General features: G+C 57.3%; 1 protein-coding gene across 1 annotated transcript; it reads left to right on the top strand.

The window, feature by feature from the left end:
- Window positions 1–36,661: 36,661 nt before the first annotated feature.
- Window positions 36,662–66,572, top strand: LOC132814642 (microtubule-actin cross-linking factor 1, isoforms 6/7-like). The gene is made up of 11 exons (XM_060823552.1): window positions 36,662–36,938; window positions 47,447–47,588; window positions 49,033–49,115; window positions 49,472–49,627; window positions 52,554–52,745; window positions 54,177–54,368; window positions 57,593–57,784; window positions 58,714–58,905; window positions 60,561–60,752; window positions 63,328–63,579; window positions 64,674–66,572. Exons 1-11 carry the CDS (start codon window positions 36,875–36,877, stop codon window positions 64,730–64,732), a joined length of 1,716 nt encoding a protein of 571 aa, XP_060679535.1. The 5' UTR covers window positions 36,662–36,874; the 3' UTR covers window positions 64,733–66,572.
- Window positions 66,573–69,354: the final 2,782 nt, after the last annotated feature.

Below are 69,354 nucleotides of genomic sequence, written 5' to 3'. Positions count from 1 at the left end.
GTGTGTGACCGAGGGGGGGGGGGGGGTGGCGGACTCTGGCTGGGGGGATTTCAGGGTCTGACTGACGGCCGCTCCCTGTGACTCCAGGCCGAGGGGAAGGCCCCAGGCCTGTGTCAGAACCTGCTGCTGAAGATCCTCGAGCAGGACAGTGTGGATGTGGACGGCAGCTACACAGATGCACTGCTCCGTATGTCAGCTCAAGGTAGGCCCATGTGTCACAGGGAGGGAGGGAGGGAGGGGGGAGAGAGGGGCGGAGGGAGAGGGAGAGAGGGGGAGTGGGAGAGAGAGGGAGGGAGGGAGAGGGAGAGAGAGGGAGTGAGAGAGAGAGGGAGGGAGGGAGAGGGAGAGAGAGGGAGTGAGAGAAGTAGAGAGATAGAGAGGAATGAGAGAGTGTGAGTGTGACAGAGAGTGTGAGTGTGACAGAGAGTGTGAGTGTGAGAGAGTGTGAGTGTGAGAGAGTGTGTGTAGCCCCTGAGAAGGACGAGGGGCAGCAGATACACGGGGACACCCCCCCCCCCCCCCGCACGTTCCCCTCTCCCCATCCCGACTCGGCCGTTCCCTCAGTGTCGCTGGGTCAGACTCCTGGAGCTCCCCTCCCTAATGGGCGCTGTGTGGGTGTCCCTACACCACACGGGGCTGCAGTGGGTCAAGAGGCAGCTCACCCCCCCCTCCCCCCCCACCTTCTCAAGGGGGCAACTAGGGATAAGTGCCAACTCCCTGATGCCTGTGGTCCTGAAATGGTATTGTGTTACAGGGCGCTATTGAAATGCAGTACTGACAATGCTGGGGGTTGATGACTGGGACCTGGAAATGCCACAGTTACCAGACTCTGTCGTCTTCCCTCTCTCTCTCTCTCTGTCCATCATTCTCTCCCCTTCTCCCTCTCCCACCCTCCCTCTCACCTCCCCCTCTCCCACCCCCTCTCCCTCTCCCCCTCTCCCTCTCCCTCCCTCACCCTCCCTCTCCCCACCCCCCCTCTCCCCCCACCCCCTCTCCCTCTCACCCTCTCCCCACCCCCACCCCCTCTCCCACCCCCCTCTCCCTCTCCCCCTCTCCCTCTCTCCTCCCTATCCCTCCCCCTCCCTCCCATTCCCTCTCTCTGTCTCTCTCCCTCCTCTCTCCACCCTCCCTCTCTCCCCCCTCTTCCCTCTCTCTGTCCCCCCCCCCCCCCTCTCACCCCCCCTCCCCCTCTCCCTCTCTCTCCCCTCCTCTCTCTCTCCCCCCCTCTCTCTCTCTCTCCCCCTCTCCCCCTCCCCCCTCTCTCCCCCTCCCTCTCTCTCTCCCCCTCCCCCCTCTCCCCCCCCCCCCCCCCCCCCCCCCCAGCTCCCCTGGATGACGGTGACGATGGGGATGGTGGGAGACAGGTCACGCTCTGAGGAAGGTGCTGAGCTCGATGGCCGACACCATCAGAGAGAGAGAACTGTTCATGGCGACCGTCAGGTACCTCCCTCCCTCCCTCACTCACTCCCTCACTCGCGCCTCACTCACTCCCTCACTCTCCCCCTCACTCTCTCCCTCACCCCCTCACTCCCGCCCTCACTCCCTCCCTCACTCTCCCCCTCACTCTCTCCCTCACCCCCTCACTCACCCCCTCACTCTCTCCCTCACCCCCTCACTCCCTCACTCACGCCCTCACTCTCCCCCTCACTCTCTCCCTCACCCCCTCACTCCCTCACTCTCCCCCTCACTCTCTCCCTCACCCCCTCACTCACGCCCTCACTCCCTCCCTCACTCTCCCCCTCACTCTCTCCCTCACCCCCTCACTCCCTCACTCACTCCCTCTCTCACTCCCTCACTCACCCCCTCACTCCCTCCCTCACCCCCTCACTCCCTCACTCACTCCCTCTCTCACTCCCTCACTCACTCCCTCACTCACCCCCTCACTCCCTCCCTCACCCCCTCACTCCCTCACTCACTCCCTCTCTCACTCCCTCACTCACTCCCTCTCTCACTCCCTCACCCCCTCACTCCCTCCCTCACCCCCTCACCCCCTCACTCCACTCCGCACTCCCTCCCTAACCCCCCCTTACCCCCTCACTCCCTCCCTCACACCGTTCCTCAATCTCTCCCTCATGCACTCTGTTCCTCACCCTCGTCCCCTCCCTCCCTTCATCCCTCCCTCAGTCAGTCCCTTCCTCCATCTATCCTTCCCTCCATCTGTCGGATTTGGAAGGGTGGGTGGCGAAGGGGAAACAGGGGTAGGCTGTGCCGCGGCGTGGGCCAGGGGAGGGTGGGGTGAGGATGGACCCAGCAATATCCCTCAAAAACCAGGATAAAGAGGACAAACCATGGGATCTTGCTGTGCCTGGGCAGTTGCAAACTTGCCGAGAGAGACATAAGTGACACTCTCTTGGTCCAGTGAGTGAGGGTCTGAGGGAGTGTGTTATTCCCAGTGAGTGAGGGACTGAGGGAGTGTATTACTCCTGGTGAGTGAAGGTTTGAGGGAGTGTGTTACTGAGGGAGTGTGTCACTGAGGGAAAGTGTTACTGAGGGAGTGTGTCACTGAGGGAGTGTGTCACTGAGGGAGTGAGTTACTGAGGGAGTGTGTCTCTGAGGGAGTGAGTTACTGAGGGAGTGTGTTACTGAAGGAGTGTGTCACTGAGGGAAAGTGTTACTGAGGGAGTGTGTCACTGAGGGAGTGTGTCACTGAGGGAGTGTGTTACTGAGTGAGTGAGTTACTGAGGGAGTGTGTCACTGAGGGAGTGTGTTACTGAGGGAGTGTGTTACTGAGTGAGTGAGTTACTGAGGGAGTGTGTCACTGAGGGAGTGTGTTACTGAGGGAGTGAGTTACTGAGGGAGTGCGTTACTGAGGGAGTGTGTCTCTGAGGGAGTGAGTCACTGAGGGAGGGAGTTACTGAGGGAGTGAGTTACTGAGGGAGTGAGTCACTGAGGGAGGGAGTTACTGAGGGAGTGAGTTACTGAGTGAGTGAGTTACTGAGGGAGTGTGTCACTGAGGGAGTGTGTTACTGAGGGAGTGAGTTACTGAGGGAGTGTGTTACTGAGGGAGTGTGTCTCTGAGGGAGTGTGTCACTGAGGGAGTGAGTCACTGAGGGAGTGTGTTACTGAGGGAGTGTGTCTCTGAGGGAGTGTGTTACTGAGAGAGTGTGTTACTGAGTGAGTGTGTCACTGAGGGAGGGAGTTACTGAGGGAGTGTGTCTCTGAGGGAGTGAGTTACTGAGGGAGTGTGTTACTGAGTGAGTGTGTCACTGAGGGAGTGTGTCACTGAGGGAGTGTGTTACTGAGGGAGTGTGTCACTGAGGGAGTGTGTCACTGAGGGAGTAAGTTACTGAGGGAGTGTGTTACTGAGGGAGTGTGTCTCTGAGGGAGTGAGTTACTGAGGGAGTGTGTCAGTGAGGGAGTGTGTCACTGAGGGAGTGAGTCACTGAGGGAGTGTGTCACTGAGGGAGTGTGTCACTGAGGGAGTGAGTTACTGAGGAAGTGAGTCACTGAGGGAGTGAGTTACTGAGGGAGTGAGTTACTGAGGGAGTGAGTCACTGAGGGAGTGAGTCACTGAGGGAGTGTGTTACTGAGGGAGTGTGTCTCTGAGGGAGTGAGTTACTGAGGAAGTGTGTTACTGAGGGAGTGAGTCACTGAGGGAGTGAGTTACTGAGGGAGTGTGTTACTGAGGGAGTGTGTCACTGAGGGAGTGTGTCTCTGAGGGAGTGTGTCACTGAGGGAGTGTGTCACTGAGGGAGTGAGTTACTGAGGGAGTGAGTCACTGAGGGAGGGAGTTACTGAGGGAGTGAGTTACTGAGTGAGTGAGTTACTGAGGGAGTGTGTCACTGAGGGAGTGTGTTACTGAGGGAGTGAGTTACTGAGGGAGTGTGTTACTGAGGGAGTGTGTCTCTGAGGGAGTGTGTCACTGAGGGAGTGAGTCACTGAGGGAGTGTGTTACTGAGGGAGTGTGTCTCTGAGGGAGTGTGTCACTGAGAGAGTGTGTTACTGAGTGAGTGTGTCACTGAGGGAGGGAGTTACTGAGGGAGTGTGTCTCTGAGGGAGTGAGTTACTGAGGGAGTGTGTTACTGAGTGAGTGTGTCACTGAGGGAGTGTGTCACTGAGGGAGTGTGTTACTGAGGGAGTGTGTCACTGAGGGAGTGTGTCACTGAGGGAGTGAGTTACTGAGGGAGTGTGTTACTGAGGGAGTGTGTCTCTGAGGGAGTGAGTTACTGAGGGAGTGTGTCACTGAGGGAGTGTGTCACTGAGGGAGTGAGTCACTGAGGGAGTGTGTCACTGAGGGAGTGTGTCACTGAGGGAGTGAGTTACTGAGGAAGTGAGTCACTGAGGGAGTGAGTTACTGAGGGAGTGAGTTACTGAGGGAGTGAGTCACTGAGGGAGTGAGTCACTGAGGGAGTGTGTTACTGAGGGAGTGTGTCTCTGAGGGAGTGAGTTACTGAGGAAGTGTGTTACTGAGGGAGTGAGTCACTGAGGGAGTGAGTTACTGAGGGAGTGTGTTACTGAGGGAGTGTGTCACTGAGGGAGTGTGTCTCTGAGGGAGTGTGTCACTGAGGGAGTGTGTCACTGAGGGAGTGAGTTACTGAGTGAGTGTGTCACTGAGTGAGTGTGTCACTGAGTGAGTGTGTCACTGAGGGAGTGTGTTACTGAGGGAGTGTGTCACTGAGGGAGTGTGTCACTGAGGGAGTGAGTTACTGAGTGAGTGAGTTACTGAGGGAGTGTGTCACTGAGGGAGTGTGTCACTGAGGGAGTGAGTTACTGAGGGAGTGTGTCACTGAGTGAGTGTGTCACTGAGGGAGTGTGTCACTGAGTGAGTGTGTCACTGAGGGAGTGTGTCACTGAGGGAGTGAGTTACTGAGTGAGTGAGTTACTGAGGGAGTGTGTCACTGAGTGAGTGTGTCACCGAGGGAGTGTGTCACTGAGGGAGTGTGTCACTGAGGGAGTGAGTTACTGAGTGAGTGAGTTACTGAGGGAGTGTGTCACTGAGTGAGTGTGTCACTGAGGGAGTGTGTCACTGAGAGAGTGTGTTACTGAGGGAGTGTGTCACTGAGGGAGTGAGTTACTGAGGGAGTGTGTCACTGAGGGAGTGTGTTACTGAGGGAGTGTGTCACTGAGGGAGTGTGTCACTGAGGGAGTGTGTCACTGAGGGAGTGAGTTACTGAGGGAGTGAGTCACTGAGGGAGTGAGTTACTGAGGGAGTGAGTTACTGAGGGAGTGTATCACTGAGGGAGTGAGTTACTGAGGGAGTGTGTCACTGAGGGAGTGTGTCACTGAGGGAGTGTGTTACTGAGGGAGTGTGTCACTGAGGGAGTGTGTCACTGAGGGAGTGAGTCACTGAGGGAGTGTGTCACTGAGGGAGTGTGTTACTGAGGGAGTGTGTCACTGAGGGAGTGAGTCACTGAGGGAGTGAGTCACTGAGGGAGTGTGTTACTGAGGGAGTGTGTCACTGAGGGAGTGAGTTACTGAGGGATTGTGTCACTGAGGGAGTGTGTCACTGAGGGAGTGAGTTACTGAGGGAGTGAGTCACTGAGGGAGTGAGTTACTGAGGGAGTGTGTCACTGAGGGAGTGAGTTACTGAGGGAGTGTGTCACTAAGGGAGTGTGTCACTGAGGGAGTGAGTTACTGAGGGAGTGTGTCACTGAGGGAGTGAGTCACTGAGGGAGTGTGTCACTGAGGGAGTGAGTCACTGAGGGAGTGAGTTACTGAGGGAGTGTGTCACTGAGGGAGTGTGTCACTGAGGGAGTGAGTTACTGAGGGAGTGTGTCACTGAGGGAGTGTGTCACTGAGGGAGTGAGTTACTGAGGGAGTGAGTTACTGAGGGAGTGTGTCACTGAGGGAGTGAGTTACTGAGGGAGTGTGTCACTGAGGGAGTGTGTCACTGAGGGAGTGTGTCACTGAGGGAGTGAGTTACTGAGGGAGTGTGTCACTGAGGGAGTGTGTCACTGAGGGAGTGTGTCAATGAGGGAGTGAGTTACTGAGGGAGTGTGTCACTGAGGGAGTGTGTCACTGAGGGAGTGAGTCACTGAGGGAGTGAGTTACTGAGGGAGTGTGTCACTGAGGGAGTGTGTCAATGAGGGAGTGTGTCACTGAGGGAGTGTGTCACTGAGGGAGTGAGTCACTGAGGGAGTGTGTCACTGAGGGAGTGAGTTACTGAGGGAGTGAGTCACTGAGGGAGTGTGTCACTGAGGGAGTGTGTTACTGAGAAAGTGTGTCAATGAGGGAGTGTGTCACTGAGGGAGTGTGTCACTGAGGGAGTGAGTCACTGAGGGAGTGTGTCAATGAGGGAGTGTGTCTCTGAGGGAGTGAGTCACTGAGGGAGTGTGTCAATGAGGGAGTGTGTCACTGAGGGAGTGTGTCACTGAGGGAGTGAGTCACTGAGGGAGTGTGTCACTGAGGGAGTGTGTCACTGAGGGAGTGAGTTACTGAGGGAGTGTGTCACTGAGGGAGTGTGTCACTGAGGGAGTGTGTCACTGAGGGAGTGAGTTACTGAGGGAGTGTGTCACTGAGGGAGTGTGTCACTGAGGGAGTGAGTCACTGAGGGAGTGTGTCACTGAGGGAGTGTGTCACTGAGGGAGTGAGTAACTGAGGGAGTGTGTCACTGAGGGAGTGAGTCACTGAGGGAGTGTGTCACTGAGGGAGTGAGTAACTGAGGGAGTGTGTCACTGAGGGAGTGAGTCACTGAGGGAGTGTGTCACTGAGGGAGTGTGTCACTGAGGGAGTGAGTCACTGAGGGAGTGTGTCACTGAGGGAGTGTGTTACTGAGGGAGTGTGTCACTGAGGGAGTGAGTCACTGAGGGAGTGTGTTACTGAGGGAGTGAGTGACTGAGGGAGTGAGTCACTGAGGGAGTGTGTCACTGAGGGAGTGAGTCACTGAGGGAGTGAGTCACTGAGGGAGTGAGTTACTGAGGGAGTGTGTCACTGAGGGAGTGTGTCAATGAGGGAGTGTGTCACTGAGGGAGTGTGTCACTGAGGGAGTGAGTCACTGAGGGAGTGTGTCACTGAGGGAGTGAGTTACTGAGGGAGTGAGTCACTGAGGGAGTGTGTCACTGAGGGAGTGTGTTACTGAGAAAGTGTGTCAATGAGGGAGTGTGTCACTGAGGGAGTGTGTCACTGAGGGAGTGAGTCACTGAGGGAGTGTGTCAATGAGGGAGTGTGTCACTGAGGGAGTGAGTCACTGAGGGAGTGTGTCAATGAGGGAGTGTGTCACTGAGGGAGTGTGTCACTGAGGGAGTGAGTCACTGAGGGAGTGTGTCAATGAGGGAGTGTGTCACTGAGGGAGTGAGTCACTGAGGGAGTGTGTCACTGAGGGAGTGTGTCACTGAGGGAGTGAGTTACTGAGGGAGTGTGTCACTGAGGGAGTGTGTCACTGAGGGAGTGAGTCACTGAGGGAGTGTGTCACTGAGGGAGTGAGTAACTGAGGGAGTGTGTCACTGAGGGAGTGAGTCACTGAGGGAGTGTGTCACTGAGGGAGTGAGTAACTGAGGGAGTGTGTCACTGAGGGAGTGAGTCACTGAGGGAGTGTGTCACTGAGGGAGTGTGTCACTGAGGGAGTGAGTCACTGAGGGAGTGTGTCACTGAGGGAGTGTGTTACTGAGGGAGTGTGTCACTGAGGGAGTGAGTCACTGAGGGAGTGTGTTACTGAGGGAGTGAGTCACTGAGGGAGTGAGTCACTGAGGGAGTGTGTCACTGAGGGAGTGAGTCACTGAGGGAGTGAGTCACTGAGGGAGTGTGTCACTGAGGGAGTGTGTTACTGAGGGAGTGAGTCACTGAGGGAGTGAGTCACTGAGGGAGTGTGTCACTGAGGGAGTGTGTCACTGAGGGAGTGAGTCACTGAGGGAGTGTGTTACTGAGGGAGTGAGTCACTGAGGGAGTGTGTCACTGAGGGAGTGAGTCACTGAGGGAGTGTGTTACTGAGGGAGTGTGTCACTGAGGGAGTGAGTGACTGAGGGAGTGTGTCACTGAGGGAGTGTGTCACTGAGGGAGTGAGTCACTGAGGGAGTGTGTCACTGAGGGAGTGTGTCACTGAGGGAGTGAGTCACTGAGGGAGTGAGTTACTGAGGGAGTGAGTTACTGAGGGAGTGAGTCACTGAGGGAATGTGTCACTGAGGGAGTGAGTCACTGAGGGAGTGTGTTACTGAGGGAGTGAGTTACTGAGGGAGTGAGTTACTGAGGGAGTGTGTTACTGAGGGAGTGAGTTACTGAGGGAGTGTGTTACTGAGGGAGTGAGTCACTGAGGGAGTGTGTCACTGAGGGAGTGAGTTACTGAGGGAGTGAGTCACTGAGGGAGTGAGTCACTGAGGGAGTGTGTCACTGAGGGAGTGAGTCACTGAGGGAGTGTGTCACTGAGGGAGTGAGTCACTGAGGGAGTGAGTCACTGAGGGAGTGTGTCACTGAGGGAGTGAGTCACTGAGGGAGTGAGTTACTGAGGGAGTGTGTTACTGAGGGAGTGTGTCACTGAGGGAGTGAGTTACTGAGGGAGTGTGTCACTGAGGGAGTGTGTCACTGAGGGAGGGAGTTACTGAGGGAGTGAGTCACTGAGGGAGTGTGTCACTGAGGGAGTGTGTCACTGAGGGAGGGAGTTACTGAGGGAGTGAGTCACTGAGGGAGTGTGTCACTGAGGGAGTGAGTTACTGAGGGAGTGTGTCACTGAGGGAGTGTGTCACTGAGGGAGTGTGTCACTGAGGGAGTGAGTTACTGAGGGAGTGTGTCACTGAGGGAGTGTGTCACTGAGGGAGTGAGTTACTGAGGGAGTGTGTCACTGAGGGAGTGTGTTACTGAGGGAGTGTGTCACTGAGGGAGTGTGTCACTGAGGGAGTGAGTCACTGAGGGAGTGTGTCACTGAGGGAGTGAGTTACTGAGGGAGTGTGTCACTGAGGGAGTGTGTTACTGAGGGAGTGTGTCACTGAGGGAGTGTGTCACTGAGGGAGTGTGTCACTGAGGGAGTGAGTCACTGAGGGAATGAGTTACTGAGGGAGTGTGTCACTGAGGGAGTGTGTCACTGAGGGAGTGTGTCACTGAGGGAGTGAGTTACTAAGGGAGTGTGTCACTGAGGGAGTGTGTCACTGAGGGAGTGAGTCACTGAGGGAGTGTGTCACTGAGGGAGTGAGTCACTGAGGGAGTGAGTCACTGAGGGAGTGTGTTACTGAGGGAGTGTGTCACTGAGGGAGTGAGTTACTGAGGGAGTGTGTCACTGAGGGAGTGTGTCACTGAGGGAGTGAGTTACTGAGGGAGTGAGTCACTGAGGGAGTGAGTTACTGAGGGAGTGTGTCACTGAGGGAGTGAGTTACTGAGGGAGTGTGTCACTAAGGGAGTGTGTCACTGAGGGAGTGAGTTACTGAGGGAGTGTGTCACTGAGGGAGTGTGTCACTGAGGGAGTGAGTCACTGAGGGAGTGTGTCACTGAGGGAGTGTGTCACTGAGGGAGTGAGTCACTGAGGGAGTGAGTTACTGAGGGAGTGTGTCACTGAGGGAGTGTGTCACTGAGGGAGTGAGTTACTGAGGGAGTGTGTCACTGAGGGAGTGTGTCACTGAGGGAGTGAGTTACTGAGGGAGTGAGTTACTGAGGGAGTGTGTCACTGAGGGAGTGAGTTACTGAGGGAGTGTGTCACTGAGGGAGTGTGTCACTGAGGGAGTGAGTTACTGAGGGAGTGTGTCACTGAGGGAGTGTGTCACTGAGGGAGTGTGTCAATGAGGGAGTGAGTTACTGAGGGAGTGTGTCACTGAGGGAGTGTGTCACTGAGGGAGTGAGTCACTGAGGGAGTGAGTTACTGAGGGAGTGTGTCAATGAGGGAGTGTGTCACTGAGGGAGTGTGTCACTGAGGGAGTGAGTCACTGAGGGAGTGTGTCACTGAGGGAGTGAGTTACTGAGGGAGTGAGTCACTGAGGGAGTGTGTCACTGAGGGAGTGTGTTACTGAGGGAGTGTGTCAATGAGGGAGTGTGTCACTGAGGGAGTGTGTCACTGAGGGAGTGAGTCACTGAGGGAGTGTGTCAATGAGGGAGTGTGTCACTGAGGGAGTGAGTCACTGAGGGAGTGTGTCAATGAGGGAGTGTGTCACTGAGGGAGTGTGTCACTGAGGGAGTGAGTCACTGAGGGAGTGTGTCAATGAGGGAGTGTGTCACTGTGGGAGTGAGTCACTGAGGGAGTGTGTCACTGAGGGAGTGTGTCACTGAGGGAGTGAGTTACTGAGGGAGTGTGTCACTGAGGGAGTGTGTCACTGAGGGAGTGTGTTACTGAGGGAGTGTGTCACTGAGGGAGTGAGTTACTGAGGGAGTGTGTCACTGAGGGAGTGTGTCACTGAGGGAGTGAGTCACTGAGGGAGTGTGTCACTGAGGGAGTGTGTCACTGAGGGAGTGAGTAACTGAGGGAGTGTGTCACTGAGGGAGTGAGTCACTGAGGGAGTGTGTCACTGAGGGAGTGAGTAACTGAGGGAGTGTGTCACTGAGGGAGTGAGTCACTGAGGGAGTGTGTCACTGAGGGAGTGTGTCACTGAGGGAGTGAGTCACTGAGGGAGTGTGTCACTGAGGGAGTGTGTTACTGAGGGAGTGTGTCACTGAGGGAGTGAGTCACTGAGGGAGTGTGTTACTGAGGGAGTGAGTCACTGAGGGAGTGAGTCACTGAGGGAGTGTGTCACTGAGGGAGTGAGTCACTGAGGGAGTGTGTCACTGAGGGAGTGTGTTACTGAGGGAGTGTGTCACTGAGGGAGTGTGTTACTGAGGGAGTGAGTCACTGAGGGAGTGAGTCACTGAGGGAGTGTGTCACTGAGGGAGTGTGTCACTGAGGGAGTGAGTCACTGAGGGAGTGTGTTACTGAGGGAGTGAGTCACTGAGGGAGTGTGTTACTGAGGGAGTGAGTCACTGAGGGAGTGTGTTACTGAGGGAGTGTGTCACTGAGGGAGTGAGTGACTGAGGGAGTGTGTCACTGAGGGAGTGTGTCACTGAGGGAGTGAGTCACTGAGGGAGTGTGTCACTGAGGGAGTGTGTCACTGAGGGAGTGAGTCACTGAGGGAGTGAGTTACTGAGGGAGTGTGTTACTGAGGGAGTGTGTTACTGAGGGAGTGAGTTACTGAGGGAGTGAGTTACTGAGGGAGTGTGTTACTGAGGGAGTGAGTTACTGAGGGAGTGTGTTACTGAGGGAGTGAGTCACTGAGGGAGTGTGTCACTGAGGGAGTGAGTTACTGAGGGAGTGAGTCACTGAGGGAGTGAGTCACTGAGGGAGTGTGTCACTGAGGGAGTGAGTCACTGAGGGAGTGAGTCACTGAGGGAGTGTGTCACTGAGGGAGTGAGTCACTGAGGGAGTGAGTCACTGAGGGAGTGTGTTACTGAGGGAGTGAGTCACTGAGGGAGTGAGTTACTGAGGGAGTGTGTCACTGAGGGAGTGTGTCACTGAGGGAGTGTGTCACTGAGGGAGGGAGTTACTGAGGGAGTGAGTCACTGAGGGAGTGTGTCACTGAGGGAGTGAGTTACTGAGTGAGTGTGTCACTGAGGGAGGGAGTTACTGAGGGAGTGTGTCTCTGAGGGAGTGAGTTACTGAGGGAGTGTGTTACTGAGTGAGTGTGTCACTGAGGGAGTGTGTCACTGAGGGAGTGTGTTACTGAGGGAGTGTGTCACTGAGGGAGTGAGTTACTGAGGGAGTGTGTCACTGAGGGAGTGTGTCACTGAGGGAGTGAGTCACTGAGGGAGTGTGTCACTGAGGGAGTGTGTCACTGAGGGAGTGAGTTACTGAGGAAGTGAGTCACTGAGGGAGTGAGTTACTGAGGGAGTGAGTTACTGAGGGAGTGAGTCACTGAGGGAGTGAGTCACTGAGGGAGTGTGTTACTGAGGGAGTGTGTCTCTGAGGGAGTGAGTTACTGAGGAAGTGTGTTACTGAGTGAGTGAGTCACTGAGGGAGTGAGTTACTGAGGGAGTGTGTTACTGAGGGAGTGTGTCACTGAGGGAGTGTGTCTCTGAGGGAGTGTGTCACTGAGGGAGTGTGTCACTGAGGGAGTGAGTTACTGAGGGAGTGAGTTACTGAGGGAGTGTGTCACTGAGGGAGTGTGTCACTGAGGGAGTGTGTCACTGAGGGAGTGAGTTACTGAGTGAGTGTGTCACTGAGTGAGTGTGTCACTGAGTGAGTGTGTCACTGAGGGAGTGTGTTACTGAGGGAGTGTGTCACTGAGGGAGTGTGTCACTGAGGGAGTGAGTTACTGAGTGAGTGAGTTACTGAGGGAGTGTGTCACTGAGGGAGTGTGTCACTGAGGGAGTGAGTTACTGAGGGAGTGTGTCACTGAGGGAGTGAGTTACTGAGGGAGTGTGTCACTGAGTGAGTGTGTCACTGAGTGAGTGTGTCACTGAGGGAGTGTGTCACTGAGGGAGTGTGTCACTGAGGGAGTGAGTTACTGAGTGAGTGAGTTACTGAGGGAGTGTGTCACTGAGTGAGTGTGTCACCGAGGGAGTGTGTCACTGAGGGAGTGTGTCACTGAGGGAGTGAGTTACTGAGTGAGTGAGTTACTGAGGGAGTGTGTCACTGAGTGAGTGTGTCACTGAGGGAGTGTGTCACTGAGAGAGTGTGTTACTGAGGGAGTGTGTCACTGAGGGAGTGAGTTACTGAGGGAGTGTGTCACTGAGGGAGTGTGTCACTGAGGGAGTGTGTTACTGAGGGAGTGTGTCACTGAGGGAGTGTGTTACTGAGGGAGTGTGTCACTGAGGGAGTGTGTCACTGAGGGAGTGTGTCACTGAGGGAGTGAGTTACTGAGGGAGTGAGTCACTGAGGGAGTGAGTTACTGAGGGAGTGAGTTACTGAGGGAGTGTATCACTGAGGGAGTGAGTTACTGAGGGAGTGTGTCACTGAGGGAGTGTGTCACTGAGGGAGTGTGTCACTGAGGGAGTGAGTCACTGAGGGAGTGAGTCACTGAGGGAGTGTGTTACTGAGGGAGTGTGTCACTGAGGGAGTGAGTCACTGAGGGAGTGAGTCACTGAGGGAGTGTGTTACTGAGGGAGTGTGTCACTGAGGGAGTGAGTTACTGAGGGAGTGTGTCACTGAGGGAGTGTGTCACTGAGGGAGTGAGTTACTGAGGGAGTGAGTCACTGAGGGAGTGAGTTACTGAGGGAGTGTGTCACTGAGGGAGTGAGTTACTGAGGGAGTGTGTCACTAAGGGAGTGTGTCACTGAGGGAGGGAGTTACTGAGGGAGTGTGTCACTGAGGGAGTGTGTCACTGAGGGAGTGAGTCACTGAGGGAGTGTGTCACTGAGGGAGTGTGTCACTGAGGGACTGAGTCACTGAGGGAGTGTGTCACTGAGGGAGTGTGTCACTGAGGGAGTGAGTTACTGAGGGAGTGTGTCACTGAGGGAGTGTGTCACTGAGGGAGTGAGTTACTGAGGGAGTGAGTTACTGAGGGAGTGTGTCACTGAGGGAGTGAGTTACTGAGGGAGTGTGTCACTGAGGGAGTGTGTCACTGAGGGAGTGAGTTACTGAGGGAGTGTGTCACTGAGGGAGTGTGTCACTGAGGGAGTGTGTCAATGAGGGAGTGAGTTACTGAGGGAGTGTGTCACTGAGGGAGTGTGTCACTGAGGGAGTGAGTCACTGAGGGAGTGAGTTACTGAGGGAGTGTGTCACTGAGGGAGTGTGTCAATGAGGGAGTGTGTCACTGAGGGAGTGTGTCACTGAGGGAGTGAGTCACTGAGGGAGTGTGTCACTGAGGGAGTGAGTTACTGAGGGAGTGAGTCACTGAGGGAGTGTGTTACTGAGGGAGTGTGTCACTGAGGGAGTGAGTCACTGAGGGAGTGTGTCACTGAGGGAGTGAGTTACTGAGGGAGTGAGTCACTGAGGGAGTGTGTCACTGAGGGAGTGTGTCACTGAGGGAGTGAGTTACTGAGGAAGTGAGTCACTGAGGGAGTGAGTTACTGAGGGAGTGAGTTACTGAGGGAGTGAGTCACTGAGGGAGTGAGTCACTGAGGGAGTGTGTTACTGAGGGAGTGTGTCTCTGAGGGAGTGAGTTACTGAGGAAGTGTGTTACTGAGTGAGTGAGTCACTGAGGGAGTGTGTCACTGAGGGAGTGAGTTACTGAGGGAGTGAGTTACTGAGGGAGTGTGTCACTGAGTGAGTGTGTCACTGAGTGAGTGTGTCACTGAGGGAGTGTGTCACTGAGGGAGTGAGTTACTGAGTGAGTGTGTCACTGAGTGAGTGTGTCACTGAGGGAGTGTGTCACTGAGGGAGTGTGTCACTGAGGGAGTGTGTCACTGAGGGAGTGAGTTACTGAGTGAGTGAGTTACTGAGGGAGTGTGTCACTGAGGGAGTGTGTCACTGAGGGAGTGAGTTACTGAGGGAGTGTGTCACTGAGGGAGTGAGTTACTGAGGGAGTGTGTCACTGAGTGAGTGTGTCACTGAGGGAGTGTGTCACTGAGGGAGTGTGTCACTGAGGGAGTGTGTCACTGAGGGAGTGAGTTACTGAGGGAGTGTGTCACTGAGTGAGTGTGTCACTGAGTGAGTGTGTCACCGAGGGAGTGTGTCACTGAGGGAGTGTGTCACTGAGGGAGTGAGTTACTGAGTGAGTGAGTTACTGAGGGAGTGAGTCACTGAGTGAGTGTGTCACTGAGGGAGTGTGTCACTGAGAGAGTGTGTCACTGAGGGAGTGTGTCACTGAGGGAGTGAGTTACTGAGGGAGTGTGTCACTGAGTGAGTGTGTCACTGAGGGAGTGTGTTACTGAGGGAGTGTGTCACTGAGGGAGTGTGTTACTGAGGGAGTGTGTCACTGAGGGAGTGTGTCACTGAGGGAGTGAGTTACTGAGGGAGTGAGTCACTGAGGGAGTGAGTTACTGAGGGAGTGTGTCACTGAGGGAGTGAGTTACTGAGGGAGTGTGTCACTAAGGGAGTGTGTCACTGAGGGAGTGTGTCACTGAGGGAGTGAGTCACTGAGGGAGTGTGTCACTGAGGGAGTGTGTCACTGAGGGAGTGAGTCACTGAGGGAGTGAGTCACTGAGGGAGTGTGTCACTGAGGGAGTGAGTTACTGAGGGAGTGTGTCACTGAGGGAGTGTGTCACTGATGGAGTGAGTTACTGAGGGAGTGAGTTACTGAGGGAGTGTGTCACTGAGGGAGTGAGTTACTGAGGGAGTGTGTCACTGAGGGAGTGTGTCACTGAGGGAGTGAGTTACTGAGGGAGTGTGTCACTGAGGGAGTGTGTCACTGAGGGAGTGTGTCAATGAGGGAGTGAGTTACTGAGGGAGTGTGTCACTGAGGGAGTGTGTCACTGAGGGAGTGAGTCACTGAGGGAGTGAGTTACTGAGGGAGTGTGTCACTGAGGGAGTGTGTCAATGAGGGAGTGTGTCACTGAGGGAGTGTGTCACTGAGGGAGTGAGTCACTGAGGGAGTGTGTCACTGAGGGAGTGAGTTACTGAGGGAGTGAGTCACTGAGGGAGTGTGTCACTGAGGGAGTGTGTTACTGAGGGAGTGTGTCAATGAGGGAGTGTGTCACTGAGGGAGTGTGTCACTGAGGGAGTGAGTCACTGAGGGAGTGTGTCAATGAGGGAGTGTGTCACTGAGGGAGTGAGTCACTGAGGGAGTGTGTCAATGAGGGAGTGTGTCACTGAGGGAGTGTGTCACTGAGGGAGTGAGTCACTGAGGGAGTGTGTCAATGAGGGAGTGTGTCACTGAGGGAGTGAGTCACTGAGGGAGTGTGTCACTGAGGGAGTGTGTCACTGAGGGAGTGAGTTACTGAGGGAGTGTGTCACTGAGGGAGTGTGTCACTGAGGGAGTGTGTTACTGAGGGAGTGTGTCACTGAGGGAGTGAGTTACTGAGGGAGTGGGTCACTGAGGGAGTGTGTCACTGAGGGAGTGAGTCACTGAGGGAGTGTGTCACTGAGGGAGTGTGTCACTGAGGGAGTGAGTAACTGAGGGAGTGTGTCACTGAGGGAGTGTGTCACTGAGGGAGTGTGTCACTGAGGGAGTGAGTAACTGAGGGAGTGTGTCACTGAGGGAGTGAGTCACTGAGGGAGTGTGTCACTGAGGGAGTGTGTCACTGAGGGAGTGAGTCACTGAGGGAGTGTGTCACTGAGGGAGTGTGTCACTGAGGGAGTGAGTCACTGAGGGAGTGTGTTACTGAGGGAGTGAGTCACTGAGGGAGTGAGTCACTGAGGGAGTGTGTCACTGAGGGAGTGAGTCACTGAGGGAGTGATTCACTGAGGGAGTGTGTCACTGAGGGAGTGTGTTACTGAGGGAGTGTGTCACTGAGGGAGTGTGTTACTGAGGGAGTGAGTCACTGAGGGAGTGAGTCACTGAGGGAGTGTGTCACTGAGGGAGTGTGTCACTGAGGGAGTGAGTCACTGAGGGAGTGTGTTACTGAGGGAGTGAGTCACTGAGGGAGTGTGTTACTGAGGGAGTGAGTCACTGAGGGAGTGTGTTACTGAGGGAGTGTGTCACTGAGGGAGTGAGTGACTGAGGGAGTGTGTCACTGAGGGAGTGTGTCACTGAGGGAGTGAGTCACTGAGGGAGTGTGTCACTGAGGGAGTGTGTCACTGAGGGAGTGAGTCACTGAGGGAGTGAGTTACTGAGGGAGTGAGTTACTGAGGGAGTGAGTCACTGAGGGAATGTGTCACTGAGGGAGTGAGTCACTGAGGGAGTGAGTCACTGAGGGAGTGTGTTACTGAGGGAGTGAGTTACTGAGGGAGTGAGTTACTGAGGGAGTGTGTTACTGAGGGAGTGAGTTACTGAGGGAGTGTGTTACTGAGGGAGTGAGTCACTGAGGGAGTGTGTCACTGAGGGAGTGAGTTACTGAGGGAGTGAGTCACTGAGGGAGTGAGTCACTGAGGGAGTGTGTCACTGAGGGAGTGAGTCACTGAGGGAGTGTGTCACTGAGGGAGTGAGTCACTGAGGGAGTGAGTCACTGAGGGAGTGTGTCACTGAGGGAGTGAGTCACTGAGGGAGTGAGTTACTGAGGGAGTGTGTTACTGAGGGAGTGAGTCACTGAGGGAGTGAGTTACTGAGGGAGTGTGTCACTGAGGGAGTGTGTCACTGAGGGAGGGAGTTACTGAGGGAGTGAGTCACTGAGGGAGTGTGTCACTGAGGGAGTGTGTCACTGAGGGAGGGAGTTACTGAGGGAGTGAGTCACTGAGGGAGTGTGTCACTGAGGGAGTGACTTACTGAGGGAGTGTGTCACTGAGGGAGTGTGTCACTGAGGGAGTGAGTTACTGAGGGAGTGTGTCACTGAGGGAGTGTGTCACTGAGGGAGTGTGTCACTGAGGGAGTGAGTTACTGAGGGAGTGTGTCACTGAGGGAGTGTGTTACTGAGGGAGTGTGTCACTGAGGGAGTGTGTCACTGAGGGAGTGAGTCACTGAGGGAGTGTGTCACTGAGGGAGTGAGTTACTGAGGGAGTGTGTCACTGAGGGAGTGTGTCACTGAGGGAGTGAGTTACTGAGGGAGTGTGTCACTGAGGGAGTGTGTCACTGAGGGAGTGTGTCACTGAGGGAGTGAGTTACTGAGGGAGTGTGTCACTGAGGGAGTGTGTTACTGAGGGAGTGTGTCACTGAGGGAGTGAGTTACTGAGGGAGTGTGTCACTGAGGGAGTGTGTCACTGAGGGAGTGAGTTACTGAGGGAGTGTGTCACTGAGGGAGTGTGTCACTGAGGGAGTGAGTTACTAAGGGAGTGTGTCACTGAGGGAGTGTGTCACTGAGGGAGTGAGTCACTGAGGGAGTGTGTCACTGAGGGAGTGTGTCACTGAGGGAGTGAGTCACTGAGGGAGTGAGTCACTGAGGGAGTGTGTTACTGAGGGAGTGTGTCACTGAGGGAGTGAGTTACTGAGGGAGTGTGTCACTGAGGGAGTGTGTCACTGAGGGAGTGAGTTACTGAGGGAGTGAGTCACTGAGGGAGTGAGTTACTGAGGGAGTGTGTCACTGAGGGAGTGAGTTACTGAGGGAGTGTGTCACTAAGGGAGTGTGTCACTGAGGGAGTGAGTTACTGAGGGAGTGTGTCACTGAGGGAGTGTGTCACTGAGGGAGTGAGTCACTGAGGGAGTGTGTCACTGAGGGAGTGAGTCACTGAGGGAGTGAGTTACTGAGGGAGTGTGTCACTGAGGGAGTGTGTCACTGAGGGAGTGAGTTACTGAGGGAGTGTGTCACTGAGGGAGTGTGTCACTGAGGGAGTGAGTTACTGAGGGAGTGAGTTACTGAGGGAGTGTGTCACTGAGGGAGTGAGTTACTGAGGGAGTGTGTCACTGAGGGAGTGTGTCACTGAGGGAGTGTGTCACTGAGGGAGTGAGTTACTGAGGGAGTGTGTCACTGAGGGAGTGTGTCACTGAGGGAGTGTGTCAATGAGGGAGTGAGTTACTGAGGGAGTGTGTCACTGAGGGAGTGTGTCACTGAGGGAGTGAGTCACTGAGGGAGTGAGTTACTGAGGGAGTGTGTCACTGAGGGAGTGTGTCAATGAGGGAGTGTGTCACTGAGGGAGTGTGTCACTGAGGGAGTGTGTCACTGAGGGAGTGAGTTACTGAGGGAGTGAGTCACTGAGGGAGTGTGTCACTGAGGGAGTGTGTCACTGAGGGAGTGTGTTACTGAGGGAGTGTGTCAATGAGGGAGTGTGTCACTGAGGGAGTGTGTCACTGAGGGAGTGAGTCACTGAGGGAGTGTGTCAATGAGGGAGTGTGTCACTGAGGGAGTGAGTCACTGAGGGAGTGTGTCAATGAGGGAGTGTGTCACTGAGGGAGTGTGTCACTGAGGGAGTGAGTCACTGAGGGAGTGTGTCAATGAGGGAGTGTGTCACTGAGGGAGTGAGTCACTGAGGGAGTGTGTCACTGAGGGAGTGTGTCACTGAGGGAGTGAGTTACTGAGGGAGTGTGTCACTGAGGGAGTGTGTCACTGAGGGAGTGTGTTACTGAGGGAGTGTGTCACTGAGGGAGTGAGTTACTGAGGGAGTGTGTCACTGAGGGAGTGAGTCACTGAGGGAGTGTGTCACTGAGGGAGTGTGTCACTGAGGGAGTGAGTAACTGAGGGAGTGTGTCACTGAGGGAGTGTGTCACTGAGGGAGTGAGTAACTGAGGGAGTGTGTCACTGAGGGAGTGAGTCACTGAGGGAGTGTGTCACTGAGGGAGTGTGTCACTGAGGGAGTGAGTCACTGAGGGAGTGTGTCACTGAGGGAGTGTGTTACTGAGGGAGTGTGTCACTGAGGGAGTGAGTCACTGAGGGAGTGTGTTACTGAGGGAGTGAGTCACTGAGGGAGTGTGTCACTGAGGGAGTGAGTCACTGAGGGAGTGTGTCACTGAGGGAGTGTGTTACTGAGGGAGTGTGTCACTGAGGGAGTGTGTCACTGAGGGAGTGTGTCACTGAGGGAGTGAGTCACTGAGGGAGTGTGTCACTGAGGGAGTGTGTCACTGAGGGAGTGAGTCACTGAGGGAGTGTGTTACTGAGGGAGTGAGTCACTGAGGGAGTGTGTTACTGAGGGAGTGAGTCACTGAGGGAGTGTGTTACTGAGGGAGTGTGTCACTGAGGGAGTGAGTGACTGAGGGAGTGTGTCACTGAGGGAGTGTGTCACTGAGGGAGTGAGTCACTGAGGGAGTGTGTCACTGAGGGAGTGTGTCACTGAGGGAGTGAGTCACTGAGGGAGTGAGTTACTGAGGGAGTGAGTCACTGAGGGAGTGTGTTACTGAGGGAGTGAGTTACTGAGGGAGTGAGTTACTGAGGGAGTGTGTTACTGAGGGAGTGAGTTACTGAGGGAGTGTGTTACTGAGGGAGTGAGTCACTGAGGGAGTGTGTCACTGAGGGAGTGAGTTACTGAGGGAGTGAGTCACTGAGGGAGTGAGTCACTGAGGGAGTGTGTCACTGAGGGAGTGAGTCACTGAGGGAGTGTGTCACTGAGGGAGTGAGTCACTGAGGGAGTGAGTCACTGAGGGAGTGTGTCACTGAGGGAGTGAGTCACTGAGGGAGTGAGTTACTGAGGGAGTGTGTTACTGAGGGAGTGAGTCACTGAGGGAGTGAGTTACTGAGGGAGTGTGTCACTGAGGGAGTGTGTCACTGAGGGAGGGAGTTACTGAGGGAGTGAGTCACTGAGGGAGTGTGTCACTGAGGGAGTGTGTCACTGAGGGAGGGAGTTACTGAGGGAGTGAGTCACTGAGGGAGTGTGTCCCTGAGGGAGTGAGTTACTGAGGGAGTGTGTCACTGAGGGAGTGTATCACTGAGGGAGTGTGTCACTGAGGGAGTGAGTTACTGAGGGAGTGTGTTACTGAGGGAGTGTGTCACTGAGGGAGTGTGTCACTGAGGGAGTGAGTTACTGAGGGAGTGTGTTACTGAGGGAGTGTGTCACTGAGGGAGTGAGTCACTGAGGGAGTGTGTCACTGAGGGAGGGAGTTACTGAGGGAGTGAGTCACTGAGGGAGTGTGTCACTGAGGGAGTGTGTTACTGAGGGAGTGTGTCACTGAGGGAGTGAGTCACTGAGGGAGTGTGTCACTGAGGGAGTGTGTTACTGAGGGAGTGTGTCACTGAGGGAGTGAGTCACTGAGGGAGTGTGTCACTGAGGGAGTGAGTCACTGAGGGAGTGTGTCACTGAGGGAGGGAGTTACTGAGGGAGTGTGTCACTGAGGGAGTGTGTCACTGAGGGAGTGAGTTACTGAGGGAGTGTGTTACTGAGGGAGTGTGTCACTGAGGGAGTGAGTCACTGAGGGAGTGTGTCACTGAGGGAGGGAGTTACTGAGGGAGTGAGTCACTGAGGGAGTGTGTCACTGAGGGAGTGTGTTACTGAGGGAGTGTGTCACTGAGGGAGTGAGTCACTGAGGGAGTGAGTCACTGAGGGAGTGTGTCACTGAGGGAGTGTGTTACTGAGGGAGTGTGTCACTGAGGGAGTGAGTCACTGAGGGAGTGTGTCACTGAGGGAGTGAGTCACTGAGGGAGTGTGTCACTGAGGGAGGGAGTTACTGAGGGAGTGTGTCACTGAGGGAGTGTGTCACTGAGGGAGTGTGTCACTGAGGGAGTGAGTCACTGAGGGAGTGTGTCACTGAGGGAGGGAGTTACTGAGGGAGTGTGTCACTGAGGGAGTGTGTCACTGAGGGAGTGAGTCACTGAGGGAGTGTGTCACTGAGGGAGTGTGTTACTGAGGGAGTGTGTCACTGAGGGAGTGTGTCACTGAGGGAGTGTGTTACTGAGTGAGTGTGTCACTGAGGGAGTGAGTTACTGAGTGAGTGTGTTACTGAGGGAGTGTGTCACTGAGGGAGTGTGTCACTGAGGGAGTGTGTTACTGAGGGAGTGTGTCACTGAGTGAGTGTGTTACTGAGGGAGTGTGTCACTGAGGGAGTGTGTCACTGAGGGAGTGAGTCACTGAGGGAGTGTGTCACTGAGGGAGTGTGTTACTGAGGGAGTGCGTCACTGAGGGAGTGAGTCACTGAGGGAGTGTGTCACTGAGGGAGTGTGTTACTGAGGGAGTGAGTCACTGAGGGAGTGAGTCACTGAGGGAGTGTGTTACTGAGGGAGTGAGTCACTGAGGGAGTGAGTCACTGAGGGAGTGAGTCACTGAGGGAGTGTGTTACTGAGGGAGTGTGTCACTGAGGGAGTGAGTCACTGAGGGAGTGTGTCACTGAGGGAGTGAGTCACTGAGGGAGTGAGTCACTGAGGGAGTGTGTCACTGAGGGAGGGAGTTACTGAGGGAGTGTGTCACTGAGGGAGTGTGTCACTGAGGGAGTGAGTCACTGAGGGAGTGTGTCACTGAGGGAGTGAGTCACTGAGGGAGTGTGTCACTGAGGGAGTGTGTCACTGAGGGAGTGTGTTACTGAGGGAGGGAGTTACTGAGGGAGTGTGTCACTGAGGGAGTGAGTCACTGAGGGAGTGAGTCACTGAGGGAGTGTGTCACTGAGGGAGGGAGTTACTGAGGGAGTGTGTCACTGAGGGAGTGTGTCACTGAGGGAGTGAGTCACTGAGGGAGTGTGTCACTGAGGGAGTGTGTCACTGAGGGAGTGAGTCACTGAGGGAGTGTGTCTCTCTGACCCTCAGGAACGCGGCGAGGACGATGAGGGAATTGTTGGTGAAAACAGCCGAGGGGATTGAGAGCGTCCCCACATCGAGGCGTCAGGTAATACCACCTCCCCTCTGAGGGGGGAGGGCGGGGGTGAGGGAGAGGGGAGACAGGGACAGTGGGAGAGAGTGGGAGGGAGAGCGAGCGAGGGAGGGAGGGGGAGGGAGAAAGAGAGGGAGAGAGAGAATGAGGGAGGGAGGGAGAGGGAGGGAGGAGAGGGAGAGAGAGAGAGAGGGAGTGAGGGAGAGAGGGAGAGAGAGAGGGAGAGAGAGAGGGAGAGAGAGAGGGAGAGAGAGTGAAAGAGAGAGAGAAGGAGAGAGGGAGGGAGGGAGCGAAAGAGAGGGAGGGAGAGAGAGGGAGGGAGAGGGACAGAAGGAGAGGGAGAGAGTGAGAGAGGGAGAGAGGGAGGTTTTCTGGAGGGAATTGCAGGAGAGTGGAACAGGCTCCCACTTCCCTCCCTCGGTGTGAGTGAGGGTCTGTCCCCCTCCCTCGGTGTGAGTGAGGGTCTGTCCCCCCTCCCTCGGTGTGAGTGAGGGTCTGTCCCCCCTCCCTCGGTGTGAGTGAGGGTCTGTCCCCCCTCCCTCGGTGTGAGTGAGGGTCTGTCCCCCTCCCTCGGTGTGAGTGAGGGTCTGTCCCCCCTCCCTCGGTGTGAGTGAGGGTCTGTCCCCCCTCCCTCGGTGTGAGTGAGGGTCTGTACCCCCTCCCTCGGTGTGAGTGAGGGTCTGTCCCCCCTCCCTCGGTGTGAGTGAGGGTCTGTCCCCCTCCCTCGGTGTGAGTGAGGGTCTGTCCCCCCTCCCTCGGTGTGAGTGAGGGTCTGTCCCCCCTCCCTCGGTGTGAGTGAGGGTCTGTCCCCCCTCCCTCGGTGTGAGTGAGGGTCTGTCCCCCCTCCCTCGGTGTGAGTGAGGGTCTGTCCCCCCTCCCTCGGTGTGAGTGAGGGTCTGTCCCCCTCCCTCGGTGTGAGTGAGGGTCTGTCCCCCCTCCCTCGGTGTGAGTGAGGGTCTGTCCCCCCTCCCTCGGTGTGAGTGAGGGTCTGTCCCCCCTCCCTCGGTGTGAGTGAGGGTCTGTCCCCCTCCCTCGGTGTGAGTGAGGGTCTGTTCCCCCCTCCCTCGGTGTGAGTGAGGGTCTGTCCCCCCTCCCTCGGTGTGAGTGAGGGTCTGTCCCCCTCCCTCGGTGTGAGTGAGGGTCTGTCCCCCCTCCCTCGGTGTGAGTGAGGGTCTGTCCCCCCTCCCTCGGTGTGAGTGAGGGTCTGTCCCCCCCCCTCGGTGTGAGTGAGGGTCTGTCCCCCCTCCCTCGGTGTGAGTGAGGGTCTGTCCCCCCCCCTCGGTGTGAGTGAGGGTCTGTCCCCCCCCCCTCGGTGTGAGTGAGGGTCTGTCCCCCCTCCCTCGGTGTGAGTGAGGGTCTGTCCCCCCCCCCCTCGGTGTGAGTGAGGGTCTGTCCCCCCCCCTCGGTGTGAGTGAGGGTCTGTCCCCCCTCCCTCGGTGTGAGTGAGGGTCTGTCCCCCCCCCTCGGTGTGAGTGAGGGTCTGTCCCCCCCCCTCGGTGTGAGTGAGGGTCTCTCTGTGTGTTGCAGGAGCTGACCCTCCGGGAGAGAGAGTTTGTCGTTGCCTCCAGAGCGTTCAGCCAATCGGTGAAGAGATGGTTCTGCCAGCGCGGGAGGTGAGCTCCCCCTCCCCCACCCTCACCCCCACCCCCACCCCCTCCCTCACCTCCTCCGTCACCCTCAACCCCTCCCCTTCCTTCACCCCCTCCCCCTCCCTCATCCCCTATCTCACCCCAACCACACCCCCAACCTCACCGCCACCCCTGCCCCCAACCCCTCCCCCAACCGCAACCTCTACCCCTCTCCCACCCCCTCCTTCAACCCCTCCCTCACCCCCAACCCCACCCACACCCCTGCCCCTGACCCCTCCCACACCCCAACCCCACCAACACCCCTGCCCCCAAACCCTCCCACACCCCCAACTCCTCCCCCTCCCTCATCCCCAACCCACCCCCACCCCTGCCCCCAGCCCTGCCTCCAGCCCTGCCTTCACCCCCTCCCTCAACCTCAACCCCTCCCCCAAACTCTACCCCTCCCCCGCCCCGACCTCTCTCTTATACCCACCACCAACCCCTCCCACACACCCAACCTTCCCTCACTCACAACCCAACCACAACTCCTCCCCCACCCCAGTGGGGGTGTGTGTGGAGTGGGGGGTGTGTGTGTGTGTGTGTGTGAGTGTGTGTGTGTGTGTGTGGTGTGTGTGTGTGTGTGAGTGTGTGTGTGTGTGTGGGGTGTGTGTGTGTGGAGTGGGGTGTGTGGTGTGTGTGTGTGTGTGTGGAGTGGGGGGTGTGTGTGTGGAGTGGGGTGTGTGTGTGTGTGTGTGTGTGTGTGTGTGTGTGGAGTGGGGGGTGTGTGTGTGTGTGTGTGGAGTGGGGGGTGTGTGTGTGTGTGTGTGGAGTGGGGGGTGTGTGTGTGGAGTGGGGTGTGTGTGTGTGTGTGTGTGGAGTGGGGGGTGTGAGTGTGTGTGGGGTGAGTGTGTTGGGAGTGTGGGTGCGGGTGTGTCCCTGAGGGGCTGTGTGCTGACGGTGTCCCCTTCTCTCTGACAGGAACACCGATGTCATTGTTGCTGCCCTGAACCTCGTACACCATCTCAACCTGCTGCTGCACACCCTCACCAGGGAGCACTCAACCCTGCACTAGGCCCCAGGCTCTAACCCTGCACTAGGCCCCAGGGTCTGTCCCTGCGCTAGGCCCCAGGCTCTAACCCTGCACTAGCCCCAGGGTCTGTCCCTGCGCTAGGCCCCAGGGTCTGTCCCTGCGCTAGGCCCCAGGGTCTATCCCTGCGCTAGGCCCAGGGTCTGTCCCTGCGCTAGGCCCCAGGCTTTAACCCTGCACTAGGCCCCAGGCTCTAACCCTGCACTAGGCCCCAGGCTCTAACCCTGCACTAGCCCCAGGGTCTAACCCTGCACTATGCCCCAGGGTCTAACCCTGCACTATGCCCCGGGCTCTATCCCTGCCCAAGGCCCCGGGATCTATCCCTGCACTAGGCCCCAGGCTGTATCCCTGCACTAGGCCCCAGGCTCTATCCCTGCACTAGGCCCCAGGCTGTAACGTAAAGCCTATATCCTCCCCCGTCCAGGGCCAGGTAGAAGCCGCTGTGCTCAGAAACCCTCTCACATCCACAAATACAGAGCTCGAAGCTAAACACAGCCTTTCACCCAGTAACAACTCTCCCTGTCGCTTCATATTGCTCACTCAGCTCATCGACTGTGGAAGCCTTCACCCCTACACCCCTCCCTATCCTTGTCACCCCCTATACCCCCTCCCTATCTCTCTAACCCCCTCCGGCCCCTACACCCCCTCCCTGATTCCCATCCCTCCCCCATTGGGGGCTGCCCATCTAGTTGCCTGGACCTGAGCTCTGGAGCTCCCCCGTCCCCCTCCCTCCCTCCTTCCATCTCTCCCTCCCTCTCCCCCTCCATCTCCCTCTCCCTCTCTCCCTTCCCTCTCCCTCCGTCCCCCTCACCCTCCCTCGCCCCCTTTTCCCCCTCCCTCCCCGTCCCATTCCCCCTTCTCCCCCTCCCCCTGTACCTCTCCCCCTCCTCCTCTCTCCCTCTATCCCCCCTCCCTCTCCCCTCCACCTCCCCTCCCTCCCCCTCTCCCCCTCCCTCCACCTCCCACCTCCTCCCATTCCCCCCTCTCCCACTCCTCTCCCTCCCCCTCCCTCTCCCCTCCTCCCCCTTGTCCCCCTCCCACTCCCTCTCCCCCTCCACCTCCCCTCACTCCCTCTACCCCCTCCCCCTCCCTCTCCCCCCTCTCCCCACCCTCTCCCTCCCTCCCCCTCCCTCCCCACTCCCTCTTCCTCCCTCTCCTCCTCCCTCTACCCTCCCTCTCCCCCTCCTTCCCCCCTCCTCCCCACCCCCTCTCTCCCCCCTTCCGTCTCTCCCCCTCCCACTCCCTCCCCGTCCATCCCCCCTTCTCTCCCCCTGTCTCTCCCTCTCCCTCTCCCTCCCTCCCCCCCCCTCGCTCTCCTTCTCCCTCCCCATCCCACTCCCCCCTCCCCGTCCCACTCCCCCCTCCCTCTCCACCCTCTCTCTCCCCCTCCACCTCTCCTCCCTCTCCTCCTCCCTCCTCCTTCCACCCCCCTCCCCCTCTCCCGCTCCCCCGCCCTCTCCCCCCTCTCCCCCCTCTCCCCACCCTCTCCCTCCCTCCCCCTCCCCCTCCCTCCCCTCGTCCTTCTACCCTCCCTCTCCCCCTCCCTTTCCTCCTCCTCCCCTTCTCTCCTCCTCCCCCTCCCTCCCCCTCCTCCTTTCCCCTCCCTCGCCCTCCCTCCACCCCCCCTCCCTCCCTCTCCCCCTCCCCCTCTCCCTCTTCCCCTCTCCCTCTTCCCCTCCCCCCTCTTCCCCTCCCCCTCTCTCTTCCTCCCCTACCCCCTTGCCCCTCCCTCTCCCCCTCCCCTTGTCCCTCTGCCTCCCCTCCCTCTCCCTTTCCATCTCCCCCTCCCCCTGTCCCTCTGCCCCTCCCCCTCTCCCTCCCTCTCCCCACCCCCTCCCCTCTCCCCCCCCTCCCCCTCCCTCTCTCCTGCCGGACTGTCCTGAACACTGCCTGATCCCTTGGCCCCAGCACGTGATTCCCTCTCCCGCCCCTTGGAGCGCCGCACCCTGCTGTTCTAACCCCTCCCTTTGTGGAAGGCATTGTTCCATTAAAGGCGCTTTGTAAACGTGCACTGTTGTTGTTGTTGTTGTTGTTGTAGTAAGCTGCACAGGAAGGTCCCGGTTGGCGTTGTCATTGGTGGGTACTGAAGCACCAATCTGTCTGGGCCGCAGCCTGTCCTGAGCCTCCTGGTTCATCTCCCTCCCTCTCCCCCCCCGCCCCTCCTCCCCTTCCCTCCCCTTCTCTCCTCCTCCCCCTCCCTCCTCCTCCCTCTCCCACCCCTCCTCCTTTCCCCTCCCTCTCCCCCTCGCTCTGCCCCCTCCCCCTCCTCCCCTTCCCTCCCTCCCTCTCCCTCTCCCTCCCCCTCCTCCTTTCCCCTCCCTCTCCCCCTCCCTCTCCCTCCTCCTTTCCCCTCCCTCGTTCCTGGAGCGGAGGGATATCTAACCGTCGGGGCGGTTTACTCCCAGAAGCCCCTACCCCAGGGGGAGGGTGGCAATGACCACCAGCTAACCCGAGGCCCCCCTCGATGGTTTGGTATGGCGAGGGCTGTAATCCACACCGCGCCGATCTGAGGGGGAAAACCTCGAGCCCACCGCCCCTCCCATCGAGAAGGACGAAGGGCAGCAGATACACGGGAAAGCCCCCCCACCCACAACCCCCGCACGTTCCCCTCTGCCCACCCCCACGTGGAAATATATCGGCCGTTCCCTCAGGATCTCTGAAACCCCCTCCCAAGGGGCGCTGAGCGGGTGTCACTACACCACACGGGACTGCAGCGGCTTCAGAGGGAAGCCCACCCCCCCCCCCCCGACCTTCTCAAGGGGGCAATTAGGGACGGGGTGATAAATGGAGACCCAGCCAGTGACACCATGAATGCAAAAACGAAGACGATTATTCCATTTTGAGCAACAGGATCCATTGGGTCAATTAACAGCAATCACAGCACGAAAACAGACCCTTCGGCCCATCCCGTCCATGCCGGCCAGATATCCCAACCCAATCCAGTCCCACCTGCCAGCACCCGGCCCATATCCCTCCAAACCCTTCCTATTCATATCCCCATCCAAATGCCTCTTAAATGTTGCAATTGTACCAGTCTCCACCACTTCCTTATTCCATACACATACCACCCTCTGTGTGAAAAAGTTGCCCCTTAGGTCTCTTTTATATCTTTCCTCTCTCACCCTAAACCTATGCCCCTCTAGTTCTGGACTCCCCCCACCCCAGGGAAGAGACTTTGCCTATTTACCCTATCCATGCCCCTCATAATTTTATAAACCTCTATAAGGTCACCCCTCAGCCTCCGACACTCCAGGGAAAACAGCCCCAGCCTGTTCAGCCCCTCCCTGTAGCTCAAACCCTCCAACCCTGGCACCATCCTTGTCAATCCTTACTGAACCCTTTCGAGTTTCACAACATCGTCCCGACAGCAGGGAGACCGGAATTGAAGGCAGTTTTCCAAAAGTGGCAGTCTCCCAATCAATGATTGCTCAATGAAAAGTGACCATTCCTCCCCTCTCTGCTGCTGCTATCCCTCTGTCCCATCCTGACTAATGCCCGGGCAGAGGAGGAGAACCACCGAGAGAGGCAAATAGCCCCAACATGTGGAACTCTTAAATCGCCCTGAACCCTCCATTCCCCCCCAATGCCACCTCCCCCAAACCCCCCCATCCCATGCCCCCCACTCCAATGCCCACCACTGGCCACCCTCCTACTTCCATGGGATGGGGGTGCCATTGACTGGAAGATTTGTCGCCCATTTTATGGCCCACGTATAGGCGGCCATTTTCAGAGGGGCTGCGTAGAGCCTGCAGGGTTTGGAGTCACGTGTAGGCCATGCTGAGTATGGACGGTGGATCTCTCTTGCATGGCCGTGAAGTTTGGAGGGGGGGTGGGGGGGGGGGGGGAGGTTTCCAATGCCAACAGATGTTGGTTACCATGGTCACTGTTGCCCTGACGGCCATCATTATGCAGTTTCCTTTCCCCACTCAGGGCCGTTTGGAGGGATTTCCCTCCGGATCATTCCACTCGCTGAATGGAGCAACAATCCAATGGGTTTTCCTTCCGTTCCCATTGTTTTTGGGAGAAGGGAAGGGAGGGAGGATGCAGGTTAGGATGTGACCAATTAGAACCGGTCGTTGTGATGTATTTGGACCCAGTCACCATTGCTGGTGGCCAAGAAATGTTGAGTCATCCGCGGAGAATATTCCCGGGAGCTGGGCCTCATCCAGCACCATTTCCGACCGGGAGACAGTGCTCTCTGTCAGGAACAGAGCGACTTGCTCCGGTCTCACACCTTCTCTGAGAGAGCCAGGCATTTATCTGCCTTTACTCCCATTAGTCAGAATTCCGATGGATTCAATCCCCTTCTTGATCTATCCCTTCCAATTCACGCCCAATGGCCACAATCCCAACGGATGCAATCCATGCACATTCACCCCCAATGGATTGAATCCTTTTTTCCCATTCACTCCCATTGGACACCATCCCAATGGATTGAATCCCCTTCTTGTTCAATCCCAATGGGCACAATCCCAACGGATTCAATCCCTTCCAATTCACTCCCAATGGACACAATCCCAAAGAAGCCAATCCCCTTCCCATTCGCTCCCATTAGACACAATCCCAATGGAACGTGACCCATTCGGTAAAACCCAATGATACTTCACAGACAATCCATTAACTGTGAAGATTTGTCACCGTGGTAGGTTTTGTCTTTTTTGGTCTCCATTCCTGATGAAGGCCTTTTGCTCGAAACGTTGATTTTCCTGCTCCTCTTATGCTGCCTGACCTGCTGTGCTTTTCCAGCACCACTCTGATCTCCAGCATCTGGGCAGTCCTCACTTGTGCCTTATTTGGTCTCAATGTGCAGCAAGATCCCACAAGCAGCAACGTGAATAAAGAGCCAAACCGTCTGGTGGAATTGAATTGAATTGAATTTGAATTGGTCTGAGTGGGATTGAATTTGAATTGAATTCGAATTGGTTTGAGTGGAATTGAATTGAATTCGAATTAGTTTGAGTGGAATTGGCTTTGGGGGGGTGGAGGGAGGGTCATTTCAACCCCCAGGTCACGTGGATAGAACTCCCTAGCCCCTTCTAAACCAAGCTTCACCTGCAGCCGGGGTCCCTAAGGAAGAGGGGAGTATTGCAGTGTGACTAACGACAGGAGGGACAATGGTGTCTCTGAATCAGTTACGTTGGAACTGAAAGAATGAGGAAGTTTCTCGGGTTCAGTGTTGACTGTGAATTAAAAACAGAAACCGATGTCATGTTAGTAAGTCCCTACACTTCTCGATGTTGCAATTGTCTGTTTCTCAAGCGTGGGAGCTGTTAGAAAACATCCTGAATGAAGTAATGAGTTCATTCGGAACTGGACAGAGGGAATTTTCACTGAACAAACCACTTCCTGTATTTCAGGCTGTCAACAACTGCATTCCAGTAGCACCTCCCACCTTGTCCCATGCTGTCTGCAGAGTGCCTCAGCTTAGCTCCCCATTCATTCCCATTGGAGTCAATCCCAGTGGATCCAATCCCCTTCCCACTCACTCCCAATGGACACAATCCCATTGAACCCAATCCCCTTCCCATTCACTCCCATTGGACACAATCCCATTGAACCCAATCCCCTTCCCACTCACTCCTATTGGAGTCAATCCCAGTGGGCCCAATCCCCTTCCAACTCACTCCCACTGGACACAATCCCAGTGGGGCCAATCCCCTTCCCATTCACTCCCATTGGACACAATCCCATTGAACCCAATCCCCTTCCCATTACTCCCATTGGAGTCAATCCCAGTGGGCCCAATCCCCTTCCCATTCACTCCCATTGGACACAATCCCATTGAACCCAATCCCCTTCCCATTACTCCCATTGGAGTCAATCCCAGTGGGCCCAATCCCCTTCCCATTCACTCTCATTGGACACAATCCCAGTGGACCCAATCCTCTTCCCATTCACTCCCATTGGACACAATCCCATGGAATCCAATCCCTTTCCCACTCACTCCCATTGGACACAATCCCCTGGAATCCAATCCCCTTCCCATTCACTCCCATTGGAGTCAATCCCAGTGGACCCAATCCCCTTCCCATTCACTCCCATTGGAGTCAATCTCAGTGGACCCAATCCCCTTCCCATTCACTCCCATTGAACCCAATCCCCTTCCCAGTCACTCCCATCGGACAGAATCCCAGTGGACCCAATCCTTCCCATTCACTCCCATTGGGCACAACCCCATTGGACCTAATCCCTTGCCCATTCGTGGGGAGTGCGGCAGTCAGTGTGTACACACCAAGATCCTGTGGTGATGTGGTGGCCACCGGGGTAGGTGTTGACATTGCAGTCGGTGGGTGGGCGTAGGAGAGGCAGCAATGGCTGCAGTTGTTGGTGTGCACAGCAAGATCCCATTACATCCCACCCTAACCATAAGTTCGCCTGGACCATCTCAGACACCTCCCCCCACTTCCTGGACCTCTCCATTGCTAACAACGGTGACTGACTCGACACAGACATCTTCTACAAGCCCACCAACTCTCACAGCTACCTGGACTATACCTCCTCCCACCCTGCCTCCTGTAAAAATGCTGTCCCTTATTTCCTAATCCTCTGTCTCCACTGCATCTGCTCCCAGGATGACCATCCACCACAGAACACACCAGATAGCGTCCTTCTTCAAAGACTGCAATTTCCCCTCCTAAGTGGTCATGATGCCCTCAGTACATCTCCTCCACTTCCTGCACGTCCACCCTCAAAACCCACCCTTCCAGCTGCAACGAGGACAGAACCCCCCTAGTCCTCACCTTCCACCCCACCAACCTCCGGATACATTGCATCGTCCTCCGCCATTTCTGCCTTCTTCAAACAGACTCCACCATCAGAAATATATTTCCCTCCTCACCCCTATCTGTATTCTGTAAAGACCATTCTCTGTGCGATTCTCTTGTCAAGTCTACGTCACCCCACCAACCACCTTCCCCTCCCAGCACCTTCCCCTGCCACCGCAAGAATTGCAAAATCTACACACACATTTTCCCCCTCACCTCCATCCAAGGCCCCAAAGGAGCCTTCCACATCCATCATAGATTTACCTGCACTTCCACACATCATTTACTGTATCCGTTGCTCCTGATGAGGTCTCCTCTACATTGGGGAGACAGGATGCTTGCATACTTGCAGAATGCTTCAGAGAACATCTCTGGGACACACGTACAAACCAATCTCACCGCCCCGTGGCCACACATTTCAACTCCCCATCCCACTCCACCAAGGACATGCAGGTCCTGGCCTCCTCCATTGCCACTCCCTTCCCACTCGACGCTGGAGAAAGAACGCCTCATCTTCCACCTTGGATCCCTTCAACTCCAGGGCATCAACGTGGACTTCACCAGTTTTCTTCCTCCCCCCACTTTATCCCAGATCCAACCTTCTAACTCGGCACTGTCCTCGTCACCTGTCCATCTTCCTTCGCACCAAGCTGCTGCACCTTCCTGTCCGACCTATCAACATTAGCCCCACCATCTATCTATTGCACTCTCAGCTACCTTGCCCCAGCCCCAAAACCTCTCCTATTTATCTCTCTACCCCGTTGGCTCACAAGCCTCATTCCAGAGTGAAAGGCTTATGCCTGAAATGTCGATTCTCCTGCTCCTCGAATGCTGCCTGACCTGCTGTGCTTTTCCAGCACCACACTCTCTGATCTCCAGCATCTGCAGTCCTCAGTTTCTCCTAAAAGATCCCGTTGACCATGACCTCGCTCCGTTGGTGGGTCTCCTGGGTTCGGTATTGACCCCGGGATAACCAGAGGGGTCTGCAGCCAACCCTCACCCTCCTCACCCCCTCTGTGATCCCGGTCCTGGCCTCTTGAGCAAGCCTGGTGTCCGTCCCTCAGCCTTCACCGACAGAGGGGCAGCCTCGAGGGTATCCTCCTGTCAGGAGCTCCTTAAAGCACCCCTCTTTGTACGGCCCTCACACTGATACCTCGAAGGCAAAGGTCCACTCATTGTGCCCAATATCCAGGCCTGGGCCAACACCTGACAAGGAACCCAATGGAGATCTCCAACATTGTGAGTGGAATGGGAAGCCCTTTCTGACAGGGTGGAGATAGCAATGACTAGAGTTTGTGGGGTGGAGGGGGGGGTTGGTAGTGCATGGAGCCACAGGGTCCCACAGAACAGAGATAGGCCCTTCACTCCAAACTGGTCCATGCCAACCCACAATGTCCACCCATGCTGACCCCACCTCCCTGCATTTAGCTCATATCCTATCCTATCCATGTACTTGGTTTGGTATGGATGGTATGGATACCATACCATGGTTTGGTGCTCATGTATTTGCATTGGTATGGATGGTATGGATACCATACCATGGTTTGGTGTCCATGTATTTGCATTGGTTTGGATGGTATGGATACCATACCATGGTTTGGTATCCATGTACTTGCTTTGGTATGGATGGTATGGATACTATACCATGGTTTGGTATCCATGTATTTGGATGGTATGGATACTATACCATGGGTTAGTATCCATGTATTTGGATGGTATGGATACCGTACCATGGTTTGGTATCCATGTACTTGCGTTGGTATGGATGGTATGGATACCATACCATGGTTTGATATCCATGTACTTGCGTTGGTATGGATGGTATGGATACTATACCATGGTTTGGTATCCATGTACTTGCGTTGGTATGGATGGTATGGATATCATACCATGGTTTGATATCCATGTACTTGCGTTGGTATGGATGGTATGGATACTATACCATGGTTTGATATCCATGTACTTGCGTTGGTATGGATGGTATGGATACTATACCATGGTTTGGTATCCATGTACTTGCGTTGGTATGGATGGTATGGATACTATACCATGGTTTGATATCCATGTACTTGCGTTGGTATGGATGGTATGGATTCTATACCATGGTTTGGTATCCATATATTTGCGTTGGTATGCTTTCCGTTGTTGGTCAGAGGATTGAGTACAGGGGTTGGGAGGGCATGTTGTGACTGTTAGAGGGAAAAGAATAAAAGGGAACCTGAGGGGAAACGTTTCTACTCAGAGGGTGGTACACATGTGGAATGAGCTGCCAGTGGAAGTGGTTGAGGAGGGTACATTAACAACATAGAGACATCGAGATGTTACAGCACGGAAACAGACCCTTCGGTCCAACCCGTCCATGCCGACCAGATATCCCAACCCAATCTAGTCCCACCTGCCAGCACCCGGCCCATATCCCTCCAAACCCTTCCTATTCATATACCCATCCAAATGCCTCTTAAATGTTGTAATTGTACCAGCCTCCACCACATCCTCCGGCAGCTCATTCCATACACGTAACCACCCTCTGTGTGAAAAAGTTGCCCCTTAGGTCTCTTTTATATCTTTCCCCTCTCACCCTAAACCTATGCCCCTCTAGTTCTGGACTCCCCCACCCCAGGGAAAAGACTTTGCCTATTTACCCTATCCATGCCCCTCATAATTTTGTAAACCTCTATAAGGTCACCCCTCAGCCTCCGACGCTCCAGGGAAAACAGCCCCAGCCTGTTCAGCCTCTCCCTGTAGCTCAAACCCTCCAACCCTGGCAACATCCTTGTAAATCTTTTCTGAACCCTTTCAACTTTCACAATATCTTTCCGATAGGAAGGAGACCAGAATTGCATGCAATATTCCAACAGTGGCCTAACCAATGTCCTGTACAGCCACAACATGACCTCCCAACTCCTGTACTCAATACTCTGACCAATAAAGGAAAGCATACCAAACACCTTCTTCATTATCCTATCTACCTGCGACTCTATTTTGTGTGGCTCACATGTGGGCCTTGGGTTCTGTTTTTTTTTGGTTCTTTGTTTCCTGGTTTTGATTGTGAAAGCAAGCTCTTAATCCGCGTGCAGGATCCTTTAACTTTAAGATTGCAAAACACACGACACTAAAAATAGCTTGACCTCTTGGGCAGACAATGGACAGGAACCTGGACAAGGGGAAAAACATCGCGCCAAGAAAAGAAAGTGACATCAGTGTTGGTGACTCATTCGACATTTTCTACTGTCGGATAGCCGTGGGGAAGTGAAACCGTGGCGGGGGGTGAGGGTCTGCCTCATGAACAGGGTCAGATTTGTTCTCTCCTTTCATCACCTAATTGCCCCTGGGGCTGACAGGGGGCGGTTCAGGGTTTGCCCCTCCCCCTTCTCAGTTTGCCTCACAGAGAGGCCTAGACCAGGGTAAGGCCTGAAGGCCCGGGCATTGCTCAGGCCTGTCAGAGTGTAGGGGTCAGGGCATCACATGGAGGTTGTACGGGACGTACAAAGTTGAAAATCACACCAGGTTATAGTCCAACAGGTTTAATTGGAAGCACTAGCTTTCGGAGCGACGCTCCTTCATCAGGTGATAGTGGAGAATAAAATTGTAAGGCACAGAATTTATAGCAAAAGTTTACAGTATGAAATTATACATTGAAAAATACCTTGTTTGTCTGTTGAGTCTTTCATCTGTTCGAATACCATGATAGTTTCGCTTCTTTCATGTGTAAATCACAACACCTTTTATCTTTTAAGAGTTGCGTTCTCAGGTTCACGACCTTACAGGACTTGGGTGAGGCCTCCGCTGGAAGACTACCTCCAGTTCTGCGTCCGGCCCTGTTACAGGAAGGATTTTATGAAAACCGGAGCGGGCTCCGAAGAGATTTACCGGGGTGTTGCCGGGTATGGAGGGTGGGAGGCGGAAGGAGAGGCTGGGAGATTGGGAGGTTGAGGCTTGACCTGAGAGAGGTTTATAAAATGACGAAGGGGGCAGGGTGAGGTGGCTTACTCTTCCGAGGGTCGGTGTGGACGTGTTGGGCCGAAGGGCCTGTTTCCAGATTCCAGATAAGGTGAATGGCAGCTGTCTTTTCTCGAGGGTGGGGTTTTTGAAGACGAGGGGGCACATTTTTCGTGTGAGAGGAGAGGGATTTAAAAAGACAGGAGGGTGGTCTGTGGGTGGAATGAACTTCATGAGGAAGTGAGGGATGTGGGTACAATTAACAATTTTTAAAAGATAAGGCCACGAGTAGGAAAGGTTTGGAGGGATATGGGCCAGGGATGGGTATGTAGGACTGGTTTAGTTTGGGATAGTAGACTGGTTGGGCTGAAGGGTCTGTTTCCGTGCTGGGTGACAATGAGACTGGCTGAACAGCTCACTGCTATTTGACAACGGCCTCTCAGAGAATCTCACATGGTTCTGGATGTAGGTTTGCTCACTGAGCTGGAAGGTTCGTTTTCAGACGTTTCGTCACCATGCTAGGGTAACATCCTCAGTGAGACCCCCCTCACCACCCCCCGGTGAAGCGCTGCTGGTGTAGGAAGAGGGTCGCTAACACCAGCACTTCACCAGAGGCTCACTGATGATGTCACCCTAGATTGGTGACGAAACATCTGAAGACGAACCTCCCAACTCAGTGAGCAACCTACATCCAGAACCTCAGCCTGAGCTACACATCTGCTCAAACCTTGCTAATCCCCTACTGGAGACAGTCAAGCCATTCAGCCTATGACGTCCATACCAACCCTCCGAAAAGCAAACCAGCCAGACCCACCCCATATTCCCATGGCCAACCCACCCTAACCTGCACACCCCTGGGCACTATAGGACAATTTAGCACGGCCAATCCACCCGAACCTGCACATCCCTGGGCACTATGGGACAAATTCTCACCGGTCCTCCCTCTCTCTCTCTCTCTCTCTCTTTCTCTCTTTCTCTCTCTCTCTCCTGAGCCCTATGTTTTGGTGAAACAACGGGAACTGTTTTGAATTCCTGTGTGGAATGCACTGCCTGGGAATGTGGTGCTGGGACATTGGCGAGGGTATGGATGGAGGAGCGACGGGAGGAGACAGACAGTGGGGGGGGTAGGAGGCTGGTTGTAAGGAGGGGTGGTGTGGGAGGCACTTGCTGCTGGTGTCCCTGCGCTCTGACCAGTCTCTCTCTCCCTCTGTGTTCCAGTGCTCTGTGGGGCAGCCTCGTTGGCTGGGAAAGAGCAGGAACCATCGTGTGTGGCGGGGGGCAGAGCAATTTGCTACACCCCCGTGATGGACTGGGAAATCCCCCGCAAAGGTAGTCATCTCATTCCTTAACAGAGCGTCAGCCAGTATTGAGGCTGTCTCAGACCTGAGTGGTTCAGTTTAGGAAAAGGATTCTCTCTTTCTCTCTCTCCCAGAGATCACCGTACAGTGGTGCCGGAACACTGACTGATTCCAGGAACACTGTCTGATTCCAAACCCCTCCTCTCTCTCTCTCTCTCTCTCTCACACACACATTCTCAGTCATTCTCTCGCTGTTAGCAGACATGAATAGCCAGCTGGAGGTACTCAGTGCACTCCTTCTGCTCACTTTTCTGCTACCTGAAACCGGTAAGTGCTGAGCTTAATTGGACAGCAATTCGTTTGCCTGGTTCAACAGGTTTTACTGCGGGTGGCGAGAGGGGGAGGTGGTGATGCTCAGGCGATTTGATTAAGAATTGTCACCCGTAACTGGCAACGGCAAACAGTTTGGTTTATGGGTGCAGTGTGGGGCAGATTGTACAGTACAAAGTTGAGTAGGGGGTGATAATGGGGAGGGGGGGGAGCGGTGACGCGACAGAGCGAGGGATACAATTTCACAGAGTCCAAAACCGAGAGGGCATCAGTTTAAGGTGAGATGGGACAGAGTGTGAGAGAGAGAGAGAGAGAGAGAGAGAGAGCTCAACATTGATGTGTGAGAGATCCTTTTAAACGTGATAAAAGTTCTCGAAACTATCCCCTTGTTTTGAATCTCTTGCTTGACAGAAGGGGATTCTAACCGAGGTGGGAGGGGGTCGTGGGTGATGTTGAGGGGGAGGGGAGGGGTCAATGGTGGGCTCGATGGACTGGACTGTGCCCGCAACTCGATTCTAAGAGGTAAAAAAAATCACACAGCACCAGGTCCAAAAGGTTCATTTGGAAGCACTAGTTTTTGAAGCGCTGCCCCTTCATCTGGTGGTTGTGGAGAATAAGAATTTATAGCAAAAGTTTACAGTGTCAAGCAACTGAAGTTATGTATCGAAAAAGACCCGGACTGTTTGTTAAGTCTCTCATCTTTGAGAATGACCGCGTTGGTTTCAGTTCTTCTGTTTGTAAATCCCAAAACTTCTTTTTAAAAACGTTACATTCTCAGGTAAACTTGGGATCAGCTGAGACTGTGTTGAAGGTGTTAGCCCCCCTGTGTGCTGTTGTCTGTGCCATAATGTTTGGACAAAGTTACATTCTCAAGTGAGATTCTGCGAGAGCTGGGTGAGAAGGGGCGAGGGAGAGCGTGCAAGTGACTGGTGGAGTTGGATACAGTTCTTGGGGTTAAGGATGCAGAGGACTAAGGGGGAGGAAGCAGGAACAGGGCACTGAGTTGAATGATCAGCTGGTGATAGTATTGGACAGGGAGCAGGTGCGAAGGGCCGAATGGCCTCCTCCTTCTTTTCTGTGATTGGGTTGGGATTGGGGATTGCAAGGACGTAAGGGAAAAGAAGCTGGAAAACAGGCCATTCAGCCCCTCTGGCTCGCTCCAATACTGGCCCAGACCGGGACTGACCAGCTTGGACCTCGAAGCCCACTTCCCTGCCCTGTCTCCCTAACCCCCCTCCGCTCCCTCACTTTCGGATGCATCCAGTCACCCGGCCTGTCCCAGCACCCTCCTTCCACCCTCGGGACAGACCCGATGGGATGGGGCTGAACGGCCAGTCTGAAACCAGCCGGGGCAGCGGTTCCGCCAAACGGCGCTACACAAATGCAATGCCGGGTGGGAGAGACAGAGAGATGCCCTCCCCCTCCCAACCCCTCGATAAACCTCCAAATCATTGAGACCCTTCCCCTCAACCTCTGCAATCCCTCTCTCTCTCTCTCTCTGGGGATCCCCTGGGACAAACGGGCTGAAGTGAAGATTCCCACCTCTCACGGAATGTCAGATCCGAGGGACTGGTGCCGGTCTTTCTCGGGAACGTGAGGCTGAAGGGAAATGACCCTGGGCAGGGTCTCTACCAAGTGGAGATGATCAGCTCAACCCTGGTGTGTTGAAATACCGTTACCTCCTGATGACCCTTAGCTGCTGCCTCCTTGCTGGGCTGGGAGAATGTGAGGACCGCAGGGGGTCAGAGTTGAGAGAGTGTCGCTGGAAAAGTACAGCAGGTGAAACCCCTCCATCAGGATTTTGCCCATACGTCGATTCTCCTGCTCCTCCGACACTGCCCAACGTGATGTGCTTTTCCAGCACCACTCTCCAGACCCAGTTGGCTGTTTGTACTCAGAGTGGGAGATTCCTTCCACCTGCAGTGCAGGGGTGAATCCAACACACAGCGTCCCTCCCCAACCCTGGCTAGTGTGTTCCGTCTGTTGGAATGTGCAGACCCAAGTGTCAGTGCTGAGGGAGTGCCGCGCTGTCAGAGGGTCAGTGCTGAGGGAGTGCCGCGCTGTCGGAGGGTCAGTGCTGAGGGAGTGCCGCGCTGTCGGAGGGTCAGTGCTGAGGGAGTGCCGTGCTGTTGGAGGGTCAGTACTGAGGGAGTGGACACTATGAGAGGGTCAGTGCTAAGGGAGGTGGCACTGACGGAGGGTCAGTGCTGAGGGAATGCCGCACTGTCAGAGGGTCAGTGCTGAGGGAGTGCCGCACTGTCAGAGGGTCAGTGCTGAGGGAGTGGGCACTGTCGGAGGGTCAGTGTTGAGGGTGTGGGCACTGTCGGAGGGTCATTGCTGAGGAGCGTCACACTGTCGGAGGGTCAGTGCTGATGGAGTGGGCACTGTCAGAGGGTCAGTGCTGAGGGAGTGCTGCGCTGTCGGAGGGTCAGTGCTGAGGGAGTGGGCACTGTCGGAGGGTCAGTGCTGAGCGAGGGGTCCCTGTTGGAGGGTCAGTGCTGAGGGAGTGGGCACTGTCAGAGGGTCAGTGCTGAGGGAGTGCTGCGCTGTCGGAGGGTCAGTGCTGAGGGAGTGGGCACTGTTGGAGGGTCAGTGCTGAGCGAGGGGTCCCTGTTGGAGGGTCAGTGCTGAGAGAGTGCCGCACTGTCGGAGTGTCAGTGCTGAGGGAGTGGGCACTGTCGGAGGGTCAGTGCTGAGGGAGTGCCGTACTGTCGGAGGGTCAGTGCTGAGGGAGGGGTCCCTGTTGGAAGGTCAGTGCTGAGGGAGTGCCGCATTGTCGGAGGGTCAGTGCTGAGGGAGTGCCGCACTGTCGGAGGATCAGTGCTGAGGGAGTGACACACTGTTGGAGGGTCAGTGCTGAGGGAGGGGTCCCTGTTGGAAGGTCAGTGCTGAGGGAGTGCCGCATTGTCGGAGGGTCAGTGCTGAGGGAGCGCCGCACTGTCAGAGGATCACCGCTGAGGGAGTGCTGCACTGTCGGAGGTTCTGGTCCGAGTTTGATTCCCTTACTCCCCCCTTGAAGGTTAGACATTAATGAGAACGTCAGTTCATTGTGACCCTTTGCAGGTTAGGGTGGATTGGCCGTGCTAAATTGTCCCATAGTGCCCAGGGATGTGCAGGTTAGGGTGGATTGACCGTGCTAAATTGTCCCATAGTGCCCAGGGATGTGCAGGTTAGGGTGGGTTGGCCGTGCTAAATTGTCCCATAGTGCCCAGGGATGTGCAGGTTAGGGTGGATTGACCGTGCTAAATTGTCCCACAGTGCCCAGGGATGTGCAGGTTAGGGTGGATTGACCGTGCTAAATTGTCCCATAGTGCCCAGGATGTGCAGGTTAGGGTAGATTGGCCGTGCTAAATTGTCCCATAGTGCCCAGGGATGTGCAGGTTAGGGTGGATTGGCCATGCTAAATTGTCCTGTAGCGTTAGGTGCATTAGTCAGAGGGAACTGGATCTGGATGGGTTACACTCCAATGGGTCGGTGTGGACTTGTTGGGCCGAAGGGCCTGTTTCCATCCTGTCGGGAATCCCCCTGGTCCCACTCTCGTCCTCCTGAACCTGAGGAGCTGGTACAGTTCTGGGCAGACGTGATTACACCCATGTTCATTTGGGTTTTCAAGTCAGCTTTTGGACGTGATCCTTTATAATAAAAATAGACACACAAAAACTTGTTGTTTTTAACAAGTTCTGCGTCTTTCGGGAATCTAATCAGTTTCCTGTTTCCTTTCCCCTTGTGATTCCCATTTTTAATCCTGGCTCTCCAATCCCGCCTCCAGTGGAAGGGGATTTCTAGAACTTTCTTTGTAACATTTAGAAAGCATCTGGATGAGTATATGAACAGGAAAGGTTTGAGAGGGATATGGGCCCAGTGTTGGTAAAGGAGACTAGATTAGGTTAGGATATTGGGTTGGCATGGATGAGTTGGGCCGAAGGGTCTGTTTCTGTGCGGTATGTCTCGGTGACTCTAAGCCGCGGTGTGAAGGGGCAGTGACACAACTGTACCCATTGTTTATTCCGTGTTCTCATGCCCAGGCCACCCCTCGGATCCTGAGGCAAGTTGGCATGATCTCTGGCCAATCAGCATTGACCGGGGATCCAGGCGGCCGATTGGTTGCTGAGCTGTCCAGGGGCAGAGGGGAGGCCGCGCCGAAATATTGTTTTCCTGAGACTTGCGTCCGGTTTCGAAGGAATGGGTACAGGTTCACGGCAAGGGGTCTTCAGCACAAGAGGGTCATGGGGTCAGAGGATACTGTCGGAGGGTCAGTGCTGAGGGAGTGCCGCACTGTTGGAGGGTCAGTGCTGAGGGAGTGGGCACTGTCGGAGGGTCAGTGCTGAGTGAGCGCCGCACTGTCGGAGGGTCAGTGCTGAGGGAGTGGGCACTGTCGGAGGGTCAGTGCTGAGGGAGTGGGCACAGTCGGAGGGTCAGTGCTGAGGGAGTGGGCACAGTCAGAGGGTCAGTGCTGAGGGAGTGCCGCACTGTCGGAGGGTCAGTGCTGAGGGAGTGGACACTGTCGGAGGGTCAGTGCTGAGGGAGTGCCGCACTGTCGGAGGGTCAGTACTGAGGGAGCAGGCACTGTCGGAGGGTCAGTGCTGAGGGAACGGGCACTGTCGAAGGGTCAGTGCTGAGGGAACGGGCACTGTCGAAGGGTCAGTGCTGAGAGTGCCGCACTGTCGGAGGGTCAGTGCTGAGGGGGTGGGCACTGACAGAGGGTCAGTGATGAGGGGGTGGGCACTGTTGAAGGGTCAGTGCTGAGGGTGTGCTGCACTGTCGGAGGGTCAGTGCTGAGGGGGTGGGCACTGACAGAGGGTCAGTGCTGATGGAACGGGCACTGTGGGAGGGTCAGTGTTGAGGGAGTGGGCACTGACAGAGGGTCAGTGCTGAGGGAACGGGCACTGTTGGAGGGTCAGTGTTGAGGGAGTGGGCACTGTCGGAGGGTCAGTGCTGAGGGAGTGGTCCCTGTTGGACGGTCAGTGCTGAGGGAGTGGGCACTGTCGGAGGGTCAGTGCTGAGGGAGTGCTGCGCTGTCGGAGGGTCAGTGCTGAGGGAGTGCTGCACTGTCGGAGGGTCAGTGCTGAGGGAGTGCCGCGCTGTCGGGGGTCAGTGCTGAGGGAGCGCCGCACTGTCGGGGGTCAGTGCTGAGGGAGTGGGCACTGTCGGAGGGTCAGTGCTGAGGGAGTGCCGCGCTGTCGGAGGGTCAGTGCTGAGGGAGTGGGCACTGTCAGAGGGTCAGTGCTGAGGGAGTGGTCACTGTCGGAGGGTCAGTGCTGAGGGAGTGGGCACTGTTGGAGGGTCAGTGCTGAGGGAGCGCCGCACTGTTGGAGGGTCAGTGCTGAGGGAGTGGCACTGTTGGAGGGTCAGTGCTGAGGGAGCGCCGCACTGTTGGAGGGTCAGTGCTGAGGGAGTGCCGCGCTGTCGGGGGGTCAGTGCTGAGGGAGTGCCGCACTGTCGGAGGGTCAGTGCTGAGGGAGTGCCGCGCTGTCGGGGGTCAGTGCTGAGGGAGCGCCGCACTGTCAGAGGGTCAGTGCTGAGGGAGTGGGCACTGTCGGGGGGTCAGTGCTGAGGGAGCGCCGCACTGTCAGAGGGTCAGTGCTGAGGGAGTGGGCACTGTCGGGGGGTCAGTGCTGAGGGAGCGCCGCACTGTCAGAGGGTCAGTGCTGAGGGAGCGGGCACTGTTGGAGGGTCAGTGCTGAGGGAGCGCCGCACTGTCAGAGGGTCAGTGCTGAGGGAGTGGTCACTGTCGGAGGGTCAGTGCTGAGGGAGTGGGCACTGTCGGAGGGTCAGTGCTGAGGGAGTGGGCACTGTCGGGGGTCAGTGCTGAGGGAGCGCCGCACTGTCAGAGGGTCAGTGCTGAGGGAGCGGGCACTGTTGGAGGGTCAGTGCTGAGGGAGCGCCGCACTGTCAGAGGGTCAGTGCTGAGGGAGTGGTCACTGTCGGAGGGTCAGTGCTGAGGGAGCGGGCACTGTTGGAGGGTCAGTGCTGAGGGAGCGCCGCACTGTCAGAGTGTCAGTGCTGAGGGAGTGGGCACTGTTGGAGGGTCAGTGCTGAGGGAGTGGGCACTGTTGGAGGGTCAGTGCTGAGGGAGCGCCGCGCTGTCGGGGGGTCAGTGCTGAGGGAGCGCCGCACTGTTGGAGGGTCAGTGCTGAGGGAGTGGGCACTGTCGGAGGGTCAGTGCTGAGGGAGTGGGCACTGTCGGAGGGTCAGTGCTGAGGGAGCGCCGCACTGTCGGAGGGTCAGTGCTGAGGGAGCGCCGCACTGTCAGAGTGTCAGTGCTGAGGGAGCGGGCACTGTCGGAGGGTCAGTGCTGAGGGAGTGGGCACTGTTGGAGGGTCAGTGCTGAGGGAGCGCCGCGCTGTCGGGGGTCAGTGCTGAGGGAGCGCCGCACTGTTGGAGGGTCAGTGCTGAGGGAGTGGGCACTGTCGGAGGGTCAGTGCTGAGGGAGTGGGCACTGTCGGAGGGTCAGTGCTGAGGGAGCGCCGCACTGTCGGAGGGTCAGTGCTGAGGGAGCGCCGCACTGTCGGAGGGTCAGTGCTGAGGGAGTGGGCACTGTCAGAGGGTCAGTGCTGAGGGAGTGCCAGACTGTCAGAGGGGCAGTGCTGAGGGAGCGCCGCGCTGTCGGAGGGTCAGTGCTGAGGGAGTGGGCACTGTCGGAGGGTCAGTGCTGAGGGAGCGCCGCACTGTCGGGGGGTCAGTGCTGAGGGAGTGGGCACTGTCGGAGGGTCAGTGCTGAGGGAGTGGGCACTGTCGGAGGGTCAGTGCTGAGGGAGCGCCGCACTGTCGGAGGGTCAGTGCTAAGGGAGCGCCGCACAGAACATCGCGTGGTGAACTATTTGTTGAAGGAGCCTGGGGGCAGAGTGCAGGGGGTGGGGGGGGGGGGCGGGGAAAGAGTGTCAGGGGAAGGAGGATGGACAAATATGGCATGAGTGTTGATAGGGACGTGCTGTGCACCCACATGACCCTCGCCTCACCCTGAGGCTTTAAAGCAATGGACGGGGTGGCTATACCAAGGCAGGTTGGAGTTGTTGGCCTACCGAAGCGTACTTTTCATTGGGCCAGCCTGACCATTCAGAAAATGGCTTCGGGTCAGACTGAGACTGGGAAACTGCTGAGGAATTTTAAACACAAAGTCCCTGGAGAATTAGCCACAACTGAACCGACGGTCTGTTGTTCAATGGTTTTAAATCTTCTGGGATTAATTTTCCGGATTGCCACATCCATCGACGGAGTATAACTTTGCAGCTGTTCTCCAGTCCCTGGCTTCGATGTGAGTCACTGTGGCCCTGGTCCATCGCATCAAAAGAGAGCAGCCATCTTTGTCACTCCAAAGGCCAACAGCGAAAGCCAAAAATGATTTCCAGAGGAAATGAATAAAGCTGCCAGGAGGGTTATTAATTCCAGCTTTACGAGGCTTCAGTGACCTGGGAACATAAATAAATAATGTGGGGGGTTTTTTTTGAGGCAGTCAGCTGTGCTGTTCACTCTCAGGGTAAAAAGTGAGGTCTGCAGATGCTGGAGATCAGAGCTGAAACTGTGTTGCTGGTCAAAGCGCAGCAGGTCAGGCAGCATCCAAGGAACAGGAAATTCGACGTTTCGGGCATAAGCCTGATTCCTGATGAAGGGCTTATGCCCGAAACGTCGAGTTTCCTGCTCCTTGGATGCTGCCTGACCTGCTGCGCTTTAACCAGCAACACATTTTCAGCTGTGCTGTTCACTCTGTCAACAGGCGAAGCCTTTCTTCACTAGGCCGCACGTCCCTTTCTGCGCCGCTCACATCGCCTTTGGCCGGTGGGAGGAGGTGATTCGGGCCCTCCGGTCGAATGATAGCCCCGCCGTGGGGTAGTCAGTCAACCTACCCCCACCACCCTCCCCCCTTCCCCACAACCCCGTTGCCCTGACTTGGCCATCCCCTTTAGTACCGCAGGGTCGGACTCCTGGAGCACCCTCCCCTGATGGCGCTGGGTTTAGCCACTTCAGGGTTTTACTTGGCCAGTGTACCCAGCATCCCTTGCGGTTCGGCCTGGTGTAAGTGTCCCTCCACACCGCACAGGTCTGCAGTGGGTCAATGAGGCAGCTCACCCCCACCTTCTCAAGGGGGCAATTAGGGACGAGCCGATAAATGCTGGGCCCCAGCTAACGGTTCAAAAGTAACACCTCAATTCACGGGATGTAGGATGGGGAGGGTGTTGGGGAAGGGAACTTGCAAGGGGAGGTGGCATCTGCTACCTAGAGGTGGGTGGGGGGTGGGTGTATCTGCTGCCTCTTGTCCTTTTAGGTGGAAGTGGTCGTGGGTTTGGAAGGTGCTGCCTGAGGGTCTTTGGTGAGTTGCTGTAGATGGTACACACTGAGCGTCGGTGAGGGGGGGGGGAAGGGGAATGTTTGGGGATGGGGGGGACAATCAAGTGGGGGGCTGCTTTGTCCCTGGATGGCGTTGAGCTTCTTGAGTGTTGTTGGAGCTGCCCCCATCCAGGGCAAGTGGGGAGTATTCCCTCACCCTCCTGACTCGGGCCTTGTCGATGGTGGGACTTTGGGGGGAGTCAGGGGGTGGGGGTGTTGGGAGGGGTTTACTCGCTGAAGGGTTCCCAGCCTCTGACCTGCTCTTGCGTTGATATGATGAGTCCAGTTGGGTGCCTGACCAACCGTAGCCCCCCCAGGATGGCGATAGTGGGGGGATTCAGTGATTGAATGTCAAGGGGCGGTGGTCCGATGGTCTCCTATTGGCGTTCAGTTGCATTTCTGCTCAAGAGAGTGACTAACGAGTGGAGGTCACTGAGGGGTCAGTCAGAAACCCTGAAAACATTTAACCTGCAGGGAAGGACTCAATATAAAAGGGCCAAATCGAAATCAGTTACTCCCCAAACACTCCCAGGACAGGGACAGCATGGGGTTAGATACAGAGTAAAGCTCCCTCTACACTGTCCCCCATCAAACACTCTCAAGACAGAGACAGCACGGGGTTAGATACAGAGTAAATCTCCCTCTACACTGTCCCCATCAAACACTCCCCAGTGACAGGGACAGCACTGTCCCCTATCAAACACTCCCAGGACAGGGACAGCACGGGGTTAGATACAGAGTAAAGCTCCCTCTACACTGTCCCCCATCAAACACTCCCAGGACAGGGACAGCACGGGGTTAGATACAGAGTAAAGCTCCCTCTACACTGTCCCCCATCAAACACTCTCAGAACACGGGTTAATAAAAAGGAGGGAATAATTTTGAAACATAAGGGGATTTGAGGGAGACCTTTCTCTCCCAGAGCTTCATGGGGGTGTGGAATAAATCGATTGGTCATTCCCAAATCGAGAGGGTTGGCTGATGAGATTTTGTTCAGCAGACTGGGAACGGTACTCGTTGGAACGGAGGGAGAATACGAGGGGGAGGGGATTCTCGTACAGGAACATCTAACCTGATGTTGGGAAGGGATGAGATGGAAGTGGGGGGGGGGCTGTTTCCCCTGGCGCGTGAAACGAGAACAAAGGGGCACAGCCTCAAAAGAAAAGGGAGGGGGGGCAGATTTGGGACTGAGCTCGGGAGGAACATCTTTCCCCCGGAGGGTTGCGGATCTGTGGAACTGCTCTTCCCAGGGAAGGAGATGAGGCTGCCTCGGTTGAATGTTGATAGATTTTGACCAGGAGAGAGTGAGGTCTGCAGATGCTGGAGATCAGAGCTGGAAATGTGTTGCTGGAAAAGCGCAGCAGGTCAGGCAGCATCCAAGGAGCAGGAGAATCCACGTTTCGGGCATAAGCTCTTGGACGCTGCCTGACCTGCTGCGCTTTTCCAGCGACACATTTTCAGATTTTTGACCAGGACAGGAATTAAAAGGGGGCGGGTTTTTGGAGCTGAGTCCATAACAGGATCGGCCCTGATCTGATTGAGTGGTAGAGGGGCCGAATGGCCTATTCCTGCTGGTATTTTTGTGAGATTGACTGCTTGGGATTTCTCTCTCTCTCTCACACACACAAATACACACACACACTCAAACACTTACACACACATACACACACACACTCTCACACACATATATACTCATACTCATACTCACACTCACACTCACTCACACTCACTCACACACACATATACACACACACACACACTCACACTCACACTCTCTCACACTCTCACACTCACTCTCACACACTCACACTCACACACACACACTCTCACACACTCTCACACACATATATACTCACACTCACTCTCACACACACACACACATATATACTCACACTCACTCACTCACACTCTCACACTCACACACACACACACTCACACACACACTCACACTCACACACACACTCACACTCACACACTCACACTCACACATATATATTCACACGCACACTCACACACACACTCTCACACACACTCACACACTCACACACACACTCACACATATATACTCACACACACACTCACTCACACACACACACTCACACTCACACACACATATATACTCTCACACACTCACACACACTCACACACTCTCACACACACTCACTCACACTCACACACAGCGCTGACGGATAAGTCCCACCCTCGGTTCGAGAATTGCTGTCGCAGTGTCACTCAGCAAGACGTGAAGCCCGGCCACTTCAACAGGTTCCAGAGGATTTATCGCAAGGTGGAGGAGTGCAGGACCTCGCAGGCAGCTGTGCTGTGAGTATGGGCCACCCCAGGGCAGGCAGTGTAACCCCGACACCACTGACCCCCTCCCCCACACCCCCACCCCATCACACACTCCCCAGGACGGGGACACCACTGACCCCCTCCCCCACACCTCCCACCCCATCACACACTCCCCAGGACAGAGACACCACTGACCCCCTCCCCCACACCCCCCAACCCCCCATCACACACTCCCCAGGACAGAGACACCACTGACCCCTCCCCCTAAACCCCCCACCCCATCACACACTCCCCAGGACAGAGACACCACTGATCCCCTCCCCCACACCCCCCACCCCATCACACACTCCCTAGGACAGGGACACTACTGACCCCCTCCCCCCACACCCCCCATCACACACTCCCCAGGACAGGGACACTACTGACCCCCTCCCCCCCACATCCCCCACACCCCCCCATCACACACTCCCCAGGACAGGACACCACTGACCCCTCCCCCCACACCCCCCACCCCATCACACACTCCCCAGGACAGAGACACCACTGACCCCTCCCCCAACCCCCATCACACACTCCCCAGGACAGAGACACCACTGACCCCTCACCCACACCCCCCACCCCATCACACACTCCCCAGGACAGAGACACCACTGACCCCTCCCCCCCACACCCCCCATCACACACTCCCCAGGACAGAGACACCACTGACCCCTCCCCCAACCCCCGTCACACACTCCCCAGGACAGAGACACCACTGACCCCTCCCCCCACACCCCCCACCCCATCACACACTGCCCAGGACAGAGACACCACTGACCCCTCACCCACACCCCCCACCCCATCACACACTCCCCAGGACAGAGACACCACTGACCCCCTCCCCCACACCCCCCAACCCCCCATCACACACTCCCCAGGACAGAGACACCACTGACCCCTCCCCCCCCACACCCCCCATCACACACTCCCCAGGACAGGGACACCACTGACCCCCTCCCCCCACCCATCACACACTCCCCAGGACAGGGACACCACTGACCCCCTCCCCCCACCCATCACACACTCCCCAGGACAGAGACACCACTGACCCCTCCCCTCACCCATCACACACTCCCCAGGACAGGGACAGCATGGGATTGACTGGTGATGGGGAGGGGGGTGACGGGGAGGGTGGGTGAGGCAGGGGGTGACGGGGAGGATGGGTGAGGCAGGGGGTGATGGGGGAGGGTGAGGGGTGATGGGGAGGATGGGTGAGGCAGGGGGTGATGGAGGAGTGTGAGGGGTGATGGGGAGGGTGGGTGAGGCAGGGGGTGACAGGGGAGAGTGGGGGTGATGGGGAGGGTGGCTGGTGACGGGGTGGGAGGGGGTGATGGAGGTGGAGCCTGTGTTGGGGTCTGGGGCGGTGTCTCAGTGACTGATCATCACCTTGTGATCTGCTCTCTCCCCACCCCCACCCCCACCTCCACCCCCACAGGCTCTCCCTGAAGAAAGGGGGGAACATGTGTGTGGACCCTCAGAAGCCCTGGGTCAAGGAGCTGATGAGGAGAATCGACAAAGGTAGGCAGCACACTCATGTCCGTTCACTAACTCCCCCCTCCCTGCTCACCTTCACAAAGAGAGAACCCCTCCCCACATCCTGGGGGTGGGGGTGGGGTGCCTGCATTAATCCCTTCACCCCAATTGCTCACGGGGGGCGTGGGCAGACTGGTGAGGAACTGGGAGCTAGGAGTAGGCCGCTCTGGCCGCGTCCACCCTGCTAGCCCCGGGGCGAGTCCCACGTTATTGACTGGGTGTGGGTGGGTGAGGTTGGGTCGCGGGTGGGGGCATAGCGAATGGGGTTATGTGGCACTGACTGTTTGACCCTTCTCCATCACTCCCCACCCACCCCACTCCAACCCCCGTTTGCATTGCAGTGGCGCCTAAGAACAATGTGGACAAAGCGAATGACCGAAGCGGACACGTGGGCGCCAGGTACCAGGCCAAGGGTCCGACCCCGGTCAGGCAGGGAACGGGCACCACCCCGGCCAACCAGGAGGACCCGGACGCCACACCCTGGCGACCAATGTCGGGTAAGGAGTTACCGGTCAATAGCAATGGCAGTGGGATGCCCATTGGGCATTGGGTGGGGCGTTAACGACTGTTGTTTGGGGGGGGGGGTGTAGATGGGGGAGGGGTGGTGAGTGGGCTGGGGGGGTGTGTAGATGGGGGAGGGTTGGTGAGTGGGCTGGGGGTGTGTGTAGATGGGGGAGGGTTGGTGAGTGGGATGGGGGGGTGTGGATGGGGGAGGGGTGGTGAGAGGGCTGGGGGTGTAGATGGGGGAGGGTTGTTGAGTGGGCTGGGGGTGTGTGTAGATGGGGGAGGGTTGGTGAGTAGGATGGGGGGATGGGGGAGGGGTGGTGAGTGAGCTGGGGGGGTGTAGATGGGGGAGGGTTGGTGAGTGGGCTGGGGGTGTAGATGGGGGAGGGGTGGTGAGAGGGCTGGGGGTGTAGATGGGGGAGGGTTGTTGAGTGGGCTGGGGGTGTGTGTAGATGGGGGAGGGTTGGTGAGTGGGATGGGGGGATGGGGGAGGGGTGGTGAGTGAGCTGGGGGGGTGTAGATGGGGGAGGGTTGGTGAGTGGGATGGGGGTGTAGATGGGGGAGGGTTGGTGAGTGGGATGGGGGGGTGTGTGGATGGGGGAGGGGTGGTGAGTGGGCTGGGGGTGTAGATGGGGGAGGGTTGGTGAGTGGGATGGGGGGGTGTGTGGATGGGGGAGGGGTGGTGAGTGGGCTGGGGGTGTAGATGGGGGAGGGGTGGTGAGTGGGCTGGGGGGGTGTAGATGGGGTGGGTTGGTGAGTGGGCTGGGGGGTTGTAGATGGGGGAGGGGTGGTGAGTGGGCTGGGGGGTGTGGATGGGGGAGGGGTGGTGAGTGGGTGGGGGGGTGTAGATGGGGGAGGGGTGGTGAGTGGGCTGGGGGGTGTGGATGGGGGAGGGGTGGTGAGTGGGTGGGGGGTGTAGATGGGGGAGGGTTGGTGAGTGGGTGGGGGGGTGTAGATGGGGGAGGGGTGGTGAGGGGGCTGGGGGGTGTAGATGGGGGAGGGGTGGTGAGGGGGCTGGGGGGTGTAGATGGGGGAGGGTTAGTGAGGGGGTTGGGGGGGTGTGGATGGGGGAGGGTTGGTGAGTGGGTGGGGGGTGGGGGGTGTGGGGTGGGGGGAGGCAGACAGGGATTGGTTGGGTTGAGGACGTTTGGCATTTCCTGGCCATTCTAGCTCTCTTCCTTTCCTCAGTCATTGGCTGGCAGGGGGGGAGGGTCTCGCCGGGCCCAGCATTTACCCCAGTTGCGCCAGGAGGGGCAGTTAACAGTCCCCCACATTGGGCTGTGGGTCTGGAGTCACGTGGAGGGTGAGGACGGCAGGTTTCCTTCGGGTGACCCTGACAATGGCTGTGAATTGCAGCTGGGGGTTGGACTGTGTCGGTGACGGGGTTCGGAACGTGTTCCCTGGACCATGACCCAGCTCAGTCTCCGGGGGAACACACCCCTCCCCCCTCCCCCTCCCCTCTCCCCCCCTCCCTCCTCCCTCCCCACTCCCTCCCCCTCCCCTTCCTCCCCCTCCCCCTCCCTCCCCCTCTCCCTCCCCTCTCCCTCACCTCTCTCTCCTCTCTCTCACCCTCTCTCCCCCCCTCTCCATCCCTCCTCTCTCTCTCTCTCTTCTTCCCTCTCTCTCCCCCTCTCTCTTCCCCCCACCTCACCCCTCCCTCCCCTCTCCGTCCTCTCTCTCCCCCTCTCCCTGCCCTCTCTCCCCCTTTGTCTCCTCTCTCCCTCCCTCTCTCTCCCCCCTCCCCCTCTCTCCCTCCCCTCTCTCCCTCCCCACTCCCCCCTCCCTCCACTCTCCCTCTCTCCCCCTCTCCCTCCCCTCTCTCCCTCCCCACTCCCCCTCCCCCTCCCTCCACTCTCCCTCCCCACTCCCCCCTCCCTCCCCTCTCCCCCTCCCTCCCCCTCCCTCCTCCCTCCCCACTCCCTCCCCCTCCCCTTCCTCCCCTCCCCTCTCCCTCCCTACTCCCCCCTCCCTCCCCCTCTCCCTCCCCTCTCCCTCACCTCTCTCTCTCCCTCTCCCTACCCTCTCTCCCTACCCGCTCTCCCCCTCTGTCTCCCCTCTCCCTCCCTTCTCTCCCCCCTCTCCCTCCCCTCTTCCCCTCTCCCTCCTCACTCCCCCCTCTACCTCCCCTCTCCCCCTCTCCCTCCCCACTCCCCCCTCTCTCCCCCCCGCTCCCCCTCTCTCCCCTCACTCCCCCTCTCCCCTACCCCCTCCCCCTCCTCCTCCTCTCCCTCCCCTTCTCTGTCCCCTCTCCCTCACCCTCTCCCTTCCCCTCCTCTCTCTCTCCCTCCTCTCTCTCCACCTCCATCCTCCTCTCCCTCCCTTCTCTCCCTCTCTCTCCCCCCTCCCTCACCCCTCTCGCCCTCTCTCTCATCACCCTCTCCCTCTCCTTCCCCCTCCTCCCTCCCCTCCTCTCTCTTCCTCTCTCTCCCCCTCCCTCACCCCTCTCGCCCCGTCTCCCTCTCTCTCGTCCCCCCCTCTGTCTCCCCCTCTCTCTCCTCTCGCTCCCCCTCCCTCACCTCTCTCTACCCCCTCCTACACCTATCCCCTCCCCCTCCCCTCCTCATAACAGTTTCTAATCCCCCCTCCATCTCTGTATAACAGTTTTTAATCATCCCTCTTTACAACAGTTTCTAATCCCCCTTTCCCTCGATATAAGTTTTTAATCCCCCTCCATCTCTGTATTGCAGTTTCTAATCCCCCCTCTTAATGACAGTTTCTAATTCCCCTACCCTTCTGTAACAGTTTCAAATCCCACCCATTGCAGCAGTTTCTAATACCCCTTGGTATTAGTTGGGAGGGGAGGGTGAGGGTGAGGGTGAGGGTGAGGGGACACTCTGACAGGATCCTGGGTCCTAATGCTCTCCCCCTGAGCCCCCGCACTGACCCCCCCTCTCCTCTCTCCCCCCCCCCCCCACACAGCAGGCAGCAGTGAGACCTCAGCGATTCCTCACCCAGTCGAAGAGTCTGCTCTCCCAGGGTCTGAGGCAGCAGTGGGCACTGACCCTCCGAGCCTGCAGGGGGCGCTCCATGGAGTGAGTGAGACGTTGGAGCTGGGCTCTAGTGTCCCCACCCCCACCCGGTCCATCCCCGGGGAGTCGGCTGATCGACATGGTAAGGCATGGGCTCCCAATGGGCACACAGAGGGCGGGGATCCCACTGTGCACACAGAGGGCGGGGCACCCAATGGGCACACAGAGGGCGGGGCTTCCACTGGGCACACAGAGGGCGGGGCTCCCAATGGGCACACAGAGGGCGGGGCTTCCACTGGGCACACAGAGGGCGGGGCTCCCAATGGGCACACAGAGGGCGGGGCTCCCAATGGGCACACAGAGGGCGGGGCTTCCACTGGGCACACAGAGGGCGGGGCTCCCAATGGGCACACAGAGGGCGGGGCTCCCAATGGGCACACAGAGGGCGGGGCTACCAATGGGCACACAGAGGGCGGAGCTCCCAATGGGCACACAGAGGGCGGAGCTCCCAATGGGCACACAGAGGGTGGGGCTCCCAATGGGCACACAGAGGGCGGGGCTCCCAATGGGCACAGAGGGCGGGGCTCCCCAGCCCCTCCCTTGTCTGTAAAGCGGTTTCTAATCTCCCTTTCCCCACTGTATAACAGTTTCTCATCCCATATCCCCTTCTACATAACAGTTTCTAATCCCCCTTCCCCTCTGTATAACAGTTTCTAATCCCCCTCTACCTCTGTATAGTGGTTTCTAATTCCCCCCTCCCCACTGTATAACTTTCTAATTCCCCTCTCCATTATAGTTTCTAATCCCCCTTCCCCTCTGTATAACAGTTTCTAATCCCCCTCCACCACTGTATAGTGGTTTCTAATTCCCCCTTTCCCCACTGTATAACAGTTACTAATCCCCCTTCCACCACGGTAAAAGTTTCTAATTCCCCACTCGCCCCTCTGTGTTACAGCTTCTAATCCCCCCCACTGTATAACAGTTTCTAATCCCCCTTCCCCCACTGTATAACAGTTTCTAATCCCCCCATCCCTTCCATATGACAGTTTCGAGTCCACTCCCCCCTCACTGGTCAATGTCTTCACTTTGACCATTCCCCATCATCGCAGCCTCCGTTCACCCTCACACCCTCCTCACCACCCCCTCCCCTCGCTCACCCTCACCCACCTCCCCCATCACACCCACTCTCCCCACCCCCTCACCCCTCACCCTCCTGACTTGTACCTTGTTGATGGTGGGATAGGCTTCGGGGGGGTCAGGAGGGGAGTGACTTGCTGCTGGATTCCCAACCTCTGACCTGCTCTTGTGGGATCTTGCTGTGCTTGCCAAGGGTGCTGTGTGACTGACAGGACAGCCACTTCCCAAAATGCTTCAGGGGCTGCTGAGCGACGTCTGTCTGGGGAGGGCTGTGCCCAGCGCTATATAAATGCAGCTGATGTTGGTGGGAAAGGGGAGGTTGGGGGGGTGGGGGAGGGTGTGGGGACACTCTGACAGGATCCTGGGTCCTAATGCTCTCCCCCTGAGCCCCCACACTGACCCCCCCTCTCCTCTCTCCCCCCCCTCCCCCACACAGCAGGCAGCAGTGAGACCTCAGCGATTCCTCACCCAGTCGAAGAGTCTGCTCTCCCAGGGTCTGAGGCAGCAGCGGACACTGACCCTCCGAGCCTGCAGGGGGCGCTCCATGGAGTGAGTGAGACGTTGGAGCTGGGGTCTAGTGTCCCCACCCCCACCCGGTCCATCCCCGGGGAGTCGGCTGATCGACATGGTAAGGCATGGGCTCCCAATGGGCACACAGAGGGCGGGGCACCCAATGGGCACACAGCGGGCGGGGCACCCAATGGGCACACGGGGCGGGGCTTCCACTGGGCACACGGGGGCGGGGCACCCAATGGGCACACGGGGGCGGGGCTTCCACTGGGCACACAGAGGGCGGGGCTCCCAATGGGTACACAGAGGGCGGGGCTCCCACTGGGCACACAGAGGGTGGGGCTACCAATGGGCACACAGGGCGGGGCTCCCACTGGGCACACAGAGGGCGGGGCTCCCACTGGGTACACAGAGGGCGGGGCTCCCACTGGGCACACAGAGGGCGGGGCTCCCACTGGGCACACAGAGGGCGGGGCTCCCACTGGGCACACAGAGGGTGGGGCTACCAATGGGCACACAGAGGGTGGGGCTACCAATGGGCACACAGGGCGGGGCTCCCACTGGGCACAAAGAGGGCGGGGCTTCCAATGGGCACACAGAGGGCGGGGCTCCCACTGGGCACACAGAGGGTGGGGCTACCAATGGGCACACAGAGGGTGGGGCTACCAATGGGCACACAGGGCGGGGCTCCCACTGGGCACACAGAGGGCGGGGCTCCCACTGGGCACACAGAGGGCGGGGCTCCCACTGGGCACACAGAGGGTGGGGCTACCAATGGGCACACAGAGGGTGGGGCTACCAATGGGCACACAGGGCGGGGCTCCCACTGGGCACAAAGAGGGCGGGGCTTCCAATGGGCACACAGAGGGCGGGGTTACCAATGGGTACACAGAGGGCGGGGCTCCCACTGGGCACACAGAGGGCGGAGCTCCCAATGGGCACAAAGAGGGCGGGGCTTCCAATGGGCACACAGAGGGCGGGGTTACCAATGGGTACACAGCGGGCGGGGCACCCAAAGGGCACACGGGGGCGGGGCTTCCACTGGGCACACAGAGGGCGGGGCTCCCAATGGGTACACAGAGGGCGGGGCTCCCACTGGGCACACAGAGGGTGGGGCTACCAATGGGCACACCGAGGGCGGGGCCCCCACTGGGCACACAGAGGGCGGGGCTCCCACTGGGCACACATAGGGCGGGGCTCCCACTGGGCACAAAGAGGGCGGGGCTTCCAATGGGCACACAGAGGGCGGGGCTTCCAATGGGCACACAGAGGGCGGGGCACCAAATGGGCACACAGAGGGCGGGGCTCCCAATGGGCACACAGAGGGCGGGGCACCCAATGGGCACACAGAGGGCGGGGCTCCCACTGGGCACAAAGAGGGCGGGGCACCCAATGGGCACACAGAGGGCGGGGCTCCGAATGGGCACACAGAGGGCGGGGCTCCCACTGGGTACACAGAGGGCGGGGCTCCCAATGGGCGCACAGAGGGCGGGGCACCCAATGGGCACACAGAGGGTGGGGCTACCAATGGGCACACAGAGGGCGGGGCACCCAATGGGCACACAGAGGGCGGGGCTCCCACTGGGTACACAGAGGGCGGGGCACCCAATGGGCACACAGAGGGCGGGGCACCCAATGGGCACACAGAGGGCGGGGCTCCGAATGGGCACACAGAGGGCGGGGCTCCCACTGGGTACACAGAGGGCGGGGCTCCCAATGGGCACACAGAGGGCGGGGCTCCCACTGGGTACACAGAGGGCGGGGCTCCGAATGGGCACACAGAGGGCGGGGCTTCTAATGGGTACACAGAGGGCGGGGCACCCAATGGGTACACAGAGGGCGGGGCTCCCAATGGGCACACAGAGGGCGGGGCACCCAATGGGTACACAGAGGGCGGGGCTTCCACTGGGCATAGAGAGCGGGGCTCCCCAGCCCCTGCCCTTCACCAGCCCCTCCCCCTTCCCCAGACTCTGCCGTTCACCAGACCCTCCCCTTCCCAGCCCCTCCTCTTCCCAAGACCCTCCCCTTCACAAGCCCCTCCCCCTCCCCAGCCCCTTCCCCTCACCAGTCCCTACCCTTCCGCATAACAGTTTCTAATTCCCCCCATCTCTGTATAACCGTTTCTAATACCCCTCCCCTCTATATTACAGTTTCTAATCCCCCTCCACCTCTATGTAGTGGTTTCAAATTCCCCCCCGCTCTGTATTACAGTTTCTAATCCCCCTTCCCCACTGTGTAACAGTTTCTAATGCCCCATCCCCTTTCACATAACCATTTCTAATCCTCCTCCCCCTCTGCATAAGTTTCTAATACCCCATTCTGCATAGCAGTGTCTAATCCCCCTCCCCTCTGTATAACAGTTTCTAATTCCCCTTTCCCATCTGTATAGTGGTTTCTAATCCCCTTCCCCACTGTATAACAGTTTCTAATCCCCTATCCCCTTCTACATAACAGTTTCTAATCCCCCCTGCATAACAGTTTCTAATCCCTTTCCCCACTGTATAACAGTTTCTAATCCCCCTCCCCTCTGTATAACGGTTTCTAATTCACCCCTCCCCTCTGTATAACAGTTTCTAATCCCCCTTCACCAACTGTAAAAGTTTCTAATTCCCCACTCGCCCCTCTGAATTACAGTTTCTAATCCCCCTCTGTATAACAGTTTCTAATCCCCCTTCCCCCACTGTATAACAATTTCTAATCCCTCTTTCCCCTCTGTGTTACAGTTTCTAATCCCCCCTCTGAATTACAGTTTCTAATCCCCCTCTGTATTACAGTTTCTAATCCCCCCATCCCTTCCATATGACAGTTTCGAGTCCACTCCCCCCTCACTGGTCAATGTCTTCACTTTGACCATTCCCCATCATCGCAGCCTCCGTTCACCCTCACCCACCTCCTCACCACCCCCTCCCCTCACTCACCCTCACCCACCTCCCCCGTCACACCCCCTCTCCCCACCCCCTCCCCCCTCACCCTCCTGACTTGTACCTTGTTGATGGGGGGATAGGCTTCGGGGAGACAGGAGGGGAGTGACTTGCTGCTGGATTCCCAGCCTCTGACCTGCTCTTGTGGGATCTTGCTGTGCTTGCCAAGGGTGCTGTGTGGCTGACAGGACAGCCACTTCCCAAAATGCTTCAGGGGCTGCTGAGCGACGTCTGTCTGGGGAGGGCTGTGCCCAGCGCTATATAAATGCAGCTGATGTTGGTGGGGAAGGGGAGGGGAGGGGGAGGGTGAGGGTGTGTGTGAGGGTGAGGGGGCACTCTGACAGGATCCTGGGTCCTAATACTCTCCCCCTGAGCCCCCGCACTGACCCCCTCTCCTCTCTCCCCCCCCCCCCCCACACAGCAGGCAGCAGTGAGACCTCAGCGATTCCTCACCCAGTCGAAGAGTCTGCTCTCCCAGGGTCTGAGGCAGCAGCGGGCACTGACCCTCCGAGCCTGCAGGGGGCGCTCCATGGAGTGAGTGAGACGTTGGAGCTGGGGTCTAGTGTCCCCACCCCCACCCGGTCCATCCCCGGGGAGTCGGCTGATCGACATGGTAAGGCATGGGCTCCCAATGGGCACACAGAGGGCGGGGCTTCCACTGGGCATACAGAGGGCGGGGCTCCCCAGCCCCTCCCCTGTCTGTAAAGCGGTTTCTAATCTCCCTTTCCCCACTGTATAACAGTTTCTCATCCCATATCCCCTTCTACATAACAGTTTCTAATCCCCCTTCCCCTCTGTATAACTGTTTCTAATTCCCCTCTCCATTATAGTTTCTAATCCCACTTCCCCACTGTATAACAGTTTCTAATCCCCCTTCCACCACGGTAAAAGTTTCTAATTCCCCACTTGCCCCTCTGTATTACAGCTTCTAATCCCCCCCACTGTATAACAGTTTCTAATCCCCCTTCCCCCTCTGTATAACAGTTTCTAATCCCCCCATCCCTTCCATATGACAGTTTCGAGTCCACTCCCCCCTCACTGGTCAATGTCTTCACTTTGACCATTCCCCATCATCGCAGCCTCCGTTCACCCTCACACCCTCCTCACCACCCCCCTCCCCTCGCTCACCCTCACCCACCTCCCCCATCACACCCACTCTCCCCACCCCCTCACCCCTCACCCTCCTGACTTGTACCTTGTTGATGGTGGGATAGGCTTCGGGGGGGTCAGGAGGGGAGTGACTTGCTGCTGGATTCCCAGCCTCTGACCTGCTCTTGTGGGATCTTGCTGTGCTTGCCAAGGGTGCTGTGTGGCTGACAGGACAGCCACTTCCCAAAATGCTTCAGGGGCTGCTGAGCGACGTCTGTCTGGGGAGGGCTGTGCCCAGCGCTATATAAATGCAGCTGATGTTGGTGGGAAAGGGGAGGTTGGGGGGGTGGGGGAGGGAGTGGGGACACTCTGACAGGATCCTGGGTCCTAATACTCTCCCCCTGAGCCCCCGCACTGACCCCCTCTCCTCTCTCCCCCCCCTCCCCCACACAGCAGGCAGCAGTGAGACCTCAGCGATTCCTCACCCAGTCGAAGAGTCTGCTCTCCCAGGGTCTGAGGCAGCAGTGGGCACTGACCCTCCGAGCCTGCAGGGGGCGCTCCATGGAGTGAGTGAGACGTTGGAGCTGGGGTCTAGTGTCCCCACCCCCACCCGGTCCATCCCCGGGGAGTCGGCTGATCGACATGGTAAGGCATGGGCACCCAATGGGCACACAGAGGGCGGGGCTTCCACTGGGCACACAGAGGGTGGGGCTTCCCAGCTCCTCCCCTTCCCCCGACCCTCCCATCCCAGCCCCTCCCCCTCAACAGCACCTCCCCTCCCCCTGCCCCTCCCCCTCCCCCTTCCCCAGCACCTCCCCCTCACCAGACCCTCCCCTTCCCCAGCCCCTCCCCACAGCCCCTCCCCTTCCCCAGCCCCTCCTCTTCCCCAGACCCTCCCCCAGCCCCTCCCCTTCCCCAGCCCCTCCCCTCCCCTTCCCCAGCCCCTCCTCTTCCCCAGCCCCTCCCCCTCCCCAGCCCCTTTCCCCCTCCCCCTCCCCAGACCCTCCCCCTCACCAGTCCCTACCATATCCATAATAGTTTCTAATCCCCCCCATCTCTGTATAACCGTTTCTATTACCCCTCCCCTGTGTATTACAGTTTCTAATCCCCCTCCACCTCTGTATAGTGGTTTCGAATTCCCTGCCTCCCCCCTCTGTATTACAGTTTCTAATGCCCCATCCCCTTTCACATAACCATTTCTAATCCCCCTCCCCCTCTGCATAAGTTTCTAATACCCCATTCTGCATAGCAGTGTCTAATCCCCCTCCCCTCTGTATAACAGTTTCTAATTCCCCTTTTCCATCTGTATAGTGGTTTCTAATCTCCCCTTCCCCACTGTATAACAGTTTCTAATCCCCTATCCCCTTCTACATAACAGTTTCTAATCCCCCTTCCCCAATGTATAACAGTTTCTAATCCCCATCCCCTTCTACATAACAGTTTCTAATCCCCCTTCCCCAATGTATAACAGTTTCTAATCCCCCTTCCCCACTGTATAACAGTTTCTAATCCCCCTCCCCTCTGTATAGTGGTTTCTAATTCCCCTCTCCCCTCTATATTATCGTTTCTAATCCCCCTTCCCCACTGTATAACAGTTTCTAATACCCCCTCCCCTCTGTTTAACAGTTTCTAATCCCCCTTCCACCACGGTAAAAGTTTCTAATTCCCCACTCGCCCCTCTGTGTTACAGTTTCTAATCCCCCCACTGTATTACAGTTTCTAATTCCCCCTCTGTATAACAGTTTGTAATCCCCCCATCCCTTCCATATGACAGTTTCGAGTCCACTCCCCCCTCACTGGTCAATGTCTTCACTTTGACCATTCCCCATCATCGCAGCCTCCGTTCACCCTCACACCCTCCTCACCACCCCCACCCCTCACTCACCCTCACCCACCTCCCCCATCACACCCCTTCTCCCCACCCCCTCACCCCTCACCCTCCTGACTTATACCTTGTTGATGGTGGGATAGGCTTCGGGGGGGTCAGGAGGGGAGTGACTTGCTGCTGGATTCCCAGCCTCTGACCTGCTCTTGTGGGATCTTGCTGTGCTTGCCAAGGGTGCTGTGTGGCTGACAGGACAGCCACTTCCCAAAATGCTTCAGGGGCTGCTGAGCGACGTCTGTCTGGGGAGGACTGTGCCCAGCGCTATATAAATGCAGCTGATGTTGGTGGGAAAGGGGAGGTTGGGGGGGTGGGGGAGGGTGTGGGGACACTCTGACAGGATCCTGGGTCCTAATGCTCTCCCCCTGAGCCCCCACACTGACCCCCCTCTCCTCTCTCCCCCCCCTCCCCCACACAGCAGGCAGCAGTGAGACCTCAGCGATTCCTCACCCAGTCGAAGAGTCTGCTCTCCCAGGGTCTGAGGCAGCAGTGGGCACTGACCCTCCGAGCCTGCAGGGGGCGCTCCATGGAGTGAGTGAGACGTTGGAGCTGGGCTCTAGTGTCCCCACCCCCACCCGGTCCATCCCCGGGGAGTCGGCTGATCGACATGGTAAGGCATGGGCACCCAATGGGCACACAGAGGGCGGGGCTTCCACTGGGCACACAGAGGGTGGGGCTACCAATGGGCACACAGAGGGCGGGGCTTCCACTGGGCACACAGAGGGCGGGGCTTCCACTGGGCACACAGAGGGTGGGGCTCCCAATGGGCACACAGAGGGCGGGGCTTCCACTGGGCACACAGAGGGCGGGGCACCCAATGGGCACACAGAGGGCGGGGCTCCCCAGTTCCTCCCCTTTCCCGACCCTCCCTATCCCAGCCCCTCCCCTTCACCAGCCCCTCCCCCTCCCCAGCCCCTCCCCTTCCCCCAGACTCTCCCCCTCCATATGGCAGTTTCGAGTCTCCCCCCCACCCCCAAACTGGCCAATGTCTCCACTTTGACCTTTCCCCATCATCGCAGCCTCCGCTCTCCCTCAACACCCCACTCCCCCTCACCTCCAACCCCCCCCCACACAAACATCCCCTCCCTCCCCCACCTCACAGCCCCAAACCCCCCCTCTCACCAACATCCCCTCCCTCCCCCACCGACCCTCAGTCGCGGCAGTGTGTACCATCTACAAGGTGCAACTCACCCAAGGACCTCAGGCAGCACCTTCCATACCCATGGCCACCTCCAGGCAGAGGGACAAGGGGCAGCAGATACACGGGAACAACCCCCTTCGCCCCCACCCACATTCCCCTCCACTCACCGTCCCGACTTGGAAATACATCGGCCGTTCCGTCAGTGTCTCTGGGTCAGAATCCTGGAGCTCCCTCCCTAATGGGTGCTGTGTGGGTGTGTGGGCTTTACTTGGCTAATGTTCCCAGCATCCCTTGCTGCTCGGTCATGTCTGAGTGTCCCTCCAGCACATGGGAGGCCTCAGGGAGGCAACTCATCCCCACTTTCTCAGGGCTGGGGGGAAGGGGGGGCGCAATTAGGAAAGGGGGCGATAAATGCTGCGATTGTTCTGCCGAGGGGCACTGTCAAAGTTAATTCCTCGTGGGATTCTGGCCGTTACCGGGCAAGGCCAGGATTCTGGTTATATTGTCCCTAATCGCCCAATGAGTCAACCACATTGCGGGGGGGGTCTGGAGTCAAGTGTAGGCCTTGGGTGGGCAGATAAAGATGGCAGCTCTCCCCCCCCCCCCAGCCCTGATGGGGTATTAGTGACCAAATTGCTGATCGTTGCTATGGTCACCGTCTCTTCCCCCACACCTTCCCCTCCCCCCCACCTCACTCTGGACCCCCCTCTCGATTCCGGCCCCCTCGGCTCACCCCCAAGTCACGTCTCAAATGAGTGACCGGGATTGGGTTTGACCGGAATGTTCCTGGAGAAACAGACTGGGCCTTTGGATCGCGCCGTGATATTACAACGTTACTGCCTTTAACGGGGAAATGGGAGGGATTTTTTTTTGGACGCCAACAAAACTCCCCCCTCCCACTGAGAACAATCGAGCCAATACGGAAACTGGGGAGTGTTGGAAATCTGGGTACACGTCCAACAGATTTCCATCTTTGGGAAATTCCCCATCCCCCGAATTACTTCCCGCTGAGCTCCGAAGTGGCTGAGATTCAGGCCTAGAGGGGGGCGGCGGGGCCTAGATTTCTCCCGATGGTGGAGGTTACTAGTGAGAACGGCAGAAAGGAGTTGCTCGGATGAGGCTGGTCTCCCGTCGGCCTTGACTTCCACGTTTAGGAGACAGGGAGAGTTCTTGACCCAGCTCCCTCGAGGAGCGGATAAAACCTCCAAGAATCCTGTCAGCCGGGGCTCCCTGGTTGGACCGGGTTAACAGGCCCAAGTGGGGAACTACAAGAGCTCCCACCCATCACCCCCCTCTCGATCCCAATCATTAAATCGCTTGAGGCAGGAGTCCCGTGCAAGAGGACTAAACATACACCCCCAAGCTTCAAAACTCTTGCCTGAAAATGTAGGCCTCGGTCTGCCTGAAAATGTAGGCCTCGGGTCTGCTTGCTTCAGACACTGCCTGAAAATGTAAGCCTCGATTCTGCCTGAAAATGTAGGCCTCGGTCTGCCTGAAAATGTAGGCCTCAGGCCTGCCTGCTTCAGACTCTGGCTGAAAACGTAGGCCTCGGGTCTGCCTGAAAATGTAGGCCTCGGGTCTGCGTGCTTCAGACACTGCCTGAAAATGTAGGCCTCGATTCTGCCTGAAAATGTAGGCCTCGGGCCTGCCTGCTTCAGACTCTGCCTGCAAATGGAGGCCTCGGGCCTGCTTGTGTCAGACACTGCCTGAAAACGTAGGCCTCGGTTGTGCCTGCTTCATACCTTAGGGACCACTTTACTGTTTCCGATGAAGAGCCAACTGAGTGATTGGATTGGTAAACCATTGGTCTTTATGCCAAGGAACCTTCTACCCCATGTCCCCCAACACCCCCTCCCCCCTCGGGATCTTGGAGGGACATGGGTAACGATCTGTGGGGGGGGGGGGGGGAGCGGGGGGGTGGTAGACATGGGCAGGGGGAGTGGTGGGTTCCGGGGGGGGAGGGTGTATTTTCTGACGAGAGGTTTCATCTCCCTCTGTCTCCACCCTCCACCCACCCTTAACGTTCTCGCTTCCTCCATCGCAGGGTCAGAGGTCACCTGGCCGGAGGTCCCGCCCACTTCCACGGGTAGCCCCCCGGGAATGGCGCCGGCGAAGGGAGGGTCCGATCCCCGGGTGGTCGAGGAGACGGTGGAATCGAGCGGGCGAGTGGGCCCCAAGAGGGCGAGGAAGAAGGAGCTTGGAAGGAGCGAGGTGGCACTGCTGGCCCTTCTGCCCATCGTCTTGGTGCTGGTGTCTGTCATCGCCTACCTGTTGTGCAAGAGGCGCCCGCGAAACGGTGAGATTGTGAGGGGAGGGGAGGGGTGTGGGGGTGGGTGGGTGGGTTTAGTGAGGGGGGTGGCGGGATCTACCCCGGTCTTCCGAATCGACCCCCACTCCCCCATCCCCCTCCCCCAGCCCCACCGCACATTCGCCCCAGCCAGACTCTCACAAGGCCTCCCACTGCTGACCAGCCGTTCCCTAGGTGACGCAGGGTGGATGGGCGGATTGGGGTGTGGGGGTGAGGGGGGTGGTGTATTAAGTTCAGGTACCCTCCCCCGTCCCCACCCCCCCACGCCCCGGCCATCAGCTGGCTGCTGAACTGTGGGAGGCGGCGCCTGGTGAGACAGGAGCCTGGTGTAACCCCCCCTCTCCCTCCCTTGGTCTGTGTCTCTGTGGGGGTGGGGGTGGGGGAGGGGGTGCGGTGTCCCTCTCCCACCCGGGACTGCAGCAGCTCCCCCCCCCCCCCCCCACTTTCCCCAGGGGGCAACAAGGGACAGGGTCATAAATACTAGGGGGGGGGCATGGGTCAGACAGAGTGAATCATACAGCATATTGTACTCAACATCTCTCTCACTCTCCCTCCCTCCGCCCCCCCTCTCTCTCTCACTCTCTCGCTCCCTCCCCCTCTCTCTCCCCCCTCTCTCTTTCCCTCCCCACCCTCTCTCTCTTTCTCTCTCCCTCCCCTCTCTCTCGCTCTCTCTCCATCCCCCCTCTCTCTCTCTCTCCCCCCTCTCTCTCCCTCCCCCCCTCTCCCTCCCCTCTCTCTCTCTTTCCCTCCCCCCTCTCTCTCTCCCCCTACCCTCTCTCTCGCTCTCTCTCCATCCCCTCTCTCTCTCCCTCCCCCCTCTCCCTCCCCCCCCTCTCTCTCTCCCTCCCCCCCTCTCTCTCCCTCCCCTCTCTCTCTCTCCCTCCCCCCCCTCTCTCTCTCTCTCCCCCCTCTCTCCCTCCCCCCCTCTCTCCCTTTCACTCTCTCTCCCTCCCCCCCTCTCTCTCTCCCTCCCCCCTCTCCCTCCCCTCCTTTCTCTCCCCCCTCTCTCTCTCCCTCTCACTCTCTCTCCCACCCCCTTCCCTCTCTCCCACCCCCCCCCCCCCTCTCTCTCTCTCTCTCAGATCCCCGGTACAAGCTGACGATGGGGGAAGACGTTGAAGGATTGCACGATGCTCTGTAGCTGCTCTCACTCTCCTTCCTGACACTCCCCTTCACATATACGCCAGTTCCTTTACTAACCCTGCCCCTCTCTCTATCCCTGTATCCTCCTCCAGCCCCTACACTCCTCAGTGTCCGTGTTACCCCCCCCATGGCCTTTCCACCCCCCCTCCCTATCTCTGTCACCCCCTCCAGCCCCCTCCACCCCTGTCTCCAGGCTCCCTCTGGAGGAGCGTCCACCTGTCCGCCCGGATCTTCCAGATATCCGTCAGATGTTGGCCCGAGGTGCTCCGAGGGAGAGAGGTGCTACGTCAATGCAACTTGGCCTTGCTTGCCTCCCAGCTCCTTGCCCCATTGTTCCAATCCTGGGGACCACCATCACTCCGCAGCGGTGGGGATGGTGGTGGCTGTCTGATGGGGAAGGCGATGCCTCTGTAGCGGAGCAGCCAGAAGCTGACCGTCTATGGGCTGGCCGTCCAATGTCGGCAATGGTGGGGGGGTGCGGGGGGGCATTGTTGGGGGTGACACAGGAGCACGGTCTAGGCCGCACCCCAGCCCTTTAGGCCTGTTCCAGCAGCCCAGGCCTTACCTGCGGCCTACCCCCCCCCTCAGACCTGCCATGGGCCCAGGTCCATTAATCCTCTCACTCCCGGAAAATATCTCCACCTTTGATTTAAAATTAATGAACCTCTGTCCAAACCCCTCCCACCTCTCTCTGTGTGGGTGTGTGTGTCAGAGTGTGTGTGTCTGTGTGTGTTTGTCTGTGTGTGTGGGTGTGTGTGTGGGTGTGTCTGTGTGTGTGTCTCTGTGTGTGTGTGTCTCTGTGTGTGTGTGTGTCAGTGTGAGTGTGTGTGTGTGTCAGTGTGAGTGTGTGTGTGTGTGTCTGGGTGTGTGTCTCTGTGTGTGTCAGTGTGAGTGTGTGTGTGTCTGCGTGTCTGTGTGTGTTTCTGTGTGTGTGTCTGGGTATGTGTGTCTGTGTCTGGGTGTGTGAGTGTGTCTCTGTGGGTGTCTGTGTGTCTGTGTTGGTGTCTCTGTGTGTGGGTGTGGGTGTGTGTCTCTCTGTGTGTCAGTATGTGTGTGTGTGTCTGTGTTGGTGTCTGTGTTGGTAACTGTGTTGGTGTCTGTGTGTGTGTGTATGTCTGGGTGTCTGTGTGTGTGTCAGTATGTCTGTGTGTGTGTATGTAGTGACCCCACCCCTCACCCCCGGCCAAGGGGAGAGCTGCCCCCAGACGTCTCTCCTGAACGGTTCAGGCCTCATCCTCAGGTGCCTCAGAATGAGCTCATGGCGGGGGGAGATGGGGGAACGGCATTGAAGCTCAGGGAGGACGGGAGAATGGAGGGGGAGCGGGGAGAGATGGGTCAGCCACGTGGGATGGGCCGATTGGCCTACTCCTGTGTCTTCCAACCTGCCAGGGAGTGGGAGGAACCGGCGCGCCTCAGTTGCATTGGCATTGTGCCGGATACGTCCCCGAAGCTCCTTGGAACCAATAGTGCCTTGCTGGCTCACTGCACCAGCGCCTCCCCACCAAGCCGGAGTATCCATTTCACCCCGTTCTGGGTGTTCGGTGGGGCAGGGGGGGGGTTGTTAAACCTTCTCCTTATATTGTTCCAGCCCCCACCCCCACCCCAGCAACAACAACAAGAACATCACCACCACCCTGAACGGCTGGCGTCCCGACTGAGGTGTGGCAACGCCTCACCCCCATCGAGCGTGGCTGCAGGAGAAAGGGGTGGGAGGATGGAAGGAGGTGGGGGCTAGCATGGGGCCGACGGGCTGATGGGTCTGGTTCTGCGCTGTCAGCACTTTGCGATTACAACAGGCACTCTTGATTTTTATAATAAAGGTTTTGTTTTGTTTGAAAGCGAGTGTCGCTCTGCGTCCGGTGTCTCCTCCGGACGGGATTCCGAAGGCTCCCGTCCCCCATCGATGCGGATAAGGGCCCCCGGGTGGGCGTGGGTCAAAGGTGAAAGGGGGAAGGTTGAACGGAGATGTGAGAGGCGGGTATTGTACATGGAGGGTGGGATGAGGAGGGGGCGGTGTGTACACAGCAGCAGCAACACTTAAAAGGCATCTTGACCCCGAGAGGAAACAGGAGAAAGTGAGGACTGCAGATGCTGGAGATCAGAGCTGGAAATGTGTGGCTGGAAAAGCGCAGCAGGTCAGGCAGCATCCAAGGAACAGGAGGATCCATGTTTCGGGCATGAGCCCTTCTTCAGGAACTGTGTGTGTCTGTGTGTGTGTCAGTGTGTGTGTGTCTGTGTCTGTGTGTGTGTGTGTGTCTGCGTGTGTGTGTGCATGTGTGTGTCTGGGTGTGTGTGTGTGTCTCTGTGGGTGTCTGTGTGTGCATGTGTGTGTCTGTGTGTGTGTGTTGTGTATGTGTGTGTCTGGGTGTGTGTGTGTCTCTGTGTCTGTGTTGGTGTCTGTGTGTGTCTCTGTGTGTCAGTATGTGTGTGTGGGTCTGTGTGTGAGTGTCTCTGTGTGCCAGTATGTGTCTGTGTGTCTGTGTTGGTGTCTGTGGGTGTGTGTGTGTGTGTGTGTGTGTCTGTCTGTCTGTGTGTGTGTGTGTGTCTCTGTGTTGGTATCTGGGTGTCTGTGTGTGTCTCAGGTAGAGTGGAAATAGATGGGAGGGGGCGTGGAAATAGACAGGGGGGGATGTGGAAATAGACGGGGGGGTTGTGGAAATAGACGGGGGTATGTGGAAATAGACGGGGGGGCGGCGGTGTGTGTTTTCCCTGTGTGTTTCCTCTCGGAGTTAGCAGCCGTCACTGCTGCCTGTATCCCTCGGAGTCCTGGCTGTTTCCTCTCTGGGGTCAAGGTGCCTTTTAAATGTTGCTGCTGCTGTGTACACACCGCCCCCTCCTCATCCCACCCTCCGTGTACAACACCCGCCTCTCACATCACAGAGTGAGCTGGCCAAGGTGAGGGGCAGTGTGTTGGGTTTGTCTGGAATGGGGTAACTCTCAGGATGGGAGACGGAGGGGGTTGGGGATGGGTGAAGAGCATCATGGGGTACACCGAGAGGCAGGATGGGAAAACGGGTCAGCTCTTCCCTGAATGGTCACCAAGTGGTCATCTCCAACCCACAACTCGGTGGAGAGAGTGAGATAGAGACAGACTGGGACGATATCCCTCTTTGTCAGAACTGTCCTGATGGAATGGCTGGCTGAGTCGGTGCACTGAGTGTGCCACAGCTAAACGGCGCCCCATGTAGGTCTCCCACATTGAGCAGAAGTCTATCCATTGGCCGCCATTGATGACTGGACGTTCTTAGACACTGAGCTACACTTCCATCCCTGTTCCTGTCATTCCATGGATCCATCCATTCCAGCCTGAAATAGATGCATCGGCGGGAACAGGTGGGCAGGTGTCTGGAGGGAATTCGGAAGGTCCTACACCGATACGAGTGAAGACTCCCCTTCCCCGTTCCACTCCCGCCGTCTGGACACCGGCCAAAAAATGAGCAGGCCACGGTGAGTCCAGCCACTCTGTCGGCACAACCCGAGCTTTCCCATCCTGCGGCCGGATGTTCAGAGTCGGATATCACCTCCATCAATTCACCCTAACCTGCACATCCCTGGGCACTATGGGACAATTTAGCACGGCCAATCCACCCTAACCTGCACATCCCTGGGCACTATGGGGCAATTTAGCATGGCCAATCCACCCTAACCTGCACATCCCTGGGCACTATGGGGCAATTTAGCATGGCCAATCCACCCTAACCTGCACATCCCTGGGCACTATGGGACAATTTAGCATGGCCAATCCACCCTAACCTGCACATCCCTGGGCACTATGGGGCAATTTAGCACGGCCAATCCACCCTAACCTGCCCATCCCTGGGCACTATGGGACAATTTAGCACGGCCAATCCACCCTAACCTGCACATCCCTGGGCACTATGGGGCAATTTAGCATGGCCAATCCACCCTAACCTGCACATCCCTGGGCACTATGGGACAATTTAGCATGGCCAATCCACCCTAACCTGCACATCCCTGGGCACTATGGGGCAATTTAGCACGGCCAATCCACCCTAACCTGCACATCCCTGGGCACTATGGGACAATTTAGCACGGCCAATCCACCCTAACCTGCCCATCCCTGGGCACTATGGGACAATTTAGCACGGCCAATCCACCCTAACCTGCACATCCCTGGGCACTATGGGACACTTTAGCACGGCCAATCCACCCTAACCTGCACATCCCTGGGCACTATGGGACACTTTAGCACGGCCAATCCACCCTAACCTGCACATCCCTGGGCACTATGGGACAATTTAGCACGGCCAATCCACCCTAACCTGCACATCTTTGGACTGTGGGAGGAAACCCTCGCAGACACGGGGCAAACTCCACACAGACAGTCACCCGAGGGTGGGATCGAACCCGGGTCCCTGGCGCCGTGAGACAGCAGTGTTAACCCTCCAATCGGGATGGAGCGATCTTGCCCTCCTTCCCAGGTGAGACCCCACCCGCGACTCCAAACGGCGCACAGCCAATGGGGTTGACCTTTAACTGGGCGGGTGTAACTCTTAGTTCAAAGGGCAAATCAGGCAGGAGGGTGGAGCCAACCAGCGACTCACTCGCATCCCGTCAATGTGGGCGAAAAGGTCAGCTCCGAACCTTCCCGGAATCCCC

The sequence above is a fragment of the Hemiscyllium ocellatum genome, unplaced genomic scaffold (assembly GCF_020745735.1).
Source record: "Hemiscyllium ocellatum isolate sHemOce1 unplaced genomic scaffold, sHemOce1.pat.X.cur. scaffold_885_pat_ctg1, whole genome shotgun sequence".
NCBI classification, from domain to species: domain Eukaryota; kingdom Metazoa; phylum Chordata; class Chondrichthyes; order Orectolobiformes; family Hemiscylliidae; genus Hemiscyllium; species Hemiscyllium ocellatum.
This window is presented reverse-complemented; position numbering and strand designations above follow the sequence as displayed.

Coding starts and splice junctions, on each gene's coding strand:
- LOC132814642 (XM_060823552.1), top strand. CDS start 36,875: ATGAATAGCCAGCTGGAGGTACTCAGTGCACTCCTTCTGCTCACTTTT. Junction 52,746..54,176: donor GGAGTCGGCTGATCGACATG/GTAAGGCATGGG, acceptor TCCCCCACACAG/CAGGCAGCAGTGAGACCTCA. Junction 54,369..57,592: donor GGAGTCGGCTGATCGACATG/GTAAGGCATGGG, acceptor CCCCCCACACAG/CAGGCAGCAGTGAGACCTCA.